The sequence below is a fragment of the Epinephelus fuscoguttatus genome, linkage group LG15, assembly GCF_011397635.1.
Source record: "Epinephelus fuscoguttatus linkage group LG15, E.fuscoguttatus.final_Chr_v1".
NCBI classification, from domain to species: Eukaryota; Metazoa; Chordata; class Actinopteri; order Perciformes; family Serranidae; genus Epinephelus; species Epinephelus fuscoguttatus.
Genome location: NC_064766.1, coordinates 25,745,500 through 25,817,588, shown reverse-complemented (window position 1 = coordinate 25,817,588; position 72,089 = coordinate 25,745,500). Strand labels below are relative to the sequence as shown.

Sequence of the window (72,089 nt, the reverse complement as noted above, 5' to 3'; positions counted from 1 at the left end):
AACAAGTCCTGAAGTCCCTCTCCTTCATGCTGAATCTCCCATCTTCTCCCGACTTTTCATTATCCTTACAAATCTCCCAGTGTGCTAACAAGCCGCTACGCTCAGTGAGTGAACAGACGGAGCTCAGGGGGGAGAAGAGGATCAGAGAGACTTGGAGCTCTTGGGTTGGTGTGTGCTTAGAGATTCACTTTTTTTTTCTCCTCCACATACAGCTGGGGCTCAATTAGTGTCCATTTTTACTAATTAAGTACACTCTGCCTGAATCAGTGGTGCAAAAACTAACGTTGTTTGTGAAATCATACGCTGTATCCGGCGTGCTGCCCCTGAGGCAGGCTGGAGGCCCTTCTACTGTACACTGCTCTTCCTCTTCCTCTTTCTCTCTCTCCGTGTGCTCAGAGAGGAAATGAAGCGTTCCCAGTGGTTTTCTATAGCTAGTAAGTCTTTTTTTCTTCCTTGTCTTGTTTACACAAAACCCTACATGCAAGAAGAGCAGTTTTAACAAATTAGGGAAGAGCAACAATGTCGATATTTAATTTGACACCTTAGGTGATCCTGTCTTTTTTGAACTGGAGCCCTTGATGTCGAATTTCTGCATGACATCCGTTACTGTAGCACCGTGCTAAAGCCCAGCTACAGGCATGGTAGTGGAGTTTTGTGCATATTTCCCTAACAATGTGGTGCAGAGTAAGCTTGGAACAGCAGATAAATCCTAAAGGACTTGAAGAAGAGACCCAGTCACAGACATTTACAGTGTGAAAATACCCTCACTAGTGTCTGAAGTTAACACTTTGTAGTATGATATGTGTTAAATTGCTACCACAGAGAGAACTGGGTCCGAGACTGTCAATCTCTACACACCATCTGCGTATGGTATTAATTTCCCAGACAAGACGACGGTCCTTCTGCAGAAGGGTCAGACTTCTCCAAAATGATCTGTCAACCCCTTCATCCCCTGTCGCACTCTTATCAATGCCGCACACTTCCCTCTCCACTGTTGCCATGGCTACGGTTTGGCAGGGATGAGCGGTATCAAAAGCGCTCTGGAGTTTAGTGAAGACTCCTCTCCACACTTACCTCTGTTATGTTGCTCTAATCCCTTCCTTTTGATCTTCTTTTGATGGAGACATTAAACCTGGAGGAATTCAGGATGTACCTTACAAAACCTTATGCTACTGTTTGACTGGATGAGACGCCGATTCTCTGCGGACCGATGCTCTGGTCCGGCCAGGCTGCTCTCTTCCAGCTAACAGATAGCAGCTCATTATCTAGCAGTCGGGAGCACAGCTTTCTTCTGCTGCACTCTTTGAAGCTAAAGAAAAAAACAATGAACCGCAATATTTCAGCTTGACGAACACTTTAAAAGCAGCATTGTTTGTGCCGAATTATGACTCTAAAATACTTTGTAGCCATTGGACTAAAATGCCTGACATCTAGATTTTAACAGTACTAAGAGTCTGCAGTCATGCTGGCAGCTCTGTGAGGCTGAACTGAGGCACAGCGGTGCTTTGACCGTGTCCAATGCATGTACACTACTTTCTGCTAACAATCCCACAATGCAAAGCTCTGCATTTCATAGCTGTTAAATCAACAGGCGAGTGACACTACCAAAATAATAATGATCTGTGTCCACAATCTCAGTTTATTGCTCACTATGGAGTACTGATTAAGGGAACAGGGGAATTATTGTGGACTCAGCCTGTTTAGCGTGTTAGCATGCAGACGTTTGCAAAAGCACTAAACACAAAGCACAGCTCCGGGGCCAGGTCATGGGGGCAGCAGGCTGAGCAAAGCACCTCAGATGTCCCTCTCCCCAGCAACACTTTCCAGCTCCTCCTGGGGGACATGAAGGTGTTTCCAGGCCAGGTGAGGTATGTGAGGTACAGTGTGTTCTTGGTCTTCCCCGGGGCCTCCTACCAATTGGACGTGCCCGGAACATGCCCCCACTGGTAGGAGCCTGTCCTTTCACATTGGCATAATATGGAGGGGTGGTGGATGGGTCCAACAACAACCAACCTCCACCAGGGAGACCAGTGTTCAATTGTAAAGCCAAACCCTGTTCTTTTACCTAAACCCAGCCATGTGCATGTGCTGGCTAAATGTAACCACATGCCTGTGTTGATCAAAGAAAAAAGAAGTGGTGTTGTACCAATGTAGTGTGTTTATTTTGAAAGAGACTGTATGGAAAGTGTACATTTCCTGTGAAAACAGAAGTGTATTTTGAATCAGACAACGCATGTAACAGGCAGAAGTTGACACAGCGTCCCAGGACATCAACAACCAATGCACCCAGGGTACCTTACACATCATATGTCAGTGTGGGAAGTCCATGACCAAATGTCGAAATGTGACAAGGTGACAGAGTGTTGACTTATTACCTGAATAAACATTTTACTAAAAAGTTTGTGGTCTTATTTAATAGTACATGATGTTCATTTTGTAAATTATTGTCTCATGTAGAGTAAAATAGACAACAAAGCAGCATATGGTCTAGGGTGAACCTTATGATTGACAAGTGCCTACCATGGCGGTGTCCTTGGGCTCTCAGTCACATATACCCTCACTCCTCCACAACTCTACCCTCTTGTCCAAATATGGTAACCTAAGGCTCCGAAAAACTTGAGGCTTCAAAACAGTAGTCCATGTCACGGATATAGTAAGGTATGACGTAAAAATCTCACTTAAAAAAGTAATAGTATAGTATGCCAAAAAAATTTCACTAAAAAAATTACACTATAGTATGTTGTGGAAATCGCACTGAAAAAGTCATAGTATAGTATGTGTGGCGAAAATCATGAAAAAAGTCAAAGTGTAGTCTGTCCTCTAAAATCATGAAAAAATGTCATAGCATAGTATGTCGTCAGAAATCATGAAAAAAAATGTCATAGTATCGTATGTCGTCCAAAATCATGAAAAAAAGTCATAGTATAGCATGTCGTCAAAAATAATGGAAAAAGTCATAGTATAGTATGTCGTCCGAAATCATGAAAAAAGTCATAGTATAGCATGTCGTCCGAAATTATGAAAAAAAGTCATAGTATAATATGTCGTCAAAAATAATGGAAAAAGTCATAGTATAGTATGTCGTCCGAAATCATGAAAAAAGTCATAGTATAGTATGTCGTCCGAAATCATGAAAAAAGTCATAGTATAGCATGTCGTCCGAAATTATGAAAAAAAGTCATAGTATAGTATGTCGTCAAAAATAATGGAAAAAGTCATAGTATAGTATGTTGTCCGAAATAATGAAAAAAAGTCATAGTATAGTATGCTGTCCAAAATCATGAAAAAAAGTCTTAGCATAGTATGTCGTCAAAAATAATGAAAAAAAGTCATAGTATAGTATGTTGTCCGAAATAATGAAAAAAAGTCATAGTATAGTATGTTGTCCGAAATAATGAAAAAAAGTCATAGTATAGCATGTTGTCAAAAATAATGGAAAAAAGTCATAGTATAGTATGTTGTCCGAAATAATGAAAAAAAGTCATAGTATAGTATGCTGTCCAAAATCATGAAAAAAAGTCTTAGTATAGTATGTCGTCAAAAATAATGAAAAAAAGTCATAGTATAGTATGTTGTCAAAAATAATGAAAAAAAGTCATAGTATAGTATGTTGTCCAAAATCATGAAAAAAAGTCATAGTATAGTATGTCGTCAAAAATAATGAAAAAAGTCATAGTATAGTATGTTGTCCAAAATCATGAAAAAAAGTCATAGTATAGTATGTCGTCAAAAATAATGAAAAAAAGTCATAGTATAGTATGTCGTCAAAAATAATGAAAAAAGTCATAGTATAGTATGTCGTCAAAAATAATGAAAAAAGTCATAGTATAGTATGTCGTCCGAAATAATGGAAAAAAGTCATAGTATAGTATGTTGTCCAAAATTATGAAAAAAAGTCATAGTATAGTATGTCGTCAAAAATAATGAAAAAAAGTCATAGTATAGTAAATCGTCAAAAATAATGAAAAAAAGTCATAGTATAGTGTGTCGTCATAAGTCATGACGAAAAGTCATAGTATAGTATGTCGTCCAAAATTATGAAAAAAAGTCATAGTATAGTAAATCGTCATAAGTCATGACAAAAAGTCATAGTATAGTATGTCGTCCAAAATTATGAAAAAAAGTCATAGTATAGTAAATCGTCCAAAATAATGAAAAAAAGTCACAGTATAGTATGTTGTCCAAAATAATGAACAAAAGTCATAGTATGGTATGTCGTCCAAAATCATGAAAAAAGTCATAGTATAGTATGTCGTCCAAAATTATGAAAAAAAGTCATAGTATAGTATGTTGTCCAAAATAATGAACAAAAGTCATAGTATGGTATGTCGTCCAAAATCATGAAAAAAGTCATAGTATAGTATGTCGTCCAAAATTATGAAAAAAAAGTCTTAGTATAGTATGTCGTCATAAGTCATGACAAAAAGTCATAGTATAGTATGTCGTCCAAAATTATGAAAAAAAGTCATAGTATAGTATGTCGTCCAAAATAATGAAAAAAAGTCACAGTATAGTATGTTGTCCAAAATAATTAAAAAAGTCATAGTATAGCATGTCGTCCAAAATCATGAAAAAAGTCATAGTATAGTATGTCGTCCATATCATGAAAAAAATATCATAGTATAATATGTCATCATAAATCATGACAAAAAGTCATAGTATAGTATGTCGTCCGAAATCATAAAAAAATGTCATAGTATAGTATGTTGTCAAAAATCATGAAAAAAAGTCATAGTATAGTATGTCGTCCTAAATAATGAACAAAAGTCATAGTATAGTGTGTCGTCCAAAATAATGAACAAAAGTCATAGTATAGTATGTCGTCCTAAATCATGAAAAAAAGTCATAGTATAGTATGTCGTCCATATCATGAAAAAATATCATAGTATGATATGTTCTCCAAAATCATGAAAAAAACGTCATAGTATAGTAAATCGTCAAAAATTATGGAAACAATATTCCTAGTTCAGTTAGTCATAAAAATCTCACTTTCCTTTCCAAGCCTGTCGAGAACATACTGTGGCCATCAGGTACATGTGCACCACCAAAAATGCAAAAGTTCCTCTCCAGAGCCAGTGTGTGGTTTGTCTGCTATGGGCTACTGTAGAAACATGGCAGTGCAACATGGTAGCCTTCAAGGAAGAAGACCTGCTGCCTTTTGTAGATATGAAGAGCTCATGCTAAGCAGATGAAAACACAATGATTCTTAGATTCAGGTGATAATAAACTATGAAAACATGATTATCAATTCTGTATTCCATTTTTAGCAACAGACGCCCCTAAATCCTACACACTGCACCTTTAAGAAAAAGATCTGATCACTTCTTTCACCACTGACTAAAATTGATTGCAGTCCCATATAAAGATATAACCCCCAGACTCAATGCGAAGGAGTGATGAGAAGACGTGTATGACTGCGTCCCACAAATATTTCCTCACTCTCACTCCTTTCCTCCATCCTGCGCCCTGTAGCCCTCTGCGAGAAACATCAATATCACTGACAGATGGTTGAAACGCAGAGTGAGGAGAGAGAAGAAAAAAAAGAACAACGTCTACATACAGTAGGTCTATTTGTGCTATGTGTGCATCCTCATCTTGTTTCATTTAAAGCCAAAATAATTTCCATTTTCTGCTCGTGTTGGAGCTAAATGAGGCTCTGATTCCTGAATATTCATCCAGTGAGGCCGCACACGCTCTGCTGGCTGATATGCACTATAGCAACACATTAGAGTTCAGTGCCATCCTAACAAATTCACTTTCACCTGCCATATTAACTCTAACGACTGACAATTAATGCTGAGGGAAGTGCATGATGCAACGCGACACGTACCAGCACTCACACACTCACGGAGCAGACACGCAGCTAAGCCTTAATAAGGGGATTTGATTTGGAACGTATCATCATGCACAGACATGTTTTGTGTGGCTATTTGTCAGTAGCGGGTATGAAAAGTTGACTGTGTGACGTGTTGTTGTGAATATGCTGGAGTTTATATGGGCTGCATGATGAATAGCTGGTGTCAGGTGTTACCATGGGGATGATTACTTGAAAGCAGCCAAGGCACTATAAGCATTTGGGATTTCTAGCCAACCCATCAAATGCTTGGCAGGCCATTTATTTCGAATATACAGGTAGTTTCAGGCGATAAGAATCTGTGTGTGTGTGTGTGTGTGTGTGTGTGTGTGTGTGTGTGTGATATAGACAGAAAGAGATCACGCTGCATCTCAGTCAAACGGGCCTCCTCCCATTTAATTACAAACCAGTGGTGACACATATCACTGTCAACATCGGCGGCGTTGACCCCAGTAACAGGACGAGACACTGGCCCGCCGCCGCTCTCATCTCGGACGGCAAGGAAGTGTTTTTGTTCCTTGTCTCTCCTCATCTTTCCAGCGAACTGTAAAGCCCTCCACATGTAGAGGAGAGTCCCTGAAGCCAGCCAGCCAACCCTCTCACTCAGCGGCCTTGTTGCTAACACGCTCCACAGGCCACAACAAAAGGGGCTCTGAAAACAACCTCTCAAAACTTTGACTGGCAGCCGCGGCGGTGCGATCCGCCCCGATGCTCCGCACAGATACTTTGCAGATTTAGAGAGATAGGAGTTAAGCTCAGGATCCACACATCCCTTTGGTCTTCTTTCTTTTCTTTGCCAATTTGGGACATCTGCTGTGAGACCAGTGCATCACTCCCCCACCACGTTTACTCAAAAGCCTAAAGTCTGTCTCTTCCTGCTCCTCTCTATCCGTGGCCTTTCCCCCTCCCCTGGTGGGGATTTGTCATTCAAACTGGGCTGAGGGACTTAAACCCCTCTATCTCATCAGCAAACATACAAATGCATAATCTGTTCATTCTTTCGAGCCCATTCACATGCATGCTAATGATCTCTGCTGGCCCCTCTTTTCACCAACTGCTCTGCTGCTTTGAAACACACCCTGGCAGTCAGATGTGCTCCCTCAGATGCTGCGTCAGGCTGCATTTTGTTATTTCTTTTACACTGTACAATAGACAATGTCACAGTGTTTCTCTTTTTTTTCCACCTCATGGCAACATGACAGCGCAGTCATGGCATCCTGGTCGAATACACACACACATAACTCAGCTTTGAAATGTCACATCCTCACCCTGTCAAAGTCACCATGAAGAACAATTTCAGCTTTTATAAAATGAGCCCATTTGTTTTCTCACCCAGAGTTAGATGAGAAGAGTTATACCACACTCATGTCAGATAATGTAGGACAGTGGTGCCCAAACTTTTTTGAATGTGGGCCCGATTTGATAATGAGGCAACACATTCTCAGTCCGACCTCCTAACATGTTGACATTGGGTCATGGACTTTCCACGTCCAGACAGGACTTGAAAGGTACCCTCTGTGCATTGGTTTTTGATGCTCTGGTGCGCCGTGTCAAGGTCTGCCTGTTACATGCATTGTCTTCTTTCAAAATACACTTCTGTTTTCACAAGAAATTTACCGTCTCTTTCAAAATAAGTGCATAACATCAGCACAACAATGCAAATTCATGTTTTTTTTCCTCCACCAACAAAAACACATGGTTGGGTTTAAGACAAAACAAACAGGATTTGGCTTTAGAATCTTACAGGACACGAATACCACTCTTCCAGCTGAAGGTTGGTGTTTGTTGGACCCCTCCACCACCCCTCCCACCTGCCCTACTTGGACTTCCGCCACCTTAAGTTTCGTTCTTGTCCCACCACGTTCCCCCGACGCCACGTATCATGTCAACATTAAAGGGCGGCTTTTTTTCGTCCATGTCTGACACCGCAAGTCACTGCCAAAGCACCAGATTTCGACGACTTCGGAGTGAGACAGAGTCGAATGAGAATACCTGGGGGCAGCTGCTTCTCCCATCATGTGGGTTATTAAAAAATATATCTTTTTAGTAGGTGCTGCAAATGCGCTTACAAACTGGGTACTGTTGTCTGCAGTATGCAAACAATTGGAACATATCTTAAGTGCTGTATTGTATGCAACTGAACTTGCTTGAAGAATCCCTCCCCAGACAAATTAACACCCATTCACACCTGGACCCATCTAACCCTAAGGACACACAAGATGGCCGGGTGGGTCAATGACTCACATATGACCTTAAGGACTATTAACTCAGAGCTCACAAAGGACCTCAACGACTATGCAAGGGTTCACACCCACACAGAGTTCAAAGCCTGAAACTCTGCACAAGTCAGTTAGAACAGAAGAAGCCTCTTAGAAGAGAGGGGAAACGTCTTCTAGAAACTGAAGCAAGTCCAGTTGCCTACGATATAGCACTTAAGATTACCATGACCTGGGTGACTAAGAATCTTCACAGACTAATTGGGATGTACTACTTCTTCATAACATTACGCCCTGATCTTTGACCCTCTAGCTCATATTACCTTGGAGATAAAACAAAACATCATTTGCTGAGTTTGCCAGAGACAGAGGTCAACCTGGAGACCTCTGCTGTTGTTACTTTGCAATAAGTAATAACTGCATATATTGTAGATTCTAACATAGGGCCCATTATAATCACACTAGTTAGATTACATAGGCTATGCATTTTTCCGTCATTGTTATTTAATACTTTTTGTGTTGGTTATATTTATGATTTTTTTGTTCAATCAAAGAGCCTTAGAGATAGGGTAAGAAGCTTGGACATCAGCCTATTCTGATGGGGAACTGAAGCTGTTACATCGCTCTCTTCAGGCCAGACTTTATTGATTGTCATTTTATCTTGCAGAGCACGGGAGCTTCTGGTCTACAACTGCATCAATCAGTTAAGTTGTTTGCGTCATTGTGTGACTTTGGTGAATCTGAACTAACCCTTTAAAACAGCAAAGTCACACAATATCACAAACAAAAACTAGCTGATCGAGGCAGCAGTAGACCAACAGCTCCCGTGTTCTGCAAGATAAAATGACAATAAATAAAGTCTGACCTGAAGAGAGCAATGTAACAGCTTCAGTTCCCCATCAGAGAGGGCTGTCTGAGGATAAGGTCTGCATGATACATGGTGTCAGGGCGAAATGCAGCGGGACAAAGACGAAAGTTAAGGTTGCAAAAGTGCGACGGGGGTGGGCGGGAGTGGTGGTGGATGGGTCCACCACCACCAACTTTCACCCGAGAGAGTGGTGCTAGTGTCCCATAAGTTTCTAACCCCAAACCCTGTTCTTTTTCCCTAAATCCAACCATGTGTTTTTGTTGTTGAAGGAAAAACGTCAATTTGTGGCGTTGCACTAACTTAGAATGTTTATTTTGAAAGAGACTGTATGTAAATGTTTAATTTCCTGTGAAAATGGAAGTGGATCTCAAAAGAAGACAATGCATGTAACAGGCAGAACTTGACATGATGTCCCTGAACGTCAACAACCAACACACCCAGGGTACTTTGCATGTCATATGTGGATGTAGAAAGTCCATGACCAAACGTCAACATGTGACAAGGTCGGAGTGAGAATGTGCTGGATGTAACGGCTTCAGTTACCCGTCGCAAATCACAATTTGAGCGTGCCGATCTGTTGTAGGTAACACACTGACTATGGATAAGTATCTCATACAGCCCCCAGATATTCTATCCCTTTAAATAACACACTGAATGCAGGATTTTCACGTCACAGTATTTTTACAACAATCTTTTTTTTTTTTTTTAAATTATCACCATCCTTATCTACATATGAACTGAATCACTCAACTTACTGTTGAGAAAGACTCTGTTCAGAGGCTGGATTTTTAGTTAATAGTGTTGTTACATTCTGTCAGTGGGATTTTGAATGAGGCTTTGTTACTTAAGGAACAGTACCTGTAAGTTCTGATTTCACATCGTCTTTTTTCTTTTCTTTTTTGTATTTCTTGGCCGATTCCAAGAAGTCACAGGTCCCTGCCAGGAGCTAGTCTGGCACATAACCCCTCCCTAAACTGGAAAATCGTCATTTCTACACGTCTGGTTTTGTACAAAAGTGTAAAAAACGATTAGAGTCAGGCTGTTTCCCCCTGTTTCCAGTCTTTTTTTGGTATTAAAGCCGACAGCTAACAGCCACTTTTCTAATGCACAGTATCCTGTCCTTCAAACCCAACAGGGTACTGACACCCGTTAATCAATGTCCGGGGCTTCAGAGGCCATTAAATGGATCACACACTGCAGAGATCAAGCCACAGACGGGGCAGAGGTGGGGAAGCCTCTCTGAGCACAAAGTGCACTGTCATGCTAATCATCAATCCCTGCAACACTGAAGGCTTTCATGAGGAAAAGTGCTGCGAGGTGAAGGCGAAATTGGAAGGCATTATTTACCATCGCAGACCTGTGCGTACGTGTGTGTTGCAGCTTTTTTAATTAAATGTGAACAAATCATCTGAGGAGAAAATTTCTGTAATGAGATGTTTTGCAGCTCCCCATTTATACTTTTCATTAGACGTGATGCCGCAGCAAAGATTACAGTTGCATTAAGTGCCAACTGCTTCGCTGAAATGTTCAGAAATAATACTTGAAGACCAGGGTTAGGGAGTAACGGATTATCTTTAACAAGATTACAATAATCTGGTTATAAGAAATGGTAAATGTAATCCATTAATTTGGATTAAAAAAAGAAGAATGTCTCATAACTTATTATGAATTATAGATTTACTGTAAAATCATGGGAAAACTGGGAAATTATACACCATTTTCTTAATGATTAATTTGTGTCTGTGAATAGGAAAAATTAAATTAATGTCTTCAGTGGGGGATTAAGTGAGTAATATAGAGCCTATTACATACATGAGTACAATTTTTTAGCTGTCAGAGTAAAGCACAACTGCAGTAGTTAATTTTTTATGCCGTGTGGAGTGCTGAAAATGATCCTGCAGAGGCTGAGTTTCATGGAGACACTTATTTTATACCTCTCTAATTCTGCTGCATATTATCAATAATATTAATATGGATTAATAAAACTTCCAACTCCACTCTACTTTGGGATTTATGCATACAAGTCTTTAGAGACAATAAAATTAACCTTTAAGATAGATGAACTCAAAAAGGCATGGCCGTCGAAGTCAAATCAAAGCTGATCTGAGTAAAAATAGAACATATTGGAGATTAAAAAAAAAGTTTTCCCCTGACTGCCATATATATTTAATGCCCCACATCACGTTATGTTTCAGCATTACTGCAGCTATCTTGTCTGTGCGCACTGTTTCCTTCATTTGCTGCCTTGCCACCATCACACTCTGTGCTGCAGTATCTTAGAATATTCAATTAAAATACAGCCCATTTTACATAAAAATGATTGCTGAAAAGACTTTGATTTCCATTTGTGCTTGCGGTGCAGAGATGCAGAAATTCCTCCACACTGAGCGTGCACAAGAGCCGGTGCCTCATCGTTAAAAAGCCTGATATTTTTGTGTCTCTCCTCACAGTTTCGGCTTAGTGCTGCATGCGCTTCACCATAAAGAGGGTAGTTTTCCATTGATGAGCCGGTGCAGGCAGCTTCAGCACCAGCAGCAGCAAATCACTACTCTGTTAAAAGGCCCTGATGCGTAGCAAACTCTCCTGCCAAGCCTCCTCGCTCCAAATCTGCCTGCTTGCAGACCCCCTGTAATTGGAGGCATTAAACTTGCTTTGGACAGGATGGCAAATGAGTGCTTTGAGCTTGGAAGAGAACTGACTGGTGCATTCAGAAGGCCTACACAAGTAGATGCAGCTAAATCTGACAAATCACTGCCAATCCAGCAGATCTGTGTGAGAGTGTGTCTGGTTATGCATTTGAATGTGTGTTAGTAGTGTCCCTGTGTCTTTTTTTCCTGTGTCTTGTCTTGGCTGGGTTTCGTGCGTGATTATAAACATCCAGTCTAACAGCCGAGCTACTGTTAATCTCGCAGTAATCGCGGGGATCGCTCTGGTGATGTAGGGATTTGACGTTGAACCTCAGATTGTCTGGTCACTGACGGGCAACCAGCAGCCATGAAATAAAAACTGTCTGTCATCCTGCCATCACTTCCCCAGTTCCCCCTCCACCGAGCACGCTCATTAAAACCTCTATGAGGGACTGTCGCAGCTGATTTCTCATCGCTTAATGGTCTGTAATACGATAATGAGATATTTTCCTTTAGGTTCGCTGCCATTTTGAATCATCTTTAAGATGCAGCAGTGAAAAACATTACAGCTGGCTCTGTGGAGGGCTGCAAGTGTTTTCTCTGGTGAGCGGTGAGCCAGAGCGGCCCGCAAAGCTGGAGACGCTTCAAACGTTTAATGATAAACAGGATGCAAAATCTCACTTTTGACATTGTGTCAGTTCTCAGATGCAATGGGATGTACCAGGCAAACACGTCTAAAACAGGCCCCTCTTGAGTTTTAGAGCTTCATTAAAAGAGCGTTTCACTGCCTGAAAGACGGCCTTTTCACAAAACTGGGCCGTCTGAGCAGAAGAAAGGCACAAATACTTTTGAAATTGGTGCTACATGATCAGAGAAAACACAGAAAAAGGGCTGTGGCATTTGCTTTTGCTCAAGAGGTAGAAAACTTACAACTACCAGAATATACTGGACCAATTAACACTCCCATTGGTGGAAAACTTAATGCAAACTCATCCATTTTGACGGAGAAAACAATATGGTGGCCGGCTGGTAAAAAAACAGTCTCCCATTATAGTTCAACAGTAAGTTATAAATATGTTTCTAGAAACATTTTAGGCGAGAAATAGTAACAGAATCTTGGTTTATATTTGATCAACACTGCTTTTAGGCCATGGGTTTGATCTCAGTTTTCAAGACAAACCCACCAACTTGACAATTATCTGAATCCTGCTACAACACGATGCTGTAGTGAATAAATATGAGGCCATATGCAACAATAATGAACTTAATTAATTTATGTAATTCACTGTACATGAAGATATTATTCACCTTACCCTAAGTAACAAAACCCAAACCCTAACCAAATGCCTTGCCTTTTTGTAATCTATCGCTAGGTGCACAACCTAACGCACTGACGGATTGACACTGACTGGAAGTCATTCATTTCAATGGAGGTGAAAACGACAGATAGTAACGGACTAGCGCACAGCACGGCAGCGGTTTCGTTGACCATCGGAACGTGGAGGTGTTGGATTTTTCCTACTTGGGCGTTGACAAGATGGGAGAAATGGAGTGTAACGGTGCCGGAGGTAGGAAATTAATTGCGATCGGAGTTGTAAACAAACAATATCTCATTTATTTATGCAAAAGAAAATTAAGTATAAGATTTTTTTCCACTATTAAAAGTGATTGTTGACCATAGGTTGATTTCTATGCGGTTGGTAATTACTCTATATTTTCTAATTTCGCATTCATTTCTATATATATCAGCTCTTTCAATAGTATAACTCGTCTCAGTTGGTACAGTGACAGTCAACATGAGAGATCTTCGCAGGAAGATACTGCTAGCTCTTCTGCTAGATGACTTCGCTAACAGCTCTCGCTGACAGCACGTTAGCTAGCCACCCGCATCTGGCCAGGTCCGTCAACGACGGAACCTCGTGGCATTGTTCTGGGGATGGGGAATACGTTGGGGAAATGCTCTGTTAAAACAGGAAAAATAGGTTGTGCACCCGGCGTAACAATTCATTGCTGGCTTAATGCTAACTTAGCATTTTCTTCAGGGCTTCTGCTTCTGGACCAAGATGTTGAGGTGGCTTCAATGTGCTCTGATTTGTAGGTATGGTATGGTGTATGAGTTATGTAGCTGCTCCAGCCACAGCGATAAAGACCATGACGTGTTTTTTTAAGCTGACTTCAAAGTTAGGGTTGCCATGGTTCCCTCGTCAACAAGCCAATGGGAGTTTTTCATTAGATTTTGGATTATTGCAGAAAATAAACTGTGGCAAACAAACCTTTATGATACTTCATGTTTTATTCAGCAATATAATCTTCACAAATTATCACAGCTGATTTTTGAAGTGTAAATGCAATTACTAGCAGTTAAAAGCTAACATGAGGCTATGAATGAGCTACACCACACTTGCATGACTTATTTTGCCAGCAAAACAAGGCTGTAAAGCCGCGTTTGGCATGGTTCTGTCATCTCATTTAGCCACTTGTCTTCACTTGCCACTGCCTTTTCTAAGACACATAAAAGCTTCAAAATTCACAAGTGGAGTGTCTACTGACATATTTTATGTCATTGAACAAAACATGGGGAGCGTATCTATGTTTCCAGGGTTCTATGTTTCCCGGGTTCTATGTTCCCCACTTAACCCTGCAAAAAAGCTTCTATGTTCCCCACTTACACAAAAACAGTTCTATGTTGCCCGCTCAACCATGCGGGAAACATAGAACTGTTTTTGTGTAAGCGGGGAACATAGAAGCTTTTTTGCAGGGTTAAGTGGGGAACATAGAACCCGGGAAACATAGAACCCTGGAAACATAGGGATGACCCCCAAAAGATGACTCTTTTAAGCCTGTGTAAACCATACCTTATTTTAGGTATCTAACCAAAACCCCACACAAGAAACCAACTGACTTTGACATGAGGATCCCGGGAGTTCAAAAATGCTAACTTTTTTTTGCCTCTGTTGTCCGCAATGCAGGAAAAAGAATTGCACTTATTTCCTGGTCACAAGCTCTCGTATTACAGCTAAACAGTGCACTAAAATATATTTTTTAACATCTTAAGTGAGAAAAAGCGAATACAGTAACAGATTCTTGGTTATTTGATCAGCACTGCCTAGTTTTACTGTTTGGACTCAATCCACTTCTACACCTCTTCCATACAAAAATGAAGACATACAATCCGTAGTTTGAGCAACAGGCCAAGAGCCATGGATGTATAAAGAGACCTGGATGCAGTACAAGTGGCGGGGCCCCAATCATTTCTATGAAAGATGCTCTGTGGCATGTGAAGCCAAAAAATGTTCAGCTGCCATGTTTAAAATTACACGGCCGATCAGCACTGTTCCCGCACTACAAGGCCCACAGAACAGGCACACCAGAGATTTTAACTCATCCCAGCAGTACAACAACTGATCAGGAAGACCTGGCTACTGGGAGGATGGAGGGAAGTTTACCACAGTTCACTCAAACATACTACCCACACTGTTATGATAAAAAGCTGGTTTGAAATTGGCAAAGTCTCCCTTTAGGAGCTGGGCCCACTTAAAACAGCAAAATATAGCTTTTCTCTGGAAGACTTCCTCCTCAGCAGGCCTGTATGCATAATATTCTCCTCCAAGGTCGAGCCTCTCTACACATCATCGTCTTGCATCCACAAAAAGAGCAGCCGAACCACTGCAAAGCATTTATCTGCAATCTAGCTGCAAAGCATGACGCACATGATAAATGCCACGCTTGGTGGGTTACCCAGTGGAATTACACTCAGTGACTCGGTGTCTGCATATACAGCACGTTTCGATCTGTGTGCTTGAAGAGACCTTTGTGTTGACCCGCTGTGTGTACATCCTGTGCGAGCGGCAGAGATGACTAGAGAACATGCAGAGAACATCACCAGTCCTCCCTTCGGTGGCTGATCATGCTGCTGCTGCTGTCTGAGCAGCGACTCACAAATGGGTAAGTACGAGCCCCCCCTCCATCCCCCGACGGAAGAGCTCCCTTTCAGTCAGTAAAAACAGAAGGTGACAGCTTCACTCATCTGCACTGGTATGGAAAGAGAGCCGGTTTGTGTCCTGGCTGACAGATTAAAGCCAAACAACACTGACATTTGGTGTGAAGCCAGATTAACTTTGCCTCCTTGAAGCCTCTCCAGCAGCAACGGAGGCTGAAATCCCCAGAATAGTCCTGTGGTCTCGCTAATTGGCGAGCTGCGTGGACCGGCCTTTGATTAATCTTAAATCTTAATGAGTCCGTCCAAAGCTGCTGTGATATTCCGACTGAGGAGGTAAAACACACTCGCTACTCCCTCTTTTCATCCTTCGTCCGGATAAGAGGAGACCCGGAACCTCATCCTGGTGAACCCACCACGAAATCAAAGAGAATACCAGAGATCCGTTTAATAATTTATTTGCATATGATTATCGTAAAAATACTGAAAGAGAAATGCTTATTTTTGTTCTAGTTTTCTGGCATTTTTTTTCTTTTTACAATCTAATACACCTTTAATTGCACAGGAGAAAGTCTGCCCTAACAGACACACATTTTCTTTCATTGTGACATATAGTTTCAGATATGTAATGACCATTTAAACTGCAATTTCTCCATTTGCTTGCTCCTCAACAATAAACAAACAAGCATATAAACGAGGGTCATAGAGAGGCCAGAATCAGGTCAGATGGTTGTAAATGCTGAGCCGACTGCTCTAATAGAAATATAGTATTATATACAGGCAGTTGTTTTAGATAGGAACTGCGCTGACAGCTGGCGTGCTAAAGAAAACACATGTCAGGAGAAATAAACCAATGAGTGATTTGTTCTGCATTAAGGTCAGGTCAATATTAAGGTCACGAAGCTATCATCTGGATACTGACCTTTTTTAATTCCCACTGATCTGCAACACATTCGCCAAAAATAAAATATACAACACGGCACTACCACATGTCAGTTACAGTTATTCTGTGTGAGCAGAACGTTTCACTTCTTTGATTCACTCATTCATGTCTGTCCGGTTCTGTTAATGCGTGGAAAAAAAACAAGCATTGTAATAAAAAAGTTTTTAAAAAAACACACAAAAACCACCTCTTTGCAATAATAGATAATAACTTAGCATTCAAAACAATGCGTATATGAATCAAATAAGATTAAGAAAACATGGACGTTAAAGCCCATACAGCAAAAATGCCACCAAAGCAACAGTTAATGTGGAACTTATTTGTACTTTTCTCATGAAGAAGTTTCCACTTTGGCATGCACATGACGTGTCCCGCACAGTGTCAGTTATACGCCTCTCCTTGGAGGGAGAGACGGTGTGAAGACTCGGATGCTTTGTACAGATTTGTAACACGTATATCTCCCAGTACATGTGGAAGACGGTATTTAAGAGGAAGCAGATGAAACGTTTTTTGTTCTTGATTCCTGAAAAAAAAAAAAAAAAGAAAAGCAAAATAAAAGAGGTTGGGGTTTAAAAGGAAAAAAAAAACGTTGATTGGATTGAAGGTCTACAGAGCTGTCTTAAGAGTTAGTTTCAAGCAAATGTTTGCTTTATCTTGGCACTGTTGTATCGTTATAGACACTGAATCCTATCATGTGTGAGCTCTCCGGTCCTCAGTCTGAGGGGGAAGAGAAGAAAAGACTGATTCCCAACCAGCAGAAAACACATGCAGACATGCAAACACAACCTGAGAGGGGGCAATAGGAAGTTTGGCTTTATGTCAATAGTCACAAATCCACAAGTGTCAAGTAATGAACACACACACTGCAATGGACAGTTCTCTTTAAATGTCTCCAGTCCCGTCGGAAAGAAATCTCCAAATCGGTCCTCTTTCCATCTCTCTGTGGCTTCTGTCTTTGTCTTCTTTTTATTTTACATCAGGCTCTTCACGTTAGAGTTTCTAGGTAGTTTCTATTCGCTCTGTATCCTCCGCTCCTCACACTCTGATGGGGAGAGTTTGGCTCATCTGTTGCCGAACGATTTCCTGACTGCTGTCTGGACTCTTCCTGTTGTGTCCCGGCAGCGTCCCTCCGAGCCGCAGCAAGTCCCTGCCAACACAAAGCCGCACAGGTCAGCAGCAGGTTCACAGCCACTTTAAACAAAAGATACGGCTCATTATTACTCCGCTAAGTGCTCTCATTGAAGGTGGATAAAGGTCTAATCCATCTTAGTGTCAGTGGAGCTAAATTCTGCACAGTATATATACACCTACGACCTCATGGTTATAAACAATAAAAAACACAGCGCTGTGAGGACATGCTCCAATCTGCTAATCTAGAGCTTCATCTGCAACCCAAAGCCAAATCTACTCATCACGTTTCCAGCTTTAATAAAGTTCAACATATTTTCTAGCTATCTTGGAAGAAAAGCGCTGCAGCCTCCGAGTGTCCTTTGTTGCTCGGCCAGTGTCCTTGTTTTTGAGGCCCTCGTGGCTGAAGATACTCTACAGATAGCGCCGCATCTCATATCCTCTCTCTCCCTCTGTTATCTGCCCCAACATCATCGAGCAGCCAATGGCAGGTGAGCAGGCGCGAGCGTTCAGACGCACTCGCAAACACGGGAGACGCTCCCTAAATCATGCTCTGACAACATGATCCTTTCCCTCCCCTCCTCTTCCTCCTGCTCCCCCGTCTATCTCTCATGCTGTTGCATACAGATGAGGCCATAAATTAATCATTGGCATGTCATCCGCACACAGCGACACGTAGCATAACATGCACACTCACACACACACACACGCATATCCCTTTCCTATGCGCCCATCACAGCATTGGGCGCGCCCTCCCCTGATGCATTAAAAAGCTCATTAGCAACCTAATTAAACACATTCCTCTCTTTTAGCTTCTCCTCAATCTCCCTTATTACTCACACTTCATCACCTCCTGCTTTTCCACATCAGCAGCCCTGGCTGCTGTCTGTCCTATCACCTACATTCCAGCATCCAGCCAAGTATAGGGGGAATTAAACCGAGGTCAGCCATTACATTTCCACACACAATTAGCTTCACTGAGCCCAAATCCTGGCATAAGAATCGCCCTTGGGGCTCTGTGTTAGAGTGAAACTGTGAGCCAAGGAGCTGGCACAAGACCTGGATACTGTATGTATGAATTCTGCCTTTTGTGCCTGTCGGAAACAGGAAACTATCGCATAGTCAGAGCCACAGAGTTGAGGACGTGCGCTTGATTCATTATACATCACTACAGAGCCGAGGATCTTGCGTCTAAAACCAGCACTAATCATACTGTTGACTGGATGCCAGGCCAACAAAATTCAGAACAAACACGTCAGTAAAAATGGCTGGAACGTTTGGAGCCACTGCGCTCACAACAAAGTTAAAAAACAACTCGTCGACGTGAGGGCGGCTACCTATGAATAAGTCAACTTCAGCACTTTCAAGGGAGGCGTCAGAGAGAAAGAGGCAGACGCCTGTCTGGCAGTAAAAGCCTTCAGCTCAAAGAAATATCCTCCCAAATCAACCGAAAGCATAAAACAAACCAAACCCAACAAGCATGAACCTTGGTGCGCCTCTCTTTAGGCCAGCAATATTTTCTTTTACTGTGACATCTTATTCCAGCAACCCAGAGGCGCAGCTCTGCTCGTCTCTGCACCGGGAGGAGTCTTCATCCTGAACTTCACAGCCGTCATATACAATACAGGGGACAATTTCACACAAGGTGAGAGAGAGAGAATTGCATCACCCCCGTTTTGTGTTTGCACTATTCAGCTGTTATTGTGGAAAAACCTCAAAAGCATAAAGTGCCTATATGGAAAAAACCCAGCAGAATAATGCATATATTTTCAACGCTGGTCTGCTACAGTAGCTGCTAAGTCAGCCGACAGCACAACAAACTGTACAGCCAACACTACAGACTATTTAAACTTACTGCAAATTTGTTATCAAATATCTTAACATCTCTACTTCTCTTCTTCTATGTCTGCTGTAAACTCGGGTTGCTGTTGTGAGCTGAGATTCTCCACAATGGTCAGAAGTTGCAAGATAATGTCCCTCGATACACAGTCGTGAAACCCAGTGAGATTTTTATACTGCAGCAACTTAGAAAGTAAATTCAGCAAGTTTGTCTGAAAGTTGCTAAATCTCACAGTGAACTTGTCAAGGTGGCAACAGTGAAGTGCTTCCTAAAAAGAGCTGAGATATAACACATTTCCAAAGGCAAACACTTTCCATTCGCCTTGAAACTTCTCTCCATTCACTTCAATGAAAAAGAGGCAGTTTGAGAATGCACTACAAAGATTTAAACTATGACACAAATCAGAAGTGTGTGGGAGAGCTCCCTCAGCCCTCCTCTGCTCCTGCACGTCGACTCACCCTGAGTAGGTGCTGGTCACCACCTTGAGGCTGGCGGCATTGCGGAGCAGCTTGTCCAGGGTGCTGACGATACGGGAGAACTTGGGCCGCAGGTTTCTCTCCTTCATCCAGCACTCCAGCATCAGCTGGTGCAGCACCATGGGGCAGTCCATGGGCGGGGGCAGCCGGTAGTCCTGCTCTACTGCTGTCATCACCTGAGGGACAGAGAGTGGTTCTTAAAGTTACACTCCAGACACATTTTAAAGTATGTTACACTAATACACACATGTTTAAGGCTCAGTCAGACCCAAACTCAGATGAGGAGTCTTTTGTGCACCAAAATCAGCAACAGGCAGACCCAACAGACTGCTAAGTGTAGTTAGCATCATCTTTTTTGTTCATGTTGTTTGTTAGCTTGTTAGCTTGGAGGCTAACTGGCAGTGGCTTTCACAGTGTTAGTGTTTGTGAAACATACAATAACATCTGCTACGATGGTGTTTTTGGTAGATGGTGGAAGAAGCTCCAGGGTAAAATCCAAAAACCGCACACTCTACCATGTATGCTGTCAAAACTTTCACTATGCTAATGCTAACTCTGCTCTGTGTACTGACAAGTCCGCTCTGTGCTGGAGGTGTCAGGAGTCTTTGCTGATTCAATTCAATTTTATTTCATAAAGCCCAATATTACAAATCACAATTTGCCTCAGAGGGCTTTGCCTCAGAGAGAAATTTGCCACAGTGGATAAGGAACAACTCCCCCGAAAAAACCCTCCAACGTCCACTTCAGTGTGGTGTTGAAGTCTGTTCCCCCAGTCAATAGCTCTTTTTACACAGAGATGTGCTTTAAAGCTGCTACGAAGTCCCTTCTTCATGCCACCTTTGCATTTTTATACAAAACCAAACAACGGCATCGTGCCGCTCCAGTGTGTGATTTTAGACAACATGCCGGCAAAAGAGGCATTACGGGCGGGACATGTAGCACAACACTGTCGGCCTGTAGTGTGACATATACACACTGGCAGCGTTTTCTAAAGAATAACAATGGTATTGACATAGCAATAACAATCATTTAGCGTCTCTGTTATGTGGTGCTGCTGTTCTTTATTTTTTTTTAGTTAGCTGCTAACTGCTAACAACAGCTTATTTTTCTTCCCTTGCAGTAGGTTGCATGTTTTTTTCCCACCTGGACCTTTATGCTCTGCCATTTCTCCTCTAATCATCACGCTGTAACCTATGACAGGCTGTTATGATATCACAACTATCGCACAGTCACATATATGTAGTTTTTGTTGAGCTGCAAGCGTCACATAGGTTTACATTACCAAAGGTTTATGACAAAATCACTCGACGACACCGACTCCTGTGTACACACGGCGAGAGAGGAGAGGGAGAGACGCTGTGCTGCTGCCAGAGGAGCCGCTGAATGAGTTCCCTCTGAGCGGTAAGTCACTAAAAGAGTCCGGGGCTGTTCATAAAACATTCAGGACGCCACAGTTTATTCCACACTACTGAAGCTGCTCCTGTTTTTGGAACCACAGCAGAGTCGGTAATAATTTTGCTTTCAGCTATGCTTGTTGTTGCCGTGGGAGACAGTATGACGTCAATACGTCAACAAGTATCATCATTCACAGCAATCCAAAACCACAAATGTTACAATACCTTGTTATTGCATCAGAGGAAAAGTCAACGCATCACCAAAGTCGTTACAAATTGTCCACTAGGGACCATGAATATTTCAATAAAATTGTGCCACAATCTGTCCATAAGTTTAAAGATATTTCACTCTAAGTCAAAAGATGCAGACCGACATTTCCATCCACAGAGCCGCTAGCATGGCTAAAAATGTCAGCACATTCAAATGAGCATAAAATTGTACACATAAGTGCAAAATCTTGACCTAGAAATATCTTTAAGGAACTTTCATGTGGTGCTTTTACAAAGTGTTAACATTCAGCTCTGACTCATTTGTATTATGCTCACTCTGTTTGGCCTTTGTTCGTGTGGTGGAAGAATAACCCCCTGTTACTGTATTATGGCCTACATTAGACAGTTTCTCGGCTCACGCTGTCACACATTCCAATCTTCTTCTCAGCATCTTTGTAAAACTCTAAAAACAATATTCTCAAGGTTGTCACTTCAAAACTGGCGTGATTGATAGGAAAGACAATAAGTGGAGGATGAAAACGTTTACTCATTCATTTGATTTCGCCTAGCAACCGCATTTCCCTCCATAAGCTCTGTATGGGTTTTAACTCCCCACAACAATAAAAAATTGCCATTTGGGAACAATAAAACATTTCTGCTGCACCCCTCTTCTCCTGCTGCTTGTCCTTTGATTTTTATGTCGTGCTTCTAGCCGGCGAGTACCTCTGTTTATATCTCGCATTTGTTGACTCTGTTGCTTATTGAGCGATGACTGTGGCACAAAGGCTATTGGGAACAATAGAGGGCTTCTACTTTGATGCTTTCATTACTGCATGTGGGTTTTGTTATGAAAGTTATACATACATTACTGGCATTTTTCATTTCGGCTCCTTTTTTTTTTTTTTTTTTTTTTGCTTTATTGCTATCAGCGTTACAACTCTTTTTTTGAAGCACAATACAGAGCAGATATTCCTTGGAGAATAAAGTGGAGGTGTACACATTGCTTCAGTACTTTGTTCAGGGGAGGAGGAACCAAGAGATTTCTTTTTTCTTTCCTGCGAGCTCACTGCTGTAGTTACGATGTCTGTGCAGTGCAGATAGCCTACAGGTAACAACGCCCGTAAAAAAAAGCCTTTTCCTGAGTTCTCCTTTGTGTGTGTGTGTGTGTGTGTGTGTGTGTGTGTGTGTGTGTGATTGAGGCTTTGCAGTATGGATTTGTAGAGGGTGGGCAGGCTAGGGCTGTAAATAAGGTGGTAAAAACTAGAACACAGACACACAGCTGCACCAGCATCTGCAATGAGGAGATAAAGACAGCAGAACAGGCCCAGGTCCAACATGTCACGCTGGAAATCAAAGCTGCAACAGCTCAGAGAAACTCTCAGCAGGCCCTAAACTTAGACCTAAAACGCCCCAAATGTGCATTTGACTATAGATATATGTTTGTAACATAAGATTGTCAGACTGAAGTGGGGTTTATACTTCTGCACTGAATCGACGCTGTGCCCACACTATAGTCTGATGTGCACCTCCCCAGAAATGTAGATACACGTCACGGCAAACGCAGATCTGTTTATTTTTGTCAACTGAAGCCATCTCCCTCAGTGGAAACAAACTTTTATTTACTTTTATTTCACAGATAACAACAAATACACTGTAAAGACGATAAAAAACAAAGAAAATTCCACACCAAGTCTTGTGTGTGATTTATCCTGGCTTCATGTAAGTACAGGAAAAGTCTCAGGGTTTCCCACAAATTCATTTATTTGTGGCAGCACACCGATATTAAAACATCTGCCGTCACATTTTGATTGTCTATTTCTGGAGTTGGACCGTTCATTACGTGCACTGTTGGAATATATACTGTATACTGTTTGGTATAGCGTACTCACAGAACAGCAGGCGCAGTGAAAGTGAAACTTAACCGTTCATTTTGCTAAGTCTAAAAGTTTGCTTTCACTCACAAACAGCTGCTTCTCTCATCCATCAATCTGACATGATCAGCTCTGATCGGATTGACTGAGTAGTTATCCACCCCGCAACTCAAAACTCCACAATCTGCTGTGGGGACAAAAAAAAAAAAAAAAAAAAAGAACTAATAAAGAGTTGCGGATGCGCTGCGTTCACAAACCCGCTAAAACCTCAGAATTTAGAGAGGGGACAAAGACTGAAAAACAAAACAAATCAGAACTAACAAACCACCATCATCAGCTATCGCCACACCACCACTGATCTGTCGGCTAGCTGCTAGGCTAATCTATGCAATGGGAAATGTCATAGGCTTATGCTAGTAATGTTAGCATGTTGTATACATGGGGAAAAAGTCACTAGTTTAAGAAAACTATTTTGTTGGTGAAACATATGAGTTATATCGGAGCTGAATTTTATAATGTCCATCAAATGCTGTTATTCCTGGCTCCATTGGAGTAGAGGAAAAGTCCGCTAGCTGCTAGGCTAATTTATACAGTATAAAATGTCATAGGGCTTATGCTAGTAACGTTAGCTTGTTGTATTTGTGGGGAAAAAACTGATATGCAATATATGAATAAAGTAAACCTTTATAACCATCAACTAAACATTTACTTTCATCGGCCATGTTTCTGCATGTATGGAGTCAACTTGGCAACTCGTGGACCAAAATGTTCACAAACTGTCTGTGTTGTGTTGTTTCAATTCCCCGGGTGCAACATAAATGAAGGGTAAGAAAACTGTTTTGTCAGTGAACCTTGAGAGTTAGAATGGAGCCAAATTTTGTAACGTTATCTTTGTTGAATTTTGCTGTTGTTCCTGGCTTCATAGAGTAGAGAAAGAGTCTGCTAGCTGCTAGGATAATTTATGCAATGTAAAATGTCATAGGCTTATGCTAATACTGTTAGCATCTTGTATTTGTTCAGCAGGTGTTGTTTTGTCTGTGAACCTTGCTTAGTTTATAATGAAGTATAATTTTGTACTTGTGTGTTATGTTGTCACTATAAAGCCATGTTTTATGTGTGTTTTAGTTGTGTTAATTGAATCAATCGCATTTAACTGCACTTCACAGAAACTCAACACAGTAGCATAGAAACCCTGCTGCCAACTAGTAATTTGGAGGTGTAATTGCAGAATGACACAAACACACCACTGCACAAAGATAAATGCTCACAACAGTGTGTGTATGACAATAAATCAGCCTCAACTCACATCCTGGTTGCTCATGTCCCAGTATGGCCTCTCTCCATAGGACACCACCTCCCACATGACGATGCCGTAACTCCACACGTCGCTGGCAGAGGTGAACTTCCTGAAGGCGATGGCCTCTGGCGCCGTCCACCGGATGGGAATCTTCCCTCCCTGCTCACACGCACGCACACACACAAGGGGGGGGATAATATCAACACCCTGGGAGACACTACAGTCTTCTGACAACACACATGCTGAAGCTAATGCACATTTCACAGACGGTCTCACACGCTAACGCAAATATTGGCACACATGAACAGTCACACATGCATCCATATGCACATGTGAAACAAGTGAAGGGGATCAGATTAACAAGCCCAATTAAACACGCGCAGAGTGTACAAACACTGACTTAGCACACATAATACTCACCAGGGAGCTTGTGTAAGTGGGGTCAGCTGAGGTGTCGTCCAGGAAGCGCGACAAGCCAAAGTCGGAGACCTTGCAGACCAAGTTGCTGTTGACCAGGATATTCCGGGCGGCGAGGTCTCGGTGAACATAGTTCATGTCTGACAGGTACTTCATCCCTGCAGCGATGCCGCGCAGCATCCCGACCAGCTGTGTCATCGTGAAGCGCCCGTCATTCAGCTACAAAAACACAGCCAGAGATGGAGTGAGAGGGGAGGTGGGGGTCGAGAGCAGGAGAGGCGGTTAATGAACAAGGAGGAAAGAGAAGGAGTGAAAAATGAGAAGGCAGGATGTGTTGGAATATGGAGAAACAGACGATAGGGACGAGTATGGGAGATAAAGAGGAGGAGAAAGCACCAGAGAGAGCCAATCAGTCAGTGAGGCCACATAAACATGACATCTGTCATAATGCTTCATGGCTGCTCCTGACAGTCAGTGACAGCTGACCTTTTCACGCATGCTGTCCAATTAGCTGATTAATTAGACTCTTTACTGTCATAATAAACCCATTAAGGCTCTATATTGACTCCACACAAAAACAAAATGGGGGCAAAAAGAGAGCTGCAACACTGAAATCAAAACCAGACAAATGCAGGTATTCTTTTCTCATTCTGCAACAGATTGACAGAGTAGCTGCAGGTACAGGCCGTGCACGCTTGTTAACACAAAGCTTTGTTTGCATCTTTTTTCCCTGCTTGTGAACATTAAAGCAAAATCGTCCTGTCGACTGAATTAGAATGGCATGTTGCTCAAAGCTTATTTTCCTCATCTGAAAGTCCCTGAGTTGCAGAATTTTGCCCTTTCATGTTAACATTTGAGAAGCATGAAACAAATCTGAGATTAGGGCTTTCAGGGTTTAATTTACAATTCTCCACGTGTATGAAGCGTGACGAAGTGGGATGAACTCCTGATCGCTATAAATCAGCGTTCAAACCTGTAACGGCTCGATGTGAAACCTGATGTGTGTGAATGTTATGTTATAGGATTTTTTACACATTTTTATTGCAACGTTTCTGTTTTATATTCATGATCTCGGCTGTTGCGGTGCTTTGCCTTTATTTTATTTCCTCTTAATGTGTTTATAGTATGCACCAAAGACCAAAGGAAATCCCTTGTAAGTGTAAATCTACTTGATCATAAATCCTATGCTGATTCTGATGTGTGGCCCATACTGTAGCTGACACTGATGTTTTGTTGATGTTCTTTGTTTTGTTTTTGCTGAACAATTTTAAAGTCAGCCTGTCTATGAATGAGCACAAATTCAATCGTACAAATGGATGACTCAACCTTTTCTATAACCTTCACATGAAAACTGCCTCAAAAGCCTTTTAACTATAACACATAATTCCCTCTCTCTCCTTTATATTGCTGTGAAAACCACAATTTTCTCCAAATTTCATTCGAACACATCACATTATTATTTACCCTTCACCCAGTACTCATTTTTACTGAATTGAACTTAAACGCATTATAATGTAACTCAAAGCAACCTCAGTTAGCAGTTAGTTTCGGACACTGGCTGCTAACAGCTAACATTAACTAGCTCACCTCCTGCTGATTTCAACACAGACTTGTTGTTCACAGTGCAGCACTATCAGGGAAACAATAGGGTGCATCCTCTGACACATCGATAGTGAGTTTACAGTGTCCTTTTGTCCCAGAGGCATCCCAGGGAAGATCTCTTTTCATCCCTAACATATTTCTTTTATTGTCCCCAGGATGACAGGACACAGGACAATTGTGTTTCCTAAGATAGCAAATGCATAGTCCCTCCTACTCTGCCTTACTTTACCTCTGATTGGCTTACCCTGACACTCTTACCTGACCCTAACCTGTCCCATTCCTCTTGCCTAAACCTTACCACTCCAACCAATGAAGGCAACAAGTACAAGCCAATCAAAAGTAAAGTAGGGCGGGTCATGCCTTCACTATCCTAAGTAACACAAATTTGCGGATGGGATGCCATTATGGTGTGTTCAATTTGTACTATGAAGTTGGAACTTCCAAGTTCCCGGTTGGGAATTTCAACAGGAACGCCCCCTAAAATTGTATTTCTGACTCAGAAAGTCGGAGGAATCTCACCAACCCCGACCTCAAAATCCAATGTGGCATCATCTATCATCATGGACATGTTGACACACTGTTTGTACGTGTAAAATACAGTGTACTGTCCATCCATCCATCCATTTTCATCCGCTTATCCAGGACCGGGTCATGGTGGCAGCAGGCCAAGCAAAGCACCCCACACGTCCGTCTCCCCAGCAACGCTTTCCACCTCCTCCTGGGGGACTGTGAGGCATTCCCAGGCCAGATGGGATATGTAATCCCTCCAGCATGTTCTGGGTCTGCCCGGGGCCTCCTACCAATGGGACGTGCCCGGAACACGTCTAACGGGAGGCGTCCAGGAGGTATCCTGATCAGATGCCTCAACCACCTCCACTGACCCCTTTCGACGCAAAGGAGCAGCGGCTCTACTCCGAGCTCCCTCCGGATGTCTGAGTGTGATGTGATGTTATCAACTGGTATTGCTAACTAGGTTAGATCTGGTACTGTTGACACCATCTTGGTTATTAGACTTGTTGGACTGGAACGCGGGCAACTTAGGTGCGACGGCACTCCCAACATTCACGTCCAACTTCTGGGGTAAACTGAATGCAGAATTAGCCTGCGCCAATATGTTGCGACACAACCATGATTCCGGATACCAAGATGGCATCTCTTCATTTGAATGGAGTTGCTCTCTTGGCCCATACCCCAAAAAAGTTTCGAGCTTCTGGGTTTTCTTCCATGGTATGCAGCCCACTGAATATGCAAAGCAGTGTTTTCTCCTGGTGACCCGCCTGTGAGTTCCCGCTCGCCTCATGTGTATGAGGCACGATGATGTCACAGATTTTTAAATTTAAGCTCTCAGCTTGAGGAGAGTTTTACAACTGTAAAACCAACAAAATTCATAATACAAAGAGTAGCATTGACCTTCTTTGTAGCTCGAGGTGTCCTTTCAAGTTTTACAGATGTCTCTTTTAAAATGGCGGTCTATGGGGAAATTTTTTTTGGGCTGCAGGGGATTTTTTTGCAGCATATAGCGAGCGGCCACTGGGGAAAACTGGAAGCAAGGCTGGACTGCGTTCCTGAGGGTCTGGACACAACAGAAAAACATCGGCCACTGCCATCTGTGAAAGTCATCTAATTTGCCGACAGGCCGACAGCAGTCAACAAGGCGAATATCAGCCAATGCCCATGCTGGGCCAATAAACCAGTGCGTCTTTTGTGAAACTGAAACAGATCAACTGAAAGTCAATACACAATTATGTGATGTAAAAAAGGAGCGGTTCTGGAAATCGTGATGAAGCTGAAACTCCGCTGTGAGGTTTTCTCCCATGACCTGAATATTTAATAAGGAGAGAAAAAAAAATCTATTTTCGACATAATCAATCCCTTCTTTGACTCCACAAAGAGAAAGCGCAGAACACAAGACGTGACATGACAAAACCATAAACATTCTGCTTTGTAGTCGGCACACTCCGATGAAGTCTGACAGCAAAACAAGGCGGAATGGATGGATGTGTAAACAGCCATGATTCATAGCAGGCCTTCAAAGCCACGATGGTGTGTACATGTGTGTGTGTGTGTGTGTGTGTGTGTGTGTGTGTGTGTGTGTGTGTGTGTGTTGTTATGCATCTACATGTGCATATGTCATGTGTGTGTAAGCGTGTCCATGTCTCTGGGGAGCTGCAACAAAAGGTCTCATGTGCATGACACACATGGTTGGTTTGTGTGCGTGTGAGTTAACTGTATAGTCTCCTTGTTGGAGCAGAACTCAGAGTCCCTCTGAGTCACAGGCAGTGTGACACTGGCGGGAGCGGGGGTGAGGACAGCACAGGCCGCCGAGTTTTTCTGTGTTATTTGTGGGACAGCTGACTGAGAGGAGTGGGTGAGAAGGAGGGAAGAGGCTCAGGCTGGACTCTCAGATGTAGGGCTGCGACTAATGATTGTTGTCGTTATCGATTAATCATCTCCAAATAACAGTTTCATTGTCTGGTCCATAAAATGTCAGAAAAAAAAGAATAGTGTCCATTAAAATGTCCGAGAGCCCAATGGGATGTTTCCATGAAAACATTAATTGGCAATTTTCTTATAATTAATTTGTCCCATAACTCTTTTTTAAGAGAAAAAACGCCCCAAAACATTTGCTTAAGCTTTTCAAATGTGCATATATACTGCTTTTTTAACACATATGACAGCAAACTTTTCACTTTGTATCTGATGTCTCATAAAAAGAATGACTGATTACTGATAATTTGAGAAAATCGCTGGCAGATTAATTGATAATGAACATAATGGTTTCAGCTATTCAAACTGCTCGCTTTGTCAGAGCAACAACAACTTGATAAACTACTTTAACAATTAATCAGTTATAAAAAAAATATTGTCAAAGTATTAATTCAGTGTAACTTTTTAATTGCCCAAATGTTTGGCCTCAGTACCCATTCTCAATCCTAAGGCTGAAGGCTCATTTACTTTTCCTCTAATTATATTTATATATTTATTAACTTGAGTCTAATTTTGCCAATTTTAGTTATTTTAAGACTGCATCACATTATACAAGAGAAGAAGATATAATTGTTAAAAATTACACATATTTCAGGATTTTGCTGGAAAAAAATGTTTATATTCTGCAAATTAAGCACCTACTGCAAGATATATTAACAAAAGTAGGACTGCAACTAATAATTGTTTAATTAAAAAATTCTAATAATAATTAATAACAATTTTTCCAAATAATCAATTAATCATTGACCTAAAAGATGTCAGAAAATAATTAAAAATGCAAATTAAGATTTTCCAAATCCCAAGAAAACTTCTTTTTTAAATCTTGTATTGTCCAAGATATGTAATGTAGTAATGTAGAGGGATATTAAACTGAGAGTGTTTTTTTTTTTTTCAATCGATAACTCCTCGGTGTGTAAAATGAAAGAAAGTAGTGAAACTGCAATTTCCCTGAGCCCGAGAGGACAACTTCAAATTGCTTGTTTTTTCCAAATGAACCGTCCAAACCCAAAAGATGTTCAATTTAGAAAGATGAAAAATTATATAATAAAAGCAGCAAATTCACTTTTTCCACATATTGCAAATGTTTGCAATTTTCCTTTAACTTTAACAACGACTCAATAATCAGTACTGTAACAAATTAATTTTCTGTTTATCACCTGTGATAGAGGAGGGTATTCTTTTTTGGATTAGCTGAAATATGTCTGCAGCATCGACAACTATCATGAACCAATTAATAAATGTATTTGCTTACACTTTAATCATATATTCACTGATATAAATAATTATTTTGTCACATTCTATTATCTGTTGAAGCAAAGTTATGCGGCTGCTTCTGTTTTTGACAACTTTTTACTGTTTAATCTCTCGTTTTATGATTAAAAGTTGCCAAAATCAGAAGCAGCCGCATAACTTTGCTTAAATAAATTATCAAATGTGACAAAATAATTATTTAAACTAGAGATTAAACAATTCATATCACAATTGTAGTGAATAAAATTATCCCTATTATCAATATTCTTGCTGTATTCTTAAATATGCTGAAAATGTTAAAAAAAAAAAGTACTGCTATACACACTGCAATTATTTTTTAATTTAATATTGAAAACCACAAATTAAAATAGCAGCACTATGCACATTGTGTTTTCATAAAAAATGTAAATAATTAACAAAGCCAATAAATTATGTAAACATATGAATACCATATTAAATGTGCATTAACATTACAGATGGCTCCATGTGGCCATGCATCTGAGAGACTATGTTTGGTTGATCCTTGACAGTACAGATACAGTCAGTCTTTAAGGAAACACCCGAAAAACATAACATCCATTCACACCGAGGGGGAAAACAAAGCATTTGAGTTGCTGTGTGGCTTTCTGCACGTCCAATAAATTTAAATATTCAGAGTTAAAGGGTATTTATCAACCTGGACCCTATTTTCCATATTATGTTTTTGTGTCTAAGTGACTAATGGGAAAACAGTTTTTGAAATTGGGCCAGTATTGAGTGAGAGCAGCGACCAGGCTGCAATGTGCCGACTCAGGGCATGTTAGCACCGTTACTGTGTCTGTTTTCGCCGCTGACAGGCTCAGATTGGTATTATAGTATATACATTATAGAAAGGATCCCTACAGAGACATACCTTTTTTGTGAGAGAGTAAGATCAGCCCTGAAATCAGCGTTGCAGAACCCACCAGACTCCATTTAAATAAACAGTAATTTCTTCATTGTAAAACACACTTCATTAAGTCAACAAAAGCAAATCCATCTTAATTTGTCTTTCCACTGTTCCAACAGTCACCAGCTCTGGTTGGTTGAAATTAACCCTTAATCACCCAGTTAGATGTGAAATTATGCTGTCTCTACGTTAAAATTAATGCTTATTTAAATGGAGTCTGGTGGGTGAGGTGATGGAGATTTCGGAGCTGTTTCTAGCTAAACAAAAAGGATCTAACACTTTATCCAAACAGTGTTCGATGTTTAGCCACTGGTAAACAAGTTGTGAGTATCAAAGGACCTGTAGCGTGATGACGTCATAGCACATCATCAAAACATAGGCTAATGGCGTTGAGTCAAGTTAGCGCTGCTATACTGTCTTGAAACATGAGTGAAGTTCATTAAAACATGCTAGTCTATTAAATCATAGTGTTCACAGCTGTAGGGTACTGATATTAGAGTGAGTTTAATTAATCACATATATAGCAAATATAGTAGTGTATTTTATGTGAGTTTAAAAACCACGGCATGTGTACAGCCCCCTAATTTCCAGGGCTGGTACCTGCGGTTATTCCACAGGCTAGTTAATAACATGTCGGGCAGGAAATCCAAAGTGTGGGATCATTTTGAGAAGGTGAAGGACGAACCCAAGGTGATAATGTAAACTCATCTTCATTGGTCGACTACAAACATGACGTATCATCTGAAACATGGAAGTAGCTACATGCCCATTAGCCCACAGCGTCATTAACAGGCGGCTCGCTCAGTGTGTGATGTGCACTTGTAGATAAAATATAGGCCTATATTAATGAAGGTTCATTAGTACGGTTTGTATTTCTCTGTAATGTAGCACAGTGTTAACAATGTTACTGATACTATTCTTTCTCACACCTTCAACTCAAACCATTGTGTTGCCCCGCCCAAAATATATCATTTAATAATTAATTAATATTGTAAACATGCAGGCGACTAGTCGACTAATGGCCCTAAATGACGAGTGTTGGTCGACTAGGAAAATTCTTTAGTCAGGGGCAGCCTTAAAAAAAAGCCCTGGCACAATATACAAGGTCCTCAGCCAGTATTAAAAATGCAGACGTGCGGTTATATGCCATCAAGTCTACTTAATTTAAAAGATATTAAAACAAGCTCATCAATATCATCGATTCATCATCTATGCAAACAAGCAGCCGTATATCACTTAAAGATAAACTGCTTTTAAGACCATCAACGTGGCATCGATTCACCAGCAGCATTAAGTAGCCTCATCCAGCCAAACTGTTAGAGTAAGTAGACTTCCTCACAGTGCAGCCATGCAGGAAAACACATCTCATTGAATGTAAATGACATGTAATAGCCCCCACGCTGCTGGAAATGTACTGTGTGACACCTCATTTCTCATCCTGCCTTTGTTCAGCGTTTTGTGTAGGAGGCGGTGGTCTGAACTGAAAACTCTGATCAGTAATGTATTCTGTAGTCGCACAAAGACTCTCTAATACACTGAAGCAAACCTATCCAAAGGTCTGCTGTGTGACAGTTTTCCACCAGGAGTTTGTGCATTGGAAAGCCTGTCAGCATCAGTCAGTCACGTCAAGCAGAGACACTATGCCTGTCTCCAGGCGTTATATTGCACATTTAATCTCTATCACTCAGCAAGTGTGCGCCTCGGGGTGTTTCACAGAGAGTAAAACATTCCGATAACCCAGAGGTGTCGTGAATGACTGTCTGTGTGTGTGTGTGTTCCTCTCTCAGCTTTGATACAAACAGAAAGTAATCTTCTCTGTCAGAGGTGTTGCGGCACGCACCTCCCGCCAAGCTTACCCTGAGGAAGGAATCGAGCGCTCCGTTCTCCATGAATTCTGTGATGATGAGGACGGGGCAGCTCCGCGTCAGGACGCCCTCCAGCCGGATCACGTTGGGGTGGTCGAACTGGCCCATGATGGAGGCCTCGGCGAGGAAGTCTCGCCTCTGGCGCTCGGTGTAGCCGGCTTTCAGCGTTTTAATCGCCACCACCATCTCCCTGCGGCCGGGCTGCTTGAGACGACCACGGCACACCTCTCCGAATTCACCTGGATTGGAGAACGAGGTGGGGGAGGGGAGGGAGGTGAGGGTGATGGGGGAGAGGGGGTGGAGGGGGAGTGCAGGGAGAGGGAACGTTACTGGTCGGACTCGGGAGTGAAGGAGCTGATTTGAGAGAGTTGAGGGTCGGCTTCAACTGTGGGAGAGGATTAGAAGAGAGAAGAGGAAAGGACGGGAGGTCAGGGGTCAAAGATGTTGGGGAGAGAGGGAGTGAGCCGAATCGATCGAGTGTGCAACCTGGGAGCGGTGGAGGGAGACAGAGGACGGGCGAGGAACTTGGGGGTTCTGCATTTGGTGCCTGAGCACGAGTGTTTACAAGGAGGAGAGAAAGAGAAAGAAAAGGAGGAAGGTTGAACGAGCAGGAGCAGACTGTCATTTGAGGTGAAGCTAGGACACAACATGCTGCCGGAGAGAAAAAACACACAGAGAGGGAAGAGCTACAGAGAAGATTTTCACTTCAATCCTTCCCACCAGCAGCTCTCATGCACACTCTGTGAATCCTTTTCTCCCCGAGAGGACTCTCTTACAGAGAAGACCTCGGGGCTTGATGGCACACTCCTGCTCAAATGAATGATTAATAAACCTGAATCCCTCTCCGTCCTCTTGGACAAAAACAACAGCGCTGTTTACCTGCACCGATGACTTCTTCTATTTTCACGCAGGAAATGTCTATCTCTTTAGCAAACTCGTGGATGGCATCGTTGGGGTCCTCGTAGGTGAAAGGGTCGATGTATACTTTGACTCCTGGAGAAACTGAGAGAGGAAACATCACAGTGAGGTCAGCATCGTACCTGCATGGGTACTATAGCTGGAATTAATGTCACAGTGTCAACAGGAAAACGTTACTACATGGCAAAAAATACTTTAAAAATCGAAATGATGCCCGATTATCATTAAATGAATAGTTCTGAGAAATGGTTTGCTTTCCTGCGGAGAGTGAGATTAGAGGGTTGATACCGCTCTCATGTCTTTATGATAAATATAAAGCTACATTCAGGCGACAGTTAGCTTATCTCAGCATTAAGACTGGGAGCAGGAGGAAACAGCTTCTCCAAATCTCATTTTTTAACATGTTTTATCTCATTTGTTTATTCCGCACAAAAACTTGAGGTGTAAAAACAACAATTTGTGTTTCTGTGGGAGGTTACATGTGGGACTATTTCATGGCTGGGTGCTGTCACTTCCTGGAATCTCCGCTGGTTGGCTGGAAAATTACAGGTGCCGTGCCATTGTTCCGACAGCCCATTATTCCCAAACCCCAACAGTCGGAGAAGTGTCCCGTCGGATCGAAAGCCCATTTCTCCGACAACCTGTTATCCCAAAAACAAACGCCCGTTGCTCCAAAAATAGGCAACACACTCCCTACAGTTGGAAGATTCATGGGCTGCGATCAGTCGGCCCTGCATCTTAATGTTTCACATCCACCTTCCTCAGTTCATTGGGAGCATCTCTGTGTATATATGGCTGCTGCAACTCACGTTCAGTAACTGAATGGCTGCTCACAACATGACACCTCCGATCTGACAATCACTTATGTGCGTTAATGAAATAACTTGAGTCGCTTGACGTGCACCTCCCCAGAAATGTAACTACACCTCACAGCGACGCAGACCTCCTGTCTTTTCTGTAAGCTGAAACCATTTCCCTCAGTGGAAACAAAGCTTTGATTTACTTTAATTTCACAGATAAGAAACAATGAATTGTGAAGCCAATAAAGCCTCCAAATAGCATTTTAAGTCTTGTGTGTGATTTATCCTGGCTTCATATGAGCAGAGGAAATCTCCACTTGTCGCTAGGCTAATTTATACAATGTAAAATGCCATAGGCTTGTGCTAATAACGTTAGCATGTTGTGCTTGTTTTGAAACCATGTTTAGCACAAGACAGTTGTTTTGTCAGTGAACCTTGTGAGCTGTAATGGCGCCTAATTTTGTAACGTTACCTTTGTTAAATGTTGCTGTTGTTCCTGGCTTCATATGAGAAGAGGAAAAGTCCGCAAGTTGCTAGGCTAATTTTTACAATGTCAAATGCCATAGGCTTGTGCTAATAACGTTAGCATGTTATATTTGTGGGGAAAATGTGTCCAGATAAAGACAAGTGCTTTGTCTGTGAATGCTGCGAGTTATAGTGAAGCTGATTTGTGTACTTGTGTTTGAAACTGTTGCTATTGAGCCATGTTTAATGTGTGTTTAATGTGTGTTTTGAATCAACTAATGGCACAACCCTCATGAGAAGGCCATGTTTAGTGTTTTGTGGTGAAGACTGCAATAAAGCCATTGTTGATGAATGGCACCCAAACGCCTCGCTATCTTTCCTTCAACAGAGTGGTCCAGACTGCAAGAAACTAGTTACCAGCTAATAACAAGCCGACTGGACAGTTTGATATCCATTTTTTCCGTTTCCACTGTGAAAAGTTGTGGATAGTACCAATAAAACCGTTCTGTACCGTCCCCATTTTTGGCCCCCCCTCTGTTGGGGTACCTAGCACACAGATCTGGTACTAAAAGGTGGAGCTGTGAACACTGCAGTCTGCTGACTGGTCAATAGAGGACGGTCACTTTGCTCAGGGCTGAGCTGTGGCTGGTTTTGAGGCTCATGTAAACACTGTTCATACCATGGAGAGTTTTATTAGTAAACTGTAACTATAAATTAAAGGATGTTTTGCTGCCTCTCACAGCAGCTGGAGTGTGAGAAAAAATAACTTCATTCACTGGGCCGACTGCTGGCAACATTTAAGGTGGAACATTAACTTGTAATGTTACTCAGTGCATGAGTTGACGACATAAATCCATCAACACACCTTAAATATTCCATATGACAACTTTGACCATCACTTAAGTTTTTATATGACTTCACGCAGAAAAAAAACGTTGCGGAGCATCGTTCCTGTGGGCTCCGGCAACACTAAACCCCTGAGCTTGCCTGAGAAGGACAAAATGCACAAACCCGCTATTTTTAAATATCCCATGGAGAGAGACTCTCACTGCAGCCTGTTTCATTTTGTTCTGAAAATGTCAGCATGCAGCCTCGTTCTGTGGACGATAAACGACGTGCAGACTTCCCTCTGTGTCAAAGGTAATGAGGAAATACAGTGAGTGCTGGATGGAGCAGTGAGTGACAACAACACCGCCCACATTTAAGAGTTTTGTTTACAGTGGAAACACTAGGGTCTAGGTACCATGTCTGAAGGGTTACTTCTGTTTCCAAAGGTATTATACTGAAAGTGTTTGGTGGTAACAAGGCTTACATGAGCCAGAGTTTGACATAAAAGCTAATTTTCAGCTTTTGTCAGGGCCAAATGTTGAAATTACATGTTAAAAACATCAAATCTCCCAAAGCTCACGTTATAAGGAGTGTCGTGACAAGCATCAGACAGACAACATGGTGAGGATCTCCTCTGTGCAAATAGGGAAATGGTTCCCTGACTCAATCAGGGGACTGGATAATTGATTGAATCAGTTGGTTAACTGTACTGGCATGACCAAAGCTTTCCCAAGCTGAACACACAAACTCACTGTATTGCTGCAGTTTCTCAGTGTACTCCAGCTCCGAGCCGCTGCGCTGCTTCCTGTAAACAAGCAGCAAATAAACAAAGTCACATTCACATAATCAGTCTTGACCCTTTGCAGGTACAGCGAATGAAACTAATATCTAACTTGGCTATCAGATGAAACCACAGACTGCCACGGAAGGAACTCACAGGGCAGCTCTGTTTTTTTTTTTCTTCTCTCTCCCAGCTCCTGATTGAAGCTAAAGAGTAAGTATACACCCTTTGAAAGCATGTTAAAATTTAATGAGCTCCTTTGTTCAGAGTCTAACTAACAAAATGAAACATGTAGTTCAGGCTGTCAGTAATAAAAATCAAACACGTACTTAAGACAGACTACAGCGATAACCACCAAGGCTACAATGACCACCAGACCCGCGGAGGCCGAGCCGATGATGAGAGGCAGCTGGTCCTGCACCGACTTCTGAGGGTCACCTGGAGCAAACACCGCACACAGACACAAAGGAGTCAATAACAGACGAAATCCTTCTTAAGAGATTAAAGGGTAGCCTGTGCTGAAAGTGTAATGGCTGCCAATTAAGGCGGCCATAAAAACTACTAAGCTTGAACTCTTATTAAGGAAACTGTAGCAGCACATCATCAGGAGCAGACTGTAAAGCAGGAGGGAGGGTGAGCGTACTGTGGAGGCTGGTGCTGAAGTCCATGGGGTTGCTGTAGCGTCCGTATCCAGCAACAGTGCGAGCTCTGACCTGCACCACGTAGGGCGTGGCGGCCCTCAGCCCCTCCACCTTGGCTGAGCTGTGCTGGGATGTTACAGTGTGGGACATGGCCTGGCCCTGAAGTGAAACAAAGAACCGTTAGAGCAGCAGAGGCAAGAGTTTCCTGATGACTTTCAGATGAGGAATTTTCTGAAGAAGAAGAAATAACAATGTTTATCTCACAAATGAAAAGTTGAATTCACTATTGTTCACTTTAACACACTCAGAGGTTTTGCTGCTCCAGCTTTTCTCCCTCTGGTAAGACCCATGTTAGCTAACCTTATTGCAGTGTAACCGAAAGAGTGATGCTGCATTCAGGTGCTACATGGATGGTCCTATTTCCAAAGTCGGAAAGTGTTCTTCCAACTTCGATGTTCAGGAGCTTTTAAGTCCTAATGTGGAAACAACATGAACGCCACAACACAGATGTGTTGTGGTTCATTGCTCAGAGATGTTGCTATCCAAGTATGGTCAAACAGTTTGAACTGGAACATTCCCTAAAACCACAAAAATTGCTTTATCTTTGTTTTCAGAATTAATGCTAATAAACACCTTTTCTAACTTCGCAGGTTCACTCTATGTTGATACCAACTAAGGGTCACAACCATATACCATATTACTACTTACACGTTAGCAAGAACTTAAATGCCAAACATGATTTAATAAAAGCATTTCTTAACATCAACCAAACATTTACTTTCGTCTGTCATGTTTCTGTACAATATGACATCAACTCGGAAAGTCATAAACCTCAAATTTTCGCCAACTTTCCGAGTTGTTGCTCTGATTTGAGTGTGCGTTCATGTGATTTCCACAGTTGGGAAACTGATTTGTCCGATTATTCCAACACCACATGACTGTACGGCAAGTATGCTGACTTAACCTCTCATCTTGCACTTCATTTAAGCAGCACGGTGGTGCCGTGGTTAGCATGTTCTTCTTGTGTCAGTGTGGGTTTTTCCAGGTTCTCTGGCTTCCTCCCACAGTCCAAAGACATACAGGTTAATTGGTGACTCTAAATTGTCTGTAGGTGCGAATGGTTGTTTGTCTCTTTAGCCCCTTTTACACTGCCAGATTTTTGGCGAATGTTGGGCCGTTTTGCCGGCAAGCTGCGAGCGTTTAGACACACAGAGCCGGATTGGTGAGTTGATCCGAGGTGCCCAATTTTCCGCCTGGTAGGGTAGTCATATTGGCGGAACCTTTTTGGTTTAAAAAGAACGTCCTTCCACCATGGGAGGGGCTGTTGAAGACTTGTGGGAGGAGCTGTTGATGACACCGCACGTGCGAGCCACTGGCGGTGGATAAACAGGAAACAGCTGATAGCAGGAATTAGCGAGCAGCAAGTAGCAAGAGGGAAACGCAAACCTGACGGACACAGTAAAGATGAGCAACTGAGGAGACAAGGAATTGTGCACCCTCCTTGTCCTCACAAACGAAGAGGCCTTTAACCGTCAAATGACAGGAACGGTGAAGAACGGGCCGACTTACAAGAGAATCACCGCAGGAGTGACCAGCCACGGCTTCCCTCTGAGTATGTCACTGTTTACGCCAGACGCTGAGCTACACATTTTGTTACTTACACGCCCCCCATTGCCCCGAAAAAGGTGCATTCTGTATGAACAAAAGTAGGCAGGTGGCATTTTGCCACACTCCCCGATTTTGTTTTTATACTGCCAATACTGAAAGAAGACTGACTGGGCTTTCCTACAAATTTGCACAATTCCTATTTAAAAAGGGCTTTTGTGTCAGCCCTGTGATAGTCTGGTGACCTATCCAGGGTGTACCCCTCCTTTTGCCCAATATCAGGTGGGATAGGCTCCAGCCACCCCCGTGGCCCCAAGTGGTTACGGAAAATGAATGAATGAATCATAGACTGTATAAACGACTGTGTAAAAATAAACACTTAGATGCAGGACATTCAGTCCCAACACACAGCCTGGTGTCAAAGTCTCTGACATCCTGACATCCTCGATCTTTCTTTTTCTGTTTTCCCTCTTGTCAGCAGTCAACATGGATGAAGAGAAACTCACTTAATGTCAGCTGGGATAGGCTCCAGACCCCCCATGACCCTTAACAGGATAAGCGATTACGGAAAATGAATGACATTTGCAGTTTTGCTACATTATGTGAAAGGTTATCCACAGAAGATTACTGTAACAATGTCATTACACACAAAAAAATCCATGACTTTTATAAGCTTTCAATGATTTTTACTAATTCCGTGACTTTTCCAGGCCTGGAAAATGTGACTGTGGAATTCCATGACTTTGGGAAGTACGCCTAATTTATATACAACCAGTATTTCTTTTAAGCTACACATTGCTAACCAACATTACTGAGTGAGTTTGCTTATTTCATGACTCTTCTCTAATTGTGCTACTGTTACACAACATTTTAACATTCACCCCGATCCTGTACTTGTCACTTTTATCAAAAGTGACAAAGCCCAACACCTCTTTCTAACAAACAGCAAGTGAGTGAACTCTGTCGGAGGGAAAACAAAAAAATTCTCCAGATTTACTATGACCAATATCGCAGCCCGAGGAGGGGATGAGACCTTTCGTTTGGCGCAGGTGTGATTTCTCCCTTTGTAAATGATTAAGTGTCTATTTATTCAGAATTCATGTAATAGTCTTAAGTTTCAATCATTTTCTCTTCATCCATGTTGACAGCTGACTGGAGGGAAAACAGAAACATCAATGACGTCAGGACATCAGTGTAGATTCTGACCACAAACTATGTGTTGGGACTGTACATCTTTTATCTAAGTGTATGTTTTTACACAGTCTATGATTCGTTCAATCATTTTCCGTAACTGCTTATCCTGTTAGGGGTCACAGGGGGGCTGGAGCCTATCCCAGCTGACACTGGGCGAGAGGCAGGGTACATCCTGGACAGGTCACCAGACTATCACTGGGCTGACACATAGAGACAGACAACCATTCACACTCACATTCACACCTACGGACAATTTAGAGTCACCAATTAACCTGCATGTCCTTGGACTGTGGGAGGAAGCCGGAGTACCCAGAGAAAAACCCACGCTGACACGGGGAGAACATGCAGACTCCACACAGAAGGGCTCCCCCACCAGGAACACTCTTGCTGTGAGGCCACAATGCTAACCACTGCACCACTGTGCTGCCAGTCTACAATTTTGACTAATTAAAATAAGTTGAAGGTGGAAAAGTTTGTCAAAACTTTGCAAAAATAAAGCTAGGGCGAGTGATTTTTCAAACAAGCATCACTGTCAGCTTGCTCGCTGACACAGAGAGCAGGTTAGGACGTCTTCATTGGAAAAAAACTGACACAATCTGTCTGCTTGTTTGCATCGCATCAGTTAGGAAGAGGTCTAAGGCTGTGTTCAGAAGTTGCAATATTTAATCACTTAGCACCGTTCAGTAGTTCATTATTCTGGACAAGCTTTGAACTAATAAGAAACATAACGTACATCACAGTTTAGCTGAACAGTTCTTTCAGTCAGCAGCAACTGGAGCTCCAATACAGCAAGCTACATTCAGCCAACTCAACTCGGAGTTGGGGCTTTTGTTAAAGATTTATTTTCATATGAGTATTGAACATATGAAAGTTAATTTCAAAATGCATACTTGTCCAGCAAAGAAAAGTAGAACTGGCTCAACTTTTGCCACAATTCAATATGAAGTCATCCAGCAAATCCCCAAACTGGCTAATCAAATACATTAATACAGTAAATGCATCTTGCTGGCCTTCAAAGCCTTCAAACAAATGAACCAATTACTAAAGCTGGCCATAATGATACCAACACAAGCCCCTGCATTCTTTTAGAGCAGTGCTATATTTATTGTCCGTCTGGTTTTACCATAAAAAGTTATAAAATGGCCATTTTATATCAGCAGGGCTTTGCTAGGCAATCTAATCAAACCAGTGTTGCAGCATTTCCATCACCAGTTGCTGACTCCGACCAGCCCATACTCTCCAACAATAGGCATTTTCAGCCTCTGCCAATCCTCCCCACACACATCACATTTCAATATTACATTTTTCAACATCCATAAAAATGCTTCTCTCTGCACAGAGCTGGAAAAGCAGATTTTCAGAGTCAATAAGTCGAGCACTGTGACCTACATTGAGGCACTGGCTAAAAAGTCAGAGCTTACCCTCTCATGGTATTTAATCTCGTAGTCGAGGATGACCCCGTTGGGTTTCTCGGGGGGCAGCCAAGACAGGCTGAGAGTGTCTGAGGTGGAGCGCATCAGATGAACGGTGGGCACTGCTGACGGTGCTGTTGGACATCAGAGAGGACACAAGTTAGAGTACACTTTAAAGGGACTGCCCACCCCAAAATCAAGAAATGTTTTTATCAGTCTGGATTGTTTTGGTGTGAGTTGCAGTGTGTTGGCGGTATCGGCTGTAGAGATGTCTGCCTTCTCTCCAGTATAATGGAACTAGATGACACTCAGCTTGTGGTGCTCAAAGTGCCAAAAAATGCATTTGAACAGACACAGAACAGACCTTGTTGTGAGCCATTTCAAGCAGGAACTATTTTCTTTCTACTGAACTACACCCACCAACTGTATCACTGCGCAGAAGGAAGTGTGCATCTACTCATGGACGAGAGACTCATGCTTGTGAATGCAAGATGTAAACAATAATGGCGCCATAGTTAGCTCAGTGGTGCTACGTGGGCTAGTAGTGGATGCTCCTGTTTGTGCTGTGATGCAGTTTGAGGGTGTAGTTCGGTAGTTGAGTTTTTCTAAATGCATTTTTTGGCACTTTGAGCACCACAAGCTGAGTGCCGTCTATAGGGGCTATACGGCTTGGCTTGACTCGTGCTTAAAGGTGTGTCTTTAACTGATACCAGGCTTGTTGTAAGGGATGACTTTTAAAAGCAGCCGGTTGATCCATGGCTCAAGTAACCTGTTATTTTGCTGTGAGTATTTTTCCGTCACACAGCAGGGCAGGTAAAAGAAGTTTACCTGTTGGAGGTGAGCTGCTTGCAGAGCCTGTTGTCTGCAGCTCTTCATCAACATCTCACTGTGGCTGTTTCTGCTTTCACTTTCCTCCCTGCTGTGTTAGTAGACTTGTTTTATTGACTAACAAAGTTCTGCTAATCCCGTGCTAAACAGTGAGTGTGGTTTAATTTCCTATAAATCCTTCACAATAAAAATTCCCCATTATTTTCTTATTTGAAAGCTTTTATTGTGAAGCACCAAAATGAGGAAATGTTAAGCTTTCACCAGCTGTAACTTTACACGACACCCCTGCAGCTAAGAGTGAACATGAAACAGTAAAAAAAAAAAAAAAAAAAAAAATGCTGATGATACCTAAAACACAAACAGGGACGCAGGAGCGAACTAAACTCCAAACCACAGAGATTCGGTTAGAAGAGCTGAAAGTACTGAGAGCTGAACACACAAGAGACTTTAGAAAACGCCTTTCTCTCTGGTCTCCTGTACAGACATGAGTTGAGTCTCACATGGGGGTTGTCAGGGGTCAGTTGGTGTCACCCCTACCCACTTGAAGGCGGTGGGACATGCTTTTTGCCCTACTCCAGAGATGGTCTGACTCGAGCATGGAAACTAAAATCAGTTAGGCATGGTTTGACTCGCTGCAGCAGAATGTGCCAATGAAAAAGCCCTATTGGCTCCCTTATATTGGAGAGAGGCAGACATGTCTACGGCTGATATCTCCAACACTCGCAACTCACACCAAAACAATCTTGAGTAATAAACAGCACTACAGGTAAGAGGGAAAAACTGTCCCTATAGGTTGTAGAAAGTTACTTCACTTGTGAGTCGGGAGATTGTCCCTTAAAGTTGCCAAGATTACTCTCTTTCGAAGTCACAAACCATCACAGTAAGATAATTATTATTCAAAATACCTCAACCTGAACGGTTTAAGAAAAATGGTACACGTGTCACCTTCACTGTTCTGCGGTTTATTGATTTGTGAGGCCTGAAAGTGACTCTACTGACAGTCATTGTCCGGGGTCCATAAACTGCAGAAAGGTGGATTAAGTGCAGGTTAACTGGGAGAGTAATTACAGTCTGTGAAAGGTGCTGAGCAGTTTGGTTGATGATGACACTGCAAATATTAAGTGGAGATGCTGAAAGGTGACATTGTCAGTGATGTAACGTTAGACGCCTGGTTGACAGTGTGCTGACAGTGGAGATATAAAGTATACTTAACATTTTATCTGCCTTTCCTGTGAGTCCCTCAGCAAAACAGAGCTCCACCTGAGAGTCCTCCATCTGTCGCTCTCCCTGAGCCCGTTCAACAATGTTTATTGTGGCTGTTCATACTGCTCTGGGTACTAAGAGCCCATTAAGACGCTCATTGACATTGACTGAACTTAGGATCCACTAACCAGCCTCTTTCATCGTGATGTTAAGTGGTATTGATCTGAGCATCTCTATGAATTAACTTGGTTTGTGGACACGTCCAGCGCCAGTGACAGATCCTCTACTACTAACCGGCTTGGTTGGTGGTGATGTTGACCGTGGAGTAGCTGGGCGAGGTGGGGTTTTTCCCAGAAACGCCGTTGACAGCCTGCACCTCGAAGCTGTAGCGGGTGTGAGCCTGCAGATTCCTCACCACCACCTTCCTCTGCCTCAGCCCCAGCCTGCGAGGGGCGATGTCCACGTTGTCGTCGCAGCGTGTGCAGGGGCTCCGGTCCCGCAGGCATTTCTTGCACACCACGTTATAGACGAGGTCACTCCTCCCGCCTGTGTCCTCGGGTTCCTCCCACTCCAAGGACAGCGAGGTCTCGTTCACGCTGGAGATAACATTGCGAGGTGCAGAAGGGATCGCTGCACAAACACACACACACACACGTAGGTGTTTAAGAAGGTGGGCAGACAGAGAGGAAAAATACACAACTGAGGCTTTAGTCATGTTCCCTATGCAGTGCTTACATTATCTTTGTTTTAACATGTCTGTAAGAAGGCGACATAAAGAAGCCTTTCATGTAAAGAAATCACTTTTATTCATCTTTTTAAATTTCACCTTTATTCAACAAGGTTTGTCCCACGAGACGGGACATCTCTTTTACAAGGGAGACGTAGACATGAATAGCAGCAACACAGAGTTTCAGCAATTAACATGATTTGAGTAACATTGAAAATGATCAGATAACACATTTGCACACTGGAGATGTACCTGAATCCCAATACATTACTTGGTAAAGCACAGATAATGAGGTGCAAACAGACAAAGTATGACTGACATGTTTTTTTCAGCCACTCTGTTCCTTCAAATTGATTCATATCACTGTGGACGACCACAAAATATAAATGCCCATTCTGTTTGCAACATACTGCTTTGATTTCACTAACTAGTCGCATCATTTACTATATAGTACTGAAAAGTGAGCACCATATTCTGCAAACGCCCCCACACAGAAGGGAGCAGGCTGAGAGCTTAGCGCTAGTAATGTACGGGTCAGGGTTTTTTAATACAGACTGGTTAAGAGCCAACTTTATGCTTTATAGTGGCAAAAATTGTCAGTGCTGAGGATAGAAACAAGGACAGAGACGACACTGAGCGCTGAGGCACTCACCAAGGTGTACGTGTGTTTGAGAGAGCCAAAGAGAGAGTGAGAAGGCCTGGAGTGGAAGGTGGACTATTGCAAGCAATGTCTTGGGGAAATTATTAATAACTGGGAACTTTCTAGTAAGCTTTAGTGAACCCACTTGGCAGGGAGGCCATCATAGTAGTGCTGCCCCTGACTAAAGAATTTTCCTAGTAGACCAGTAGTCGTCATTTAGGGCCATTAGTTGACTAGTCGCCCGCAGGTTTATGATATTAATTTAATTATTAAATGATATATTTTGGGCGGGGCAACACAATGGTTTGAGTTGAAGGTGTGAGAAAGAATAGTATCAGTAACATTGTTAACACCGTGCTACATTACAGAGAAATACAAAACCGTACTAATGAACCTTCATTAATATAGGCCTATATTTTATCTACAAGTGCACATCACACACTGAGCGAGCCGCCTGTTAATGACGTTGTCAGCATAGCAGTAATGATTGTGCTAAGTTACATGTCTCGGACGATACGTCATGTTTGTAGTCGATGAATGCGTCAACTAATGACCTTTCTGGTCAACTAACATTTGGTCGACTATTAGGGAGCAGCCCTGCATCATAGTTCCTAGTTTTCCCTCAAGGAAGCAAAAAGCCAAGTGTGGCAGCTTGATGTCTTTCAAACCCTCGCAACATATACATCTAAATGATGCTTAAAACCTGTCATTTTAGGTGTAGTCTGTGTTAATGTCCTCCATTTAAAAACCAAGTAGAAAATATGTACATAAGCAGGATTACTGGAATTTAAAGCCCCTTTTACACTGCTTTTCAAGGAGGGATTTTAATGCTGTTATGCCGCCTCACTGTTCTGTAAAAAGGTACAATTGCGGAAAGCGGGGACAGAGTTGTCTTGCCTTTCAGGCGGCATCAGAGACAGTAACAGCACCAATGTCTATATAAAAAGGACAGCCAGCAGGACCGGGTCATGGGCGGCACAGGTGTGACATTGCAACGATGTGTTATGCATACAACCCACCACATAAAAAGTAGCTGATAGCAGTGAGAGGCTAACTCAAATAAGTTGAACAGCAGCTGAAATGAGATCTGGGAGCCCCTTACTGTCCGAGCAGAGGCAGGATCAGTCGCCATATAACAGGGACGGTAAGTGATTGTTATTACCACGTCAATGGTAGACGTTAGACACAGATACAGAGACAGATAATTGCGTTGGTTGAACAGATACAGATAATGACATCTCTGTGCACCCCCACTGCACGCAGATATCCTGAGCTCAGCAGATTTCACCATAGTTTTATATTCATTCGGTTACACAGTCAAAGAGTATTCTTTTCATGAAATCCTTTTGGACAAATTAATGTGTTAGATTGCTTAACATGCCCCCAACAAATCCTCAGGCATGAAAGCAGGTAAAACCATAACAACAAGGCAGAATCCTTCCTGGTACAAATGAATAAATCAATATACTCTGAGACAGGAGGATAAATACGACTTGTCATGCACAAGCAGAACTCCACTGTTCATCACTAAGTCATGTTCCTTTATGAAAAGCACAATCCCACACAGCTCTGCACTGTAACTCGCGTCCATCGCTATGCATAACCCCTCCTGGTGCTCGTGAAACCCGGCTAATCCACTCTTGATAGAAATTCATGTTCTTGTATCAGTATAACCCAAGGCCACCTCAGTTCAATAAGAAGTGCTGCGTTTTGAGTGAGGAGTATTTGAAACCTGGATAAAGTATGATAACCGCAGAGGGAGGCAACAAAGATTGGTTTGCTTTTCATCCTTTTAAAGTCAAAGAAGAGAAGGGCTCTCCTTCTAAGCTTCCAGCGGCAGAAAGTCTAACCTGTCTCAAAGCAGAGAAGGGGGAAAAGAAAAGGAGGTTCTCTGGCCATCAGCTCTTGTCGGCCAAATCTGCCTGTCCTCTGAGTTCAGCTCCTTGGCCGGCTTGCCCTGAGCAGCGTTTCGCTCGCCCTGTCATTTCTAATTAGGCACACACAGTTCAGAGTGGAGGCTCTTCTAATTGGACACCCGTCTAAAACACACGCTGAGCCCAAGCTGCCGGCCATTGACTGGCTGAGCCTCTCTTGTGCAACACACCGCTTCCAACACAAAGCACAGGCTGCTTGGCACAGGCTCTGACAGACCGCAGGGACAGAACTGTCAGGCCTGTGTGTTTGTGTGTGTTTGCGTGTTGAGTCGGAGGTGGTGCTTGAGTCCCTGCCCGCCTGTCTGTGCGCGCTGGTCAATGTCAGAGTCCACAGTGTTCCTGTGACGAGAATCTGGGGAAGACAGTTGCGGGGCCCTGTGTGTCATTTAACGCGGCGAAAGGCCCCTGGGGGGTGATTTTACACGGTCAAGGCAGCACATGTCGCTCTCCATCAGCACGTTCGCTGCAACTTCTCTCAGAGGCCTGTCCGTGCAGAACAAACGTGGACGCTACGGTCAGCACCAGACTGGACTAGTTACCACCAAACAGAAAATTTCCATTTGAAACATGGACCAACTCCCGGGGGAAATATCTGATTCTTTAGCTACTAAACACTCCGCTATGTGCACCAGCTAGTCGCTAACTTTATGTCTTCTGTTTGGTGCTGAGCAGGCAGCGTGAAGTCCTCTCACTGAAAACTGAGAGGTTCATCACTACATGCGATCCCTTTCACACTGTCACATTGATTTACATTGTCATTTCATTTAAATCTGTTGTTTCTGTTCATTCAACTTGAGGCCAAAAACTACACTGTAATATTCTATTTCATGTTTTTCTACTTGTTAGTTGCTCTCTGCAGCTAGCACACCAGCATTTCACTACACATTGTACTGTCCTGTAATCGTATATGTGATGAAGTCAAACAAACACCACGGACATGTATGTGGATTTCTTAGCAAAACATTTCAAATTTAAGATTTTACTTAGACTTTAAAGGGACAGTTCACCCCCAAATCAAAAATACATATTTTTCCTCTTACCTGTAGTGCCATTTATCTATCTAGATAGTTTTGGTCTGAGTTGCTGAGTGTCGGAGATATCGGCCGTTGAGATGTCTGCGATCTCTCCAATATAATGGAACTAGATGGCACTCAGTTTGTGGTGCTCAATACGCCAAAAAATATATATATTTGAAAAACTCAACAGCAATGTCTCTTTTTAGAAATCATGTTAAGATAATCTCAAGATAATCCCCAGACCTTGTTGTGAGCAGTTTAATTAATTTAGGAACTGTTTTCTTACCACCGAACTATACCTGCCAACTGTATCACTGTGCAGAAGGAAGAGTGTATCTACTCATGGACAAGAGGCTGGTGCTCATGACAGTGTGAGATGTAAATGTTAGTGGCGGCTGAGCTATAACATTAGCTAGCTCGGTGGTGCTAGGTGAGCTAGCAGCTAGCAGTAGATGCACGCTTCCTTCTGTGATACAGTTGGCAGGTGTAGTTTGGTCAAAAAAAAAAAAAAGTTCCACATGAAGCTGCTCACAACAAGGTCTGTGGATTATCTTGACTAAACGAGTCATGATTTCTGTAAAGAGACATTGATGTTGACTAGGTCGTGGAATCAATACTTGATACCTTTGAGACGTCGACTGAAATAACCCAGTAGCAAGTAGTATGAAAACTGCTGCAGTCAACGATCCTTTTTGTGGCTAGATCTACAAATAAAAAACTGTTTGTATGGTTTTGTTTGCATGTGTAATTGGCCCATGACTGCAGCAGCTACAACCCATACATCCTGTGGTGTGGTGAACTCAAGGACAGTGTGTTTATCACCATAACATTCACACGGTGCCTGGATAGCGTGACGTGTGTGGTTGTGCTGCTGACGTGGTCCTGCCAGATGCCTCCTGCTGCTGCCATCATTAGTCATTAGTCATACTTCTACTGTTGTTATACACATATGACTATTGTCACACATGTATACTGCCAGATATTAATACATACTTTCAACATATTGTACCACAGTAGCCAGAACTACTTTTTCCTTATCCGCTGTGAGGGTCCAAAGGACAGAGGGATGTCGTATGCTGTAAAGCCCTGTGAGGCAAATTGTGATTTGTGATATTGGGCTTTATAAATAAAATTGATTGATTGATTGATTGATTGATTGATGTATGGGTATGGAATGAAGTACTCTGCTGCTATCAGTATCACTTTAAGGGGCCTGGTATTGGTACTGATATCATAATTTTAAAAAAAAAAAATAACAAATACCCAGCCCCAGTGTTGGGTTGCTCAAATTTCAGAGCTTTGAGCACAACAAGCTGAGCGCCATCTACTTCCATTAAACTGAAGAGAAGACAGACAGCTGTACGGCCGATATCACCAGCACTAAGCGACTTGCACCTAAACAACCTAGGTTTATACATAGCACTACAGGTAAGAGGGAAAGTATGTATTTTTGATTTTGGTATGAACTGTTCTTTTAAACACGATGACAGATGAAACCTGGCACTGATTATTCACCAACTGTTTCTACTCGTCTGACTTTTCTCAGCTAAGTTGAAGATTTTTAGCCTGTGCAGTGGAGGATGACTTACTGGTGCAGGCAGAGTCAGGGGGGTCGCTGTCAGAGCGGTAGAAACCACTCTGGCAGGGACAAATGCTGGCGCCTCGTGCACTGGTGCGACTGTTGGACGGGCAGGGAGCACAGGATCCCTCCCCGAATTTGGATTTGAAGGTCCCTGGGATGCAAGCTGGATGGGCGGGAGAGAAAACAAAAAGGACAATGAGAACAAAACAAAACAAAGACACTCTGTGCTGTCACTTAACTAAAAGACAAGCGGCTGTCACATCTGTCACACAACAAAAACTGTTCCTGTGAAGCACCTGTGACGCTCAATATTTATGCAGAGAAGAGCTGATACGTACGTGCGAGATGGCGAACACTTAAGCATGAGGTCTTATCTATACATTTGCATGTGCTCTTTCATTTTCACTCCCTCCACCGGGTGACATTAATCTCCCCCAAAAAGAGAGCCGGGATGACAGCTAAGTTTCATGTTGAAGAGGAGGAAAAGGAGGATGAAGATGAAGATAGACCGCTGACAGGAGATTGCTGTTGTCAGACAAACAGGGATGGAGAATGCTTCGGAGAAAAGGGATACACCCTAAACCCATCAATCAGTGTCTGCTGTGTCCTCAGCTCTCCAAACCACACGGCTGAATACAAACAAGGCCTCCACATGCATGCAGAACAGCTCCATAATAAGCCAATAAATCAATTCAAATGAAGGGGACATCAGAGCAGACGTAAATTAGCTCAGGAGAGTTATCAGGAAAATATACAAAGTGCTGTAATCTCAGACGATGTGTCCAAGCGATTAATTTGAATTCCAAAGTGTCACGCTGAAGGTTGGCTGATATCGAGTCTTAAGGATAAACCAGCATAAGCCCGCACTAAAGAAGGATTCAGATAAAGGGGATTAGCAGCAAAAGGTCTGGATATATCCGCCTCCAGAGCCCCACTTTTTACTGTTTGCCACATTCCTAACTGGTGGTGTAAAAGCGGGGTCTCTGGCAAACATCTGTCCTGTCAGCGTGAGGGCTCATAAAACCCCCAGCCAGCGAGAGATAGAGTGTGATTAACTAGTTAGGCTAAGTGGTCTTTCAGTTTGAGCACAAGTTCCACCCTAATTCCCAACAATGGCACTTTTAGGAAAATCAGCGCAGCTAATGGCCGCCGCATTGTAGCTCTAAAACCGTGCAATAAAAAGCCAAGATGAATTTTTTTTCTCCCATAATTCAGTGAGACCTTTAGGCTCTACACTCTGTGATCTGATTTATTTTTCTTCTATTACACAGTGCATCATCATTTTCTTTTATTTGTTTGTTTTCCTCGCCTGTTTTCGAGAGGGTGCTGAATCACACCTCAGTCTTGCTTCAATCCATTAACCTCTTTGGAGGGCACGATGATTCTCCTGTTTTCGATACACTAATGTTTCCCTCTCCAATGCCCCCCCTCCACATCTATTGTCTCCTCTTCCTCCCCTCCTCTTCTCTCCATCTCATGCGGCGTTTGGCTGCGAGCGAGCGGCCAGACTGAGGTAAGAAATGAAATGTCTGAGTGATTAATGTTAGCGTGGCAGTGTTGGCTCACGTTGGTCTGAATGGTGTTAATGAGTGTGGCCGCCTGTAGATTAACTAACGGGAGGCCGCGGAGGAAATTACACTTCCTCATCGCAAACCGCTGGCTGAAGCCCTGGAGAGCTTTTTATCAGGCGCTGGCGGCAAGCTTTTAACCTTGAGCCGCCAAATGGCAACGAATGAGCTCTCCGGCGCATGTTAGACACTATTTCTCACGCCCAGGTGAGAAGAGGCTTCGCTTGTCTGTCTTTGACTTCCTGCAGCCCCCCTCCTTTCTTTTCATTCTTCTCCTTTTGGCTGCTGTTCCCATCCCATCTCTGGCAATTCACACCTTTTAATCTCCCTTTCTCTGTTAATATCTCTTTTCTCTGGACTCTGGACGCCTTTCCCTTCTATTATCTGCATTTTTCTCGCACAATCTATTGGCTCTTTATTTTGTGCCTTCCCGCTATCTTTCTCTCCCTCCCCGTCCTGCTCTCGCAATATTTGTATGCTGCTCCTCTCTGCAACACCTCATTAATTCATACTCTCCTCCACCCTCCTTCACCCCCTTTCAGGAGCCACACAATAAATGCAGAGAAGAGGGCACAGACTGAGGTGACTTGCACTGAGCATATAAAGGAGGTTTGGTTAAATAAAAGTCCAAATGTCTGTTAAACACACATACCCTGGCACTGAGTGCCGTCCGCAGAGGGTTCAAAGCCAGCAACGCAGGTGCACGAGCCCACAGGGACCATCCACTCCCCGTCCCCGTTGCAGTACAGCTTCAGAGGGACGGACACCTCCATAGCGTTGGTCACACAGGCCCCAGGAGCGATCACTAAGGAGGTGGCTTCTGCCCCCGTGGCGGTCTCAGGGAAGACTGCGAAATTGGCAATAGTAGTGGAGCACTTCTTGAAGAAAACCCTGACTGAGATGAGAGACATGCAGGCGCCCAGGTCCTGGAATGCCAGGTAGAAACCGGCCTTGGAGAGGGGGCCAAAGCTGCGCACTTTGGTGTTGATCCTACCCGCCTCCAGCAGAGAGAAACTCTCATCTGGGGCAATAGTATCCACCTTCACATAAGGGTTCTCCCTCCACAGAGGGCTGGTGTCTGTAGCTGTGTCCCCCTCGGACTCATAGTAAAACAGATTAAAAGTCTCTTTGCAGGAGCCGGGGATGTTGGGGATGCTGGCACAGTCACGGACGGAGAACTTGAGCTCCACGTAGACACGCAGCACGCCCTTGCGGGGGATAAAGTCTGTCCTGAGCCAGTTGTTCTGGTTGGGCTTTTGGACATTACACACCTGGTAGGTTCTGATTGGGCTCATGGAGTCGTCGTAGCCGCTAACCTCCTCCCACTGTGGAGACAACAGAGAGGCACTGTGACAGAGGAAGAGATGACAGCAGGGAGTCTGGAACAACTAAATACTGCAAGCTGATAAAGACAAAGCAGAGAAGAGAAGGTTCAGGGATAAAATTAGACTAAATCGAATTGATTATCTAATGCTTTTTATTAATGCAACAGCGGTTCTATTTCTCATTCAGCAACAACTGAGCTGCAGAAACTCCCCTATCCAATATGTTGTTAATTAAAATTGAGCAATGTTAAACGCAGTGCATCCTAATGCAAACCACTCAAGCATAGAGGGCATCCAAAACAGCAAAGTGACGCCTGCTATAAACAGAGTATAAAAAATGCAGCACATGCACGCCAACACACACGTTCCCACAGTGCGGCTGTGTACATGTGGCCTGTGAGGAATAATTTGCAGCTAAAATGCTTCTAATTACATGAATCATTCAGAAAATTCCAATCATTATGGACTATTAATAGAAAACATTTTCCCATTAAAACACATTTCACGCATTAGGCCTGTTTGTCTAACAGTCGAGATGCTGATCACGTGGTGGAGGTTTGTAAAAAAGATGAATGTTTCGCAGCTAAGATCATCACAAATGTGTCGGTTAGGCATTAATCAAAATCTGCGTACACACCTATAGACAGCAGCGCTCGTAGCTTTAACTGCTGCAGTGCAATCGAAATGGCCTCAAGAGGAGACTCGGTTTCTATATCATATAAATGTGTTATCTGTGCTGGAAGAGATATGAGAGCATAAAACTGTTCACTTTAAATGGAAACTTTCCCTGTACATATATATAATGCAAACAGTGAGTTATTTATTAAAATGCCCATCTAAATGCAATGCTGTCAGTGTGATTGCACCGTGGCAGCACTCCTGAGCACTTCAGGTTATAATGCTGAATATATTATATACTGTATATATTTTCCCAAGCCTACACATAAAACCCGAGAGCAGATATTTGCATCTGTTGTAGTTAATATACCAGACAGGCTGCTGTCTCTGTACATCACGAGGCTTTAAAAATAGCCATTTAAAGCTGGGGTAGGCAGTTTTATTGTGGTGTCATTGGGCAAATATCCTACTGAGCATATTGTAATTCAAGTGCACTGAGAGAAAACAGGATTTCTGCCCCTCCTCTTGGCTCTGCTTTCAGGCTTTAGAAAATCTTGCCCTTGGCAGGAGACTTTGGCCAATCAAAGGTTGTGTCAGAGAGAGGGCGTTCCTGTTGGCTGTTCTATAAATGAGGATGCGTGTGCACGTCCCCTCCGTGAAGGCCTGAATCAATGGTGAAGAATTCTGCATTGAAAGTTGCTATTCCAGTATTGGCAACAACTGCCTGCACTGCAAAGTGACCCAAAAGAGGAGGACGGACTTGTCAAGAAGAGAGTGTAAAAGCCCAGACACACCAAACCGACAGAAAAGAACTAGTGGAGAGGAAGGCTGCCTCCCGTCGCCTGTGTCTCAGCCAAAAAGTTGCAATGAAGACACCACAAAGACTACAGCTGATGGCCAATTGGCATGTACGTTTTGCACCTGTGTGAAAGGAAATACCTCTCCACACTAGCACGCGACAGTGGTCTGCGTTTGACATTCAAATGGGAACTGGTTTCAAATCGCTAGTTACCCAGTTAGGACGTTAAAGGGATAGTGCACCCAAAAACGAAAATTCAGCCATTATCTACTCACCCATATGCCGATGAAGGCCCTGGTGAAGTTTTAGAGTGCTCACATCCCTTGCGGAGATCCAAGGGGAGAGGGGGTAGCACACCTAATGGCAGACGGCGCCCCAGACTAATGTCCAAGAACACAAAATTGAATCCACATATTATCTCCATACTGCTCATCCATAGTGATCCAAGTGTGCTGCAGCCCCGACATAAAAAGTTGTTTGGAAAAATGTCATATGAACTCTGTTTTTAGCCTCACTGTAGCCTGTAGCTCTGACTGCTTCTCCGTGCTCCGCATTCATGTGTGCGCACCTGCGCGAGACCAGCGAAAGCATGAGCTTTGCTCACCCGTGTTTACATCACGTGACACATGCACTGCAGGAAGAGACAACAGTAGCCACAGTCGCTAAAAGATAATTTGCACTACGGCCTTTTCGCAAACTACAGCCCAACATGTCTGAAGACTTTGAAATTGAGGAGGAACAGCATTTCTTTGTTGAGCCGTATTTGTTTGAGCCCAAGTATACGCACGGAACTCAGGCTACTGGACGAAGCAGCCGCCGCAGCTCATGAGCCTCTGCCAGCCGCAGAATACCGGAGTCGAGCACTGGAAACCTGGTGGTGTAGTTGTTTCAAATGCAAAGCAGTGCCAACGGGTGAGGAAAGTCTTTGCTGCTCAGACTGGGAATTGGCGATGCCTGCACTTGAGAATCTGGACATCAGTACTGACGAGAGTGTTGCTCTTCAGAGACCGTGCATCACCAATCACCCTGAGCGCGCACATGTGAACGCGGAGCACAGAGAAGCAGTCAGAGCTACAGGCTACAGTGAGGCTAAAAACAGAGTTCATATGATGTTTTTCGAAACAACTTTTTATGTCGCGGCTGCAGCACACTTGGATCACTACGGATGAACAGTATGGAGGTACTCTGTGGGTTCAATTTTGTGTTCTTGGGTGTTAGTCTGGGGCGCCGTCTGCCATTAGTTGTGCTGCCCGTTCCCCCCGTCGATCTCCCCAAAGGATGTGAGGACTCTAAAACTTCACCAGGGCCTCCGTCGGCATATAGGTGAGTAGATAATGGCTGAATTTTCATTTTTGGGTGCACTATCCCTTTAACAACACAACTGGTTGTTGAAAGAACAAAGTATAATGTCCGTGTGGCAGTGAACAATAACACAAACCACTATGAACCGTTTCTGCTAAAGAGCTAAAATGACTAAAAAAAATTTACATTCTCATGCCTTTTGACTTTGGGCTTTAGTTTTCCTTCCTCACTTCCATTTCTTTTCGGGCTGCAGCATCTCCGACGCCACAAGGGCCACCAAGGGCCCACTAGTTCTAACATTGTCAGACATATCACAAAACTAGACGCTCACTGATGGCCCAATATTCAGCAATGGCTGACGATCGGCTTGGTCTGTCAGGGCCCTTAAAGTGAGTCTGACAATAAATGAAATAAGACATGCATCAATATCAACAAAGTGTTTCAAAGATGGAGAAAAGAATGTGCTGATAGTTTAGCTTTCTGCTAACCTAAGCCAAAGGCTCACAGCTGCACCCTATTGTTCACGTTTATGTAGCTAAGGTTAGCTAGAACCTTGAATCACAGCGTGTCCTTGCTCTCGGCCCCAACACATCACATTGCTGGGAGGAGAGCAGGCAGCAACAAAGTCCCAGTCACCGGCTGCAACAACATGAATCCAGACAGCACAAACCCCACCTTCGGGAGACAAGCAGCCCAACTACCTGCCAGATCAGCAAACTTTCTGTTGCTGCCATTACACAGTTTAAAGTTGGCGGTTACACTGGCCACCAACCTGCTGTGACATCCGTTGCTGGGAGGGGGGAGTTTGTGCTGGCCGAATTCAAGCTACTACAGCCGCAGGTCAAACATCCGTCTCCAGAGCGGCTGCCTGCTCTCCTCCTGTGTAAGCAGTCCACATCAGCGGGGGAGCTTGGCAAGGAGAGACTGTGGGGTGGCTAATGTTAGCTAGCTAATTCTTGTCTCATTTGTGGCCTGATAAACAGAGAGAGGGAAAGCGGAGCACAGAGGGGCGGAACGAATGAGCTGTGTCCGACTGTACGATGAAGTAAGACTAAATAAATCAGTGTATGGGAAACGCTGGGTTACTGTATGAAACACGTGCATATGCCCGTGGTCACCTAGTGGAAGGGGCTTAGGACACAGCGGGGAGAGCTGCAGGAGGATGGTGTATTATTATTTTTATTTTTTTTACGTTTTCCAGCTTTGTGCCTACCCCAGCTTTAAGGACTGGACTTTAAGGTGACAGGGACGTGACCTTTGTCTGTGTGTCAGTATAGAAAAAAGCATGTCAACGTAAAGCTTTATATGTTGTTAAAACTTAACTGTTGTTCTGTGTATACTGACTAACATTACAGGCGATGATAAATGGCTTCATTGGTCAATACATTTAGTCCATTAGGAAATAACCTTGTGAGAAGTCAATCTTTTTTGATTTTTTTCCTAATTCCCTCTTGGACAGAATGCTTCGTTTCCATAACAAATGAGCGTCCCAGAAATTGATTATTTCAACTGGAAGAAAATAATGCATAACTCATCTCACGTCGCTGGGGCTCCTGTGCAATTTATTCCCAAACGATGAGCCCAAGAGTCAGCATTAGGTGTCGTAAATCACCAGCAACACGTTGATGCACTACCTGACAAATATGATAATTGCCGGCCCCCAAACGTATGGGCTTGCCAGGAGTGAGGAGAGGGGCTGCCTCGCCAGTCGTGACATATGACTTCATGGATGCTAGGACATTCAGAGCCGGCCCTTGTGAAGGGGGGAATAGCAGGAGGAGGGCTGCCGAAGATCGTTTCCATGGAAACCCACCATTTCCATTGACTGACTTTGCGCTCACGTAGCGAAGACAAATTACACTGGCTGGGAGTGGGGGAGGTCTGTCAGGCTGTTAGCCCTGGGGTCAAATTCATGTTGTTTTATTTTCTCACCATTCCTATAGGGGGGATCAACTGAAAACCTTAATTTCTGCCAGTAATGTGCTCTTGGGCCCATATTATAAAAGACACAGACACATGCTTTCAATTATAAGGCTCTCTATCCTGGGGAGACATGCAAGGTAGAGCCTACCTAGTAGCCCTTCCACACTGCGGGGATTTGCTCCGTGTATCTGCTCGTTTGTTTGTTTAAAGTACAATATTCCTTCGTCAAGCTTTCTCTTAAATACTGGAAATCTCTGATTTCTTCCGCACATAATGTTACACAGTGTGTTTCTCATTAGCTTTTTAGTATCCAGGAAAGCAAACATACACTGCAAAAACAAAGATATAAAACAGTAGGAGGTGTGCTGTTCAAGGCAGACTGGGCTCTATTAACAAGCAAATGGAACAAATGCTGTTAAATGAAGAGAAGGGGGGGGGCACAAAACAAACACACACAAACTCACCCCACTCTCTGGGAACGTGGTCCATGCCAACTCTGTGGTTGCCCACCGACTGTCCATAAGGGTTTCTGCAAATTAAGAATAAGAGGTAGGTTGACAAACCTGGATCAAATGGTGTGTGTGTGGGGGGGGGGGGGGGGGGAACCAAATTGTTGCACAGCATTAAGGAGCACACACACGTTCCCTCTGCCTGACAAAAGGATGCAGGTAAAACTTCTCTCTCCCTCTCTTTTCATAACCTCCACCCACATGCACTCAGTTTTTGAAAGCACTGACAATCATGGCATATCTGTGATGCCGCCTAATTAAGGCTTTCTCTCTCCGTGTGTTTGGCACCCGCAAATGCACTCCTTTCAATATTCATTTGTGGAACTAAGAACAAAGCATCCTCCGAGATGCCTTGGGACGGGAAATATTCCATTAACTTGCAGCGGTTCAGAGAGGTCATATAAGCGCACTGATAGTTAACAGATCACCCGAAACACCAGAAGGCGCCGCAAAAGTGACGCCTCTCGACTGAAATGTGACAAATCTGAGTAAACAGGTGATCTGAGGTAGTTGTTTGCGTGAAGGTGAGAGCCAGGCAGAGAGCGGCTGAGAATAAACAGCAGGATCAATGAGTATTGTTGCTGCGCTGTCAATCAGTCGTCACCTGACTGGAGGTCTGGTGAGTTCATTACACCCCAGAAGGCGCGACCCCTCTCTAGGTCCTCTATATACAGCCGTGGCCGCGTCGACTCCCATTGTTCTGTTGTTGTTAGCACATAATTACTGAAACAATTACACTTTCTTCATGGAGACTCAATGACACGACGCCTGCTGTGCACCATTTGCTCACACGTCGTTGATAGCGGTGCCGAGGGAGGGTGTGAGAGCGTAAACAAATAGCATGACCTGTGTAGAACAACAGAGAGAGCTTTATCTAACAAACATGGCCGCTCTGGTGCCAGTGTTTTTAGACATTTTGCTTTACAGACAGTTACAGTAAGAGTGTTGCTGTTTGATGGAGTGGATGGATCAGTGGTCCATCTGTAGCTGCTGAGCTGGAGATATGTGCAGTGTTTACAGTCTGTGCTGCGTGTTCATTAGAGAAACCACAATGGTTTTTCTCCTTTTTAGAGGACGAGAGATAATGGATAGCGATCTGTGCATCCAACAGGACAGATTACATCTGTGGTGTTTAACTGGGCTCCGTGTGGTCACGCTCACACTGCAGTTACAGACCAGATCAAAAGCCAGTGGGAAGATGTGTAAATGAAAACAAGGAGACGACAGACCGCTAGTGACAGTATGGGATGTTCTCAGAGTGTTTTGTTCTTTTAAAACATTCTAAGTTTGACCACCTCCGCAAGAAAATGAAAAAATCTGTCATACTGTACAACAGGGTTGCAGCTGTACCGGTTTCACTCTGTGGTATGAGCAGTTCTCATATGGCAGGGGTGGCCAAACTATGGCCTGCAGGCCAACTGCAACCCTCGGCCCCTTTTTAAATGGCCCAGGCAAATTTTTAAAAAATTAACTAGAATATGGCTCAATCATATTTCTAATAAATTGCCTAGCCTAGTTTGAACACTATGTTGCTGTCAGCTTGAATAATTACTACTATCAAGCCCTGCAATTGCACTTCTTAATTTAAATGAATGAATGAACCATTTTTATTTTTTAATACATCTGGAGAAACAAATATTATTTCACACAAATTTCCTCACAGTCAGAAACCGAAAAAGGACTAAGCTGAAGCACCAGGCTTATCTCTGCCTGTCCTATATCGACCAAAGTATGACTCAGAATATCAACAATACCAAAGAAAGGAAACAAATAAATTAATAATTGAATACATTACACTCTGAATTATAACCCTTAATTATTTTACATTTTAATTATTTTGCATTTTAACTATTTAACTATTTCAACTCAGCACTGAGTCGATTCCATCGTTTGACTCCCAAAACTGAAACACATCTGTATTTTACATTGATTCTCACTTTACATGTTTCACAAATAAACAACCCTCTTAAATTATAGTTTCCTCCTCTTAATTAAAAAAAAAAAAATTAATACAGACAGGAAGGCTTTAATTCACGGCTCGAAAAAGTATTTCCAATGTGTCTGGAAATTTTAGGGTGGAGCATGCTATAAACAGTAGTAGTAACTTGCTTTATGTATTTTTCTAAGAGCTCTTTTCTGAAGTTTAATTATAGGATCTATATTTGTTTTATATGCATTTACAAGTGAATAGTCACATTTCTTATTCTTGTTTTTGAACACTGAATTTGAACACTGAATGTCACTTCTTCACCCACAATGATTGATTATTAGCCGATAAAAGCATTTGCCTCATCAAACATGGTGGCGGATCTGAAAACGTGGAAGATAGTGAAATACTTTTTGTTATATGTGGTCACACTAATAAACTACTGTAATATCAAACAAGCTGTTGAGTAGTTTTGTGTAGTAATTTTGATTTTTTAAATTTTTCTATGGCACTGACACTGATTTATTTGTCGTGTATCTGGTCTCAAACTTCGCACTTACTATTGTTTTGCCTGTGACTTCTTATGTTTTTGTATATGGCTCGTAATTTTCACTTAGGCTATAATACAGCATTTGTTTAATCATAAAACCTTCTGTTTTCATTCCTTTAAGGATCAATGTAACTGATAATGATAACAATATTTAAATTTTGTAATACTGTGAAACTGATATTTTCTGGGTTAATGCAATGTAAAAATTTGATGCCTTTGCAACCCTAAAAAACACCAGAGAGAGACCATATCATTACTTTGCATCTCACTAGTACGTTTTCAGTCGCTGGACTCAAGTCTCAAGTCAAGACACGCAAGTCCAAAGTCCTAAACTTTGTGTTTTGAGTCCTTAAAAATTGATAATGTGCTCTCCAGCACATGTAAATGGTTTATAAAAAATGTTTTTGGAAGCTGTCATATCTGTCTGTAACTTTTGATCCACTTTGTGCACTTCTGTTTATTGCAGTTTGTTTTTGTGACCACTGTGTAGTTTTTGTATGTGAACTAAATTATCTTTGGTATCATTGTTTCCAAATGGCGCTCAGTAATCATTAGCTCTTTATGGTTCTGTCCTGCAAGTTGACTAAATGCTGTTGAACTGTTTCAAAGAAACTTGATTATCTGGGGAATTAAGTGTTGACTTGCTGGGAATGAATCATGTTGAGTTAATTTGGAAAATGAATTGAGTCGTGGCACATTTGTGGTTTTGGGGGAAGATCAGTGAGTGCTTTCAAGTCAAAAGGCTCAAGTCCAAGTGAAGTCATGAGTCATTGGTGTTAAAGCCCAAGTGTTGCAAGTCTTCTTTCATTTTGTCAAGTTTTAACAAAGTCAAATTTGTGACTTGAGTCTGATTCGAGTCCAAGTCATGTGACTCCGGTCCACACCTCTGCAAAACACATGCCTCAAGGGGTAGTTTAACCTTTTGGAAACTTGGTTTCTTGCAGAGTTAGATAAGATGATTGACACCACTCTCATATCTGCTAAATATGAAGCTACCACTAGCAGCCAGCTAATTTAAGTTAGGATAAAAACTGGAAGCATGGGGGAACAGCTAGCCTGGTCAGCTAGCTAACAAAATGCACCTGTGAAGCTAACTGATTAACATCAGGGATGCACAATAGCATCAGCACGTCATCAATATCGTTCGATATCGGCTTTAAATGAACTGATCAGAATCGGCCAACATGCTTTTACTTATTTGGCACAATGAATGAATATTACATACATAGAAAAGTATTGTTTCATGTCTCCATCTGCAGGTGGCGCATCACGATGAGAGTATGCATGCATAATATGATGATAATTCTACTACAGAAAAGACTTGATGATCCCTAAAATTATGTGGGGAAAAATAGTGGCTATATTGATACCGGTATCAGTTATGGGTCAAATGAGTTGTTACATATCAGCACATCAGATATCAGCAAAAAATCCAGCGTCTTGCATCCTTAATTAACATTATGTTTGTTTAATTTGTACAAAACTGAAGTGTTAAAACAACAAATCACCATTTTACGGGGCTTTTGTCCGACTACAGGTAGATTGTGTTACCTTTGGACCAAGCTAGGCTAGCTTTCCCCCTGTTTTCAGTTTTTGTGCTAAGCTAAGTTAGCCTCTAACTTCATTAACCAATAGACATAAGAGTGGTAAATCCTCTCATACGCTCAACAAGAAAGCAAATAAGCACATTTCCTAAAACTACAGCACGATGCAAAACAGGATGACCAGGTCACGCTGTAATGCATTTGTAATCTGCAGCATTTTTATCCCTTGTCCTCTCTCCACATATTGACACAATGTCCTGCATTTTGATTGGCTCTAGTTTTCAAAAGTCAAACCACTGCAGGACAGACACTTTCCTAAAATCTGGCCTTTATCCAATGGCAGTGAAGACAGCGGGGAAGGCTGTCATCTCGGGGCTGTTTGTAAATGTCAATCAAACCGAACACCCGTGGGTCAAGTGCAGGTTTCCCATCGGGGGACATTTTGGGTCATGACAAAGTCACAAGCGATGCAGATTTAGGCAGAATATGATGGAAACTAACACAAAGAAAAATCTACTTATAGCTGGGTGAAGCTGGTGGAAGGCGATTCTCAGAGACATTTCACAATGGGGGAATAAGATGTGAAGCAGCGCTGTTCATATTTTTTGTAAGTTAGATAGACATTATATGAAAAATGTTAGACCGCCTCTCAGCATAAATCACGTGCCTCTCATTTGGTTTGTCAGGATCTGCTCACCCTAATCTGTGATGATTTAAAACATGAATTAATGCCCGATGCATCATGAATTCTTGTTCATCACCATTAAGAAGAGATTAAACCACTCTGAGTTTATGTGATCAGTTAATTCCTAATGGATCGTCTGCATACCAGTTTGATGTAAACATCTTAAATACTTCAATGAGAACAGGTACATCTCTGTGTTCAAGCTGATCAAGTGAGTGTCTCTGAAAAGTGCCTTTCTGTAACTGGATCCCAGCTCATTTGACGGCATATAAATTAGAGAATAGAGTCCCTTTGAATTAACGATCATTAAGTGACGATCCATTAAGAATGAACTAATCACATGAACTCATGGTCACTTGATAATTTCTTAATGGTGAGCATTAGTGAGGCATTTGATTTGTACCGGGAGTACTTTTATGTTTCAAGAAATGAAAAGTTTGAATAAACAGGTGCTGCATAATGTAAAAATAATTACAGTCAAAAAGGAATAAGTGGCTGCCTCCGTCTTTGTTGACAATAGAGACCACGTTTACCTCTGCATAATGTTTAGTAATAAGCCATATTCAAGCACAAAGATCATGTATATTTACGGGCAGGGCTTTAAGTACAAAAGCAAGTCCTGTTAGTAATTTGTAAAAGCTTTCTCTGTCTTTTCTATTTGTGAGCGACAGCAGTTAACAACTCCGCTTGTCGAGCACAAATATACGATTGTGAACAAGGTTGTTTTACTGATTAGCACGACTTGAGCCAGAGAGGGGGAACTAATCAGGGAAATCAGAGGCTGTTGTCTTTGCTTGGCTACACTCGGCCCTCCGTGGCACACAGCTGAGTGAACGCTCCCGGACTACATGCCGCTGATCCAGCCCGTCCCTTGGGTGCCTGATCCGGTGCGTCGCCCCTTTCTTCTCACGGTTGCCCAACGGCAACAGAGGCAGAATCGCTCTGCCTCAACTAACCACAGGCTGGAGCTGATGCTCCTTTAAACAGGCTTCACCTCACACAATGCGCATGCAGGGGCAGCAGCAGGTTGACCATCATACATGTGTAGAAAGCAGGGTTCAAGCCCCTGTGAAAGCTGGATTCCACTCCGCTCAAGCATTCTTGAGCAAGACACTGAACTCCTGGCAGCTCGAGAGGTGCTCCTCTATCCAAGCGTGACCTTTGACCTCCCTGTGGAGAAGGAGAGGACAGAATCTCTCTCCAAAGATTTTTAAGAATCACTCTGCAAAGACTATTATTAGCCAGCAGGAGTGGATGATTCTGTATATCCTCAAGCTCAACATCTGAGCCCAGGCTCATGTGTTGTTCTGAAGCATTCCTTTATCAGCTGCTCAAGGGAAATTCAACGTTTTTACTCTGTTATTTTACATACTAAGGCCCAGACACACCAAAACCAACATCAAAGAACTAAAGGTGACATAGGCCGACTGTTGTGTCACCTCACGCCGCCTGTGTCTCAGCTGAAAAGTCACGCTTGAAAACACTATAAAGACTACACCCTACAGCGAACTAGCACGTACATTCTGTGCCTGCGTGAGAGGAAATAAGTCTTCATACCATCAGGCAGCGGCAGTCTGTATTCGTCATTCAAAAAGGGAAACGTGAAGATCTACAGGACGGATTCAAGACGCTAGTTAGCTAGTTAGCACATTAACAACACAACCTGATGTTGAAAGAACAAACCTCAGTGGCTAAATGAAGAATCACAGCTAATATAACCATGGGTGGGTTACTAAACATGCATCCCAGACACAGGCCCAGGGGCTGAAAGTGTCAGGGGCCCTGTTCTAACCTTTATCTGCAAAATGTCACTCAAAGAGACATGTACTGTAAAGGAAGAGATTCAGAATGACCACAAATACACACAATGACTATGAACTGATGCAAAATAGCTGCAGAGTCACAAAGAGACTCACAATGAAAATGAAAAAGGCAAAACAACAACAAACAGAACAAAGTGACCAAAAAGAGATGCAAAGCAACTACAAAGAAATGCAAAACAACCACAAAGAGAAGAAAACAAATACAGAGATGCAATGTAGCTACAAAGAGAAACAAAATGACTACAAAGAGATGCCAACGAGCTGCAAAGAGACACAAAGATTCTCACAATGACAACGAAAAAAGCAAAACAACCACAAACAGACCGAAATGACTAAAAAGAAGATGCAAAGCAACTACAAAAAGATGCAATACGGCTACGAAAAAGGAGGCAAAACAATCACTAAGAGACACAAAATGACCACAAAGAGACACAAAACAGCTACAAAGACATGCAATACAACTACAAAAAGGAGCAAGACATCCACGAAGATACACAAAAGAACTACAGAGAGATGCAAAACAGCTCCAAAGAGACACAAAGACACCGATACAAAAAAAGGCAAAACAACCACAGACACAAAATGACTAGGAGATGCAAAGCAGCTACAAAGAGACGCAATACAGCTACAAAGAGAGGCAAAGCAACTACAGAGATGCGAAATGACCATCAAGATACACAACTACAAAGAGATGTAATACGACAATAAAAAGGGGCAAAATAGCCACAAAGAGACACAAACAACCACAAAGAGACACAAAACAGCTACAAAGAGACACAAAACAACCACAAAGAGACACAAAACAGCTGCAAAGAGACACAAAACAGCTACAAAGAGACACAAAACAACCACGAAGAGACACACAAAACAGCCACAAACAGACACAAACAAACCACAAAGAGACACAAAACAACCACAAAACAGCCACAAACAGACACAAAACAACCACATATTTACACAAAACCTCAGAGAGCTGCATAATGACTACAAAGAGACACAAAACAACCACAAAGACTCACAAAACAACTACAAAGAGACACAAAACAGCCACAAACAGACACAAAACAGCCACAAAGAGACACAAAACAACCACAAAGTGACACAACACAACCACAAAGAGACACAAAACAGGCACAAAGAGACACAAACCAACCACAAAGAGACACAAAACAACCATAAAGACACACAAAACCTCAGAGAGCTGCATAACGACTACAAAGAGACACAAAACATCAACAAAAAGAGGCTAAAAAACTAGTCTCAACTGTGTGTCTTGCCCCTGTGTAGGAGAGGTGGTGGGGCCCTCTCTATGTCTGTGCCCAGGGGCCCATTGTGTAATAATCCGCCCATGAATAAGTTTGTTTCGATCTCACGCCCTCTGGACTTAAGTTGTTTGTTTGCCTTCCTCACTTCCGATTCTCTTCTTGGGCACTCGGCCGACTCAACATGCTGAATCAGCCGGAAAACAGTCGACATGGGCCGACTGGTGCCAACAGTGCAACGGCCGACAATGGACTCGATGTGTCAGGGCCCGAAATACACACCCACGAAAGGAAACAGCATTTACACAGATGTATTGGGACTCAGAGTGAGGGGGCTGCATGTGGACAGGCACCTCCAGCAGCTAGGGGTTTGTCGCCTTGCTCAAGGGCAGGAGCCAGGACATGAACTGGCACCATTCCAGCAACCAGTCCACACTCCACACTGGGTCCTTGAACCAAGCCACGTCCCCACAGGCTGAGCAACTGCCGCCCCGCCTCTAACACTAAAATTTCAGTGTGAATATCGTGTGCCAACAACTCAATTCACCAAAGTGTGTTATCGTCAACTCACTAAATCCAAGAAACCGGTTAAGATTGAAAAAGATCCCATTTGTTCCACAGTTCTCTCCCTCCCTGTTAAATTTACGACGCCTCTGAGATCGCCTCGCTGCCATAACTCAAATCCAGAAATCTCCCCCATCTCCCATAAAACTACAGCAGCGCTGGAGTCATTCTGCCCCTGGGGTAAGAAAACAATGCTGCAGTGGGAACTTTAGAGCATCACCACCCGTGGCATTTAACAATTCTTTTTTTTTTTTTTTTTTGATCGCCCGCCGGAGCCAAAATGCCACACAACTCTGCATTCCCAGTGCGCTTTGGGAGCTCACACATGCTAATGTTTTATTCACTTTGTGAGAGCGGGTGCATCATGAAAGGGAGGCCTCGCCTTGTACTACACTGACACTCACTGCCAACAAGCAAACATATGAAATATTAACGTCATCATGAGTGATCGGAGGATGATCAAATGTGTGGCTATTAATAGGTGAAGGAAACATTGGGGTGTTGTGGCCATGACTTCTCTCTGGGCTCAGTCTGAGCCAAAGTTCATTTGTATTTAAGTGCATGTTTCTGTCTATAGATTCACAGTTGAGTGTGATGCTCAGTTTGATGAGCACTTTTTGAACAAGTCAAGCTGACCTGATTCAATCTCTCCTCCGGGCTGCTTGCATCTGCATTCACAGGTCAACAAATAACCATTCTTGTTAATATTCTGATGTATAGAAAGCAGGAAAATGCGGACAAAGCTCCCCATTGATGTGAAAATCATCTGCAAACCTGACGCTTAATGCTTTTCCTGCAATCACACACCGCAGATTACTTTATAAAACGCTTCCTGAGTGGTCATCCGTCTCGTTTACGAGCTTTTAAAATAAGAGTACAGTAAACGCTGACTGTAAATGAGAGTAATACAACATAAAAATGTCACAGTCGCCGAGGCTTTTACTGCAGTCTGTTGGTGAGAATCGGAGATAAGTCATCACTGTAGCTTTTGTAAATAAGCACTTCAAGTTGCAGTCCAGCCTGCATCATCCATGCGCAAACACTTGCCAATCTGAAAAAACAAATTCCAGATTCAAGCCATGTGTTGAAATCCACTGAGTAAGCAGCTAAATAGACAACATGCAACTGCAAAAAAAAAAAAAAAAGCCTGCTTTCCCCCTCTCATTTAAACCCATGCGATGATCTGCCCTTCATGTTTATCCTCAGAGGACAAACATTAGTTAACCCCTGAGCTTTGAGTAACAGTTAGTGGTCCGAGTGGGGAAACGGGGCTGATCATCACGGCGTGAGAGCCCACTGGGACTTGGAGGGGCTGCTGCCGCTGCATTGATTTACTTGCTGACACCAGAATTGATGAGGGATCAGGCTGGCCACAGTCCAGGAGAGGCAGATTGGACAGGGAGGGAGAGAAGGAGGCGAGGCAGAGAGATGTAGAGCTCAGAGAGGAGTCGCTGGGTGGGTAAGCAGCAGCAGCAGCGGCGGCGGCGGTGGTGGCGAGGGTGGGCTTCTCCCCTGGAGCAACACTCCCTCTGAGAGCTTCAGGGGCTGCAGCATACTTGTTAAGCCATTGACCTTTAATTCACACTTGTCATCTAATGTGTTTCACATGTGTGGCGCTTCAGGGGCCCAGGGATTGATCCGCTGAGCGGTGATTGGTGGCAAACCTCTTGGACATGCATAATGTGAGGAGTTTGGATTTTACAGTGGCAGTGCAGGGACGCCCCCTCTGCACTGCCTTTAACCTCTGGTGGTGCTGTGGAGGAGGAAAGGTGGGGCAGGTGGGCATCCTCACTCAGCTCGTGGGTGTGACAACAACAGGGACAATAGCAACAGGGCAGTCCTTCAGCCGCAATGGGAACACTGGGATGTCAGCACACACCAACAACAGCACCACACACAGAGGGAGCGGGGCGTGCTGATGCATGTGTACATGGACTACAATCACAGAGCAAATTGAGACTCAGCTGAATTGCCTGTTAGCAGATTTAATTAAGCCAAACATGAATGGAGTCTGGTTTACACATCTAATTTCTACAGACAGCTTAAATGACTGATGTGGTATTTAACTGGAGGGATGGACTGACCCCAATATGATTCAAAATGTCAGATAAAACACACAATGCTCCTTTTTCTCTGGTGTCACTGGTCATTTTTTCACTGCCAGATCCTAATGCATCCATTGTTCATCAGCAAGAGACAAAAGTAGTGATACAAATATGAAGCCACATACCTTCCACAGCCAGCACCACGGGGACAATGAGGCTGCACACCCACAGCAAGTAATCCATTGTCATAAAACAGGCTTTTGCAACATGAATAAAGGTGTGTAGACTGGACCCTTGTGGATGGATGGAGACTCAAACACACAGCACCGCAGCCGAGCTTTTTGTTCCTCTCCCAGATTTCATGTCTTCAGTTGTGAGGAGGGCTCCCTCCGACCCATTCTGGGCTACCAATAAAAATTAAATAAATAAAATAAGGATAACCGAGCGCTTCTTTATTTTGCATCAAGCAGGTCCTGTTATTCCTCCGGAGTTGTGGACGCTACACTGCGCCTTTCTCTCAGTCTCTTTATGTGACTTTACCCACACCGAACCTCTGTCCAGGGGCGCATCTCTGGGCTGCTGCCCTACCCGAGCAGAGGATGCAAACCCGGCTGTGAGGTGGTCTCTGTCCGCGGGGGGATCTCCGGTAGTCCACTTTGGCCAACTCCGCTTAGCTGTTGCTCCTCTGCGAGAGATGTGCGTCGGAATGGCAACAGTGGGACAGAGACACAGAGGGGGCTGGGGGCGCAGGCAGCGGCAAGGCACACACAATGGACCCCAAGCTTCCGGTAAGGATTTTCACAATAAGAGCGCATACCATGATGTGTTCGTTTGGTCATTCAGGAGACGACACGCTTTTCTTAGCAATGATGTGATGAAGGGTAAATGATGTAGCCAAATTTAGACCAAGCCAAGAGGAATATAATTTATTCTTCTTCCAGAAAATTCCAGATTTTCATTATAAAAGTTGTAGAAATGATATCTCATCATAAAAATAATGTAAAATAAATTCAATAGCACATAATAGTAGGAAAGAAAGAAACGTAACGAAAACACACAATACTACACACAATATTATTATTATGCCACACCTCTCAATTTAAGTGCAGTGATATCAATTTAGCCATTCAATCTGTCTATTTAAGATATTTTATTTGTATTTATTTATCTATTTTAATGTTTACCTATTTATCATAGGCCATAATGTTTTTGGGTTTTTTTTAAAAAATTATTTCATTTTTTATTTTTTTATTTTTAAACTAATTCGTCTTGTTTGGCACTATCCCCTTTGCTGTGTAAACAGTAACAATAGTTATGTCTTCTTCCTCTTCTTCTTATTATTATATCATTATTATTATTATTATTATTATGCAATACCTATAATTTTGAGTCCAATAATGTAATATATTTTTATTTATATTTATGTATCTATTTTAATGTTTTTCTATTTATCATATACTAAATTGTTTTTTTTTTTTACTTTTTAGTTAACTAGTGTGTCTCATTTGGTGCTTCATTTGTATTTTTTTCAGTGTTTACCTATTTATCATAGGCTTTATTGCTTTTTTTCCTCTTTTTTATTTAAAAAAATGCATCTCATTTGGCACTATCCCCTTTGCTGTTTTAACAATGCAGATTTCCCAGCTGTTGGACTAATAAAGGACTATTGTTGTTGTTTGTTTATTTATTTCTCTACTTTATTATTAATTCAGTATATACAATAGGGAAAATATTCTTATTTATATGTCGTATATTAGATTTTGCATTTCAGTGTTTGGTGTAATAAAAAAAAATCCACCATCTGTTTGATGTATAGTTTCCCTACATATTTTACTGCAGCATAACCAATATTGTAGCTTTTCTATCATTTCCAGTTACCTATTTATAGGCCACCATACATCTGTTCTTGTCCATCTGCTGCCGTGACTCATTAATGTCCATGCATTATGTTACCCTGAATGAGAAGTCCAAGAAGACTTTGTGTTTTCATTTATTGTATAAATAGAGCCCCTGTACAATTAACTGCGTTGCTTCTGTACATTATAATTAACTTAAAAGTGTATAAACTGTGTTTTTCTGTTTTTTCTATTTTAGTTCACATCAGGAAATATTAAGCTCTATCTGACCATCCAGATGTCACAGTGTGGTCACAGTGTTTATGTGAGCACATGTGAAGCAGTGTTTACACTTCAGATCAATATTAACGAAGTGTCACCCAAAGGTGAGTCACCTCTGATAACACTGCAGCTGTTGTGCAGACTGTAAACACATGATGACCTCATCCTAACCAGTGATGTCATAGCAGCTGTTACCCTGCTGTGACATCATTGACTGGGGGTGATGAGCTCTATCCGTAATCCATTGCTAATTTATTCTCAGAAATCATTTTCCCCTCAAAGTGCATTTTATTTTGAAGTCAAAGGTGCTCCACTTCCGGTTTTCTTTTGAATGTCTCTGTGTGGCTTGACGCGGCTGGCGGGGGGGCGCGGAGGATGAGGAGGTGGGAGGAGGTGGAGGTGGAGGCTTGAGTGGTTGGTTGGTTGGTCAGCGGACTGAAGCGGCCACCAGACCGCAGTGTGTGTCCGCCCTGGCAGCAGGTATAACCGGCCTGGCCGCTCCGCTCACCGCCGCTAAATGCCGCTCAGCTCCGGCTTTAAAGGGACTGTGGCCGCATTGGCGGGGAGCGTTAATGTGAGCTGTGGTAACAATGGACACACAGCGCCTCCCGCGGGTTACTGAGTGCCCTTTGAGGCTGATACTGCATAATAACCATCTGTGATTACACCGGGTGATTAAAGCAACGCCACAGAGTGTGCACATCATAAATATTTTAGCATTATTAAATCAATTTCAGAATAAAAGCATGCATGTAGTGAAAACAGCACAGACACACTGCTTGAACATAGACTAACCAGCTACTTTTCTAGGTACACTTTTTTTAACTGCTTGTTTACACAAATAGTTAATCAGCCATTCAAGTGGCAGCGACTCAATGCATTTAGGCATGTAGACATGGTCATGACGGCCTGCTGAAGTTCAAACTGAGCATCAGAACCGGGAAGAAAGGTGATTTAAGTGACTTTGAACGTGCCATGGTTGTTGGTGCCAGATGGACTGGTCTGGTCTACTGGGATTTTCACACACAACCATCTCTAGGGTTTACAGAGGATGGTCCAAAAAAGAGAAATATCCATCTAAATGCCTTGTTGATGCCAGAGGTCAGAGGAGAATGGCCAGACTGGTTCAAGATGATAGAAAGGCAACAGTAACTCAAATAACCACTGGTTACAACCAAGGTCTGCAGAAGACCATCTCTGAACCAACAACACGTCCAACCTTGAAGCAGATGGGCTGCAGCAGCAGAAGACCACACCAGGTGCCACTCCTGTCAGCTAACAACAGGAAACTGAGGCTGCAGTTCACACAGGCTCACCAAAACTGGACAATAGAAGATTGGAAAAACGTTGCCTGGTCTGATGAGTCTGGATTTCTGCTGCCACATTCAGATGGTAGGGTCAGAATTTGGTGTAAACAACATGAAAGCATGGATCCATCCTGCCTTGTATCAAGGGTTCAGGCTGATGGTGGTGGTGTAATGGTGTGGGGGAGATTTTCTTGGCACACTTTGGGCCCCTTAGTACCAGCTGAGCATGGTTTAAACACCACAGCCTACCTGAGTATTGTTGCTGACTGTGTCCATCCCTTTATGACCACAGTGTACACATCTTCTGATGGCTACTTCCAGCAGGATAACACACCATGTCACAAAGCTCACATCATCTCAAACTGGTTTCTTGAACATGACAATGAGTTCACTGTACTCCAATGGCCTCCACAGTCACCAGATCTCAATCCAATAG

At 42.8% G+C, this 72,089-nt stretch overlaps 1 protein-coding gene across 1 annotated transcript; it reads right to left on the bottom strand.

Moving 5' to 3' along the window:
- Positions 1–15,153: 15,153 nt before the first annotated feature.
- On the bottom strand, positions 15,154–68,972 carry ephb3a (eph receptor B3a). The gene is made up of 15 exons (XM_049597949.1): positions 68,415–68,972; positions 57,785–57,849; positions 52,006–52,678; positions 49,793–49,948; positions 44,181–44,516; positions 41,865–41,989; positions 37,647–37,803; positions 37,333–37,441; positions 36,975–37,027; positions 34,091–34,213; positions 33,203–33,450; positions 25,082–25,297; positions 24,671–24,820; positions 19,872–20,065; positions 15,154–17,592 (listed from the first exon to the last, which is right to left on the bottom strand). The coding sequence occupies exons 1-15, from the start codon at positions 68,476–68,478 to the stop codon at positions 17,481–17,483; spliced, it is 2,781 nt and encodes a 926-aa protein (XP_049453906.1). The 5' UTR covers positions 68,479–68,972; the 3' UTR covers positions 15,154–17,480.
- Positions 68,973–72,089: the final 3,117 nt, after the last annotated feature.

Bases quoted from the DNA above. Each gene is read 5' to 3' on its own strand.
- ephb3a (XM_049597949.1), bottom strand. From the start codon at position 68,478: ATGACAATGGATTACTTGCTGTGGGTGTGCAGCCTCATTGTCCCCGTG. The intron at 41,990-44,180 runs GTTAGTAGTAGA...GATGTCCAACAG, and splicing joins CATCACCACCAACCAAGCCG to CACCGTCAGCAGTGCCCACC. The intron at 37,804-41,864 runs GTAAGCTCTGAC...GTTTCACTTCAG, and splicing joins AGATTAAATACCATGAGAGG to GGCCAGGCCATGTCCCACAC.